This window comes from Theropithecus gelada, chromosome X (assembly GCF_003255815.1).
Source record: "Theropithecus gelada isolate Dixy chromosome X, Tgel_1.0, whole genome shotgun sequence".
Classification (NCBI taxonomy): Eukaryota; Metazoa; Chordata; class Mammalia; order Primates; family Cercopithecidae; genus Theropithecus; species Theropithecus gelada.
In genome coordinates, this window is record NC_037689.1 from 9,733,749 (window position 1) to 9,797,564 (window position 63,816).

Below are 63,816 nucleotides of genomic sequence, written 5' to 3' on the forward strand. Positions count from 1 at the left end.
ACTACAGGGTCCATCGTACTGTGCCCCTGCTCAGAGCCCAGCATTCCTGCCCCATCTACCAGAAGTTGACAGACGAACACTGTCATCCTGCAGCAGCACACTCGAATGCATATGGGAGGCCAGGTCTCCAACACCCCAGTCCCCAACAGTTACTCCGAGTCCACGGAGTCTGACACAGGCTCCTTCAATGAGAAAAATGTTGATGACCTAGACAAACTCTCCAGTGAAAAAATGGAAGACTGTCCTGAGGGCAGCTTCCCTGATATGCCCATGTCTGCAGAAAACTTCCAAGACAGCTTATCTTCTTCACCTTTGCCCCTAGAAATGTTGAGCATCACTTCTTTGGAAAATCAGATGAAGATGATGAATGCTGGCCTAGTGGAGCAGCTGTGGACCAGCCTGAAGTCAGTGGAGAATGGGTCCATCCAGGATGATGTCCTGATCAATGATTCAGCCTCAGTGGGTGATGACATGGAGAGCCAAAGTGCTGGCAGCCCAGCCATCTCAGAGTCTACGTCTTCCATGCAGGCTCTGTTCCCATCCAACAGCACCCAGGAGTTCCATAAGTCACCCAGCGAAGAGGAGAAACCACAGAGAGTGGTCCCAGGCGAGTTTGCCAATGGTTTGTCTTTCATTCCAGTGAATGACGGGGCTTTGGATCTGACATCTAGTCACATACAGAAAATCATCAAGGAAGATTCTTTGGGGACCCTCTTCCCTTTCGGAGACCAGGGTAAATTTAGAAACACTACTTGCAGCATTTGTGGCAAAATATTTGCTTGACAGAGTGCCTTGGACATTCAGTATAGAAATCATACAAAAGAGAGACCTTTTATTTGCAGTTTGCAATTGTGGCTTTTCCACAAAGGGTCATTTGAAGCAGCATGTGTTGACACGTCAGATGCAAGATCTACCATCACAGCTCTTTGAGCCCAGTTCCAACCTTGGCCCCAATCAGAACTCTGTGGTGATTCCCACCAACTCGTTGTCATCTCTCAGCAAAACGGAGATCAATGACTTTGTGCATATTTCTCCTCAGGACAGTAAGGACACCCCCACCAGTCAATCCCTTCTGGGCCTCTGTCTTTCTCTGCCACATCCCCAGTTCTGCTCTTGGCTCTGCCCGGGAGAACTCCCAAGTAGCACTACTGCAACACATGTGGCAAAATCTCCTCCGCGTTGAGTGCCCTGCAGAACTCACACTGGAGAGAAACCCTTTGCTTGCACTATTTGTGGAAGAGCTTTCACGACAAAAGGTACAAAAGGTACACATGGGCACTCACATGTGGAATAACACCCCTGTGTGACAGGGTAGGCAGCTCTCTGGGGATGGGCCCATGACATTTCTAGGAGGCAATCCCATAAAGTTCCCAGAAATGCTCCGTAAGGATTTGGTGGTAAGATCAGGAAGTGCGGATCCTTCCAGCTTCAGAATGCAGCACCGCATTCCAACGGGTTGATGATGAAGGTCAACAGAATCTCCGTCATTCAGAATGGTGGCATCCTCCAATTCGTGGAAGCCTTGACATTGGAAACAGCTCACCTGTTAGTGGGCTGACAGGAAATCTGGAGAAGCTCCAGAAGTCAGAGCCCACTGCTTCTCTGGCCAGACTGGAGAAAATGGCAAGCAATCAGAAGAGAACCAACTTGCGCTTCACCTGCTTCATGGAGGACAAGTTAAAGCAGCTCTGACTGGAAACATAGCATTCATTCTTGTTCAGAATACAACCTATGGTGGCCTCCTACTCCTTGCCCCCATACCCCTTCCTTCTGGTTCCCCAGATCTATGAATTACAACATTATGAAGACATTCTTTTGTACCTTGTTCAACTTTGGAGTTCTAAGAAAGCTTATCTATTAGCGATATAACCTTGCTTTGCAAACGGAATGAAAGTATTAACTTTGGTCTTCTGTATTGTGGACTAAATACTAATTAACTAGAGTGCTGTAAACTTGCTGTGATATTTATGGCAATTGCAAGTTGCCCTGCTAGGCAGTTGTAATCTGGCATTAACTTATTTTTTATATCCAGTTTAATATGAATCTGGTGTTGATGCAATGCCTCGGTGATGCATTAAATCTCTAATAAAGTCTGTATATAAATGTACACTTTGATCCCGCTGGAAATTTTTATCAGCAAACACATTGTCTAATCTTTCAAAACAGATTTAAGGAAAGGACTGAAAGTACAGACTGAACAGTGTGGTTGACAGGTTTGTTTTTTTATTTTTATTCAGAAATTCAACCTTTTTTTGTTTTGTAGATTTAACCATTTCCATTTTGAATTGCTATTTGTATTGTGCTTTTTACATGCATCATCTTCAATATTGATACATTTCTGCACAGTGATAAGCACGCAGAATTCTTTAGAGAAACAAGTGTTGTTTTGGTAGTTAAACTGAGACGTAACATTTTGCCGTATAGGTATATTCACGATAGAAAATTTGTGCTAGAATTTCACAAGGCTGCTAAGCATAGCATCTTGAACAACATTCAGTAGAGAAAATGTAAATGCTCTTGTAAATACAATAAGAAATGTCACTTTCATTCAAATGTACATATGTTCCTTACAAGAGATCTTACAATTAGATCTCTTGTATTGAGAGATTTGATCTCTTCTTCTTGATCAAGAGTGCAGGAATAGTGTTTATTTTGCATTAGGTATGGAAGAAAAAAATGGACTGTTATATGCACTTTTGGAAAGTTGAAAGGAGAGGGGAGGAGTTCAGTTTCATTTAATACTTATTAACAACAGATAAACTGTAATTTTACTCAAGCAGTCAAATACATTTTTTTGCAACAGACAAAAAAGCCCTGTGCAGTTTCCAAAGGGAAGTTAAACTTGCAGGTTATAGAGATGTCAAAGCAAACTACAAAAATAATAAAATAAAATAAAAATAGGCCGGGCACTGTGGCTCACGCCTGTAATCCCAGCACTTTGGGAGGCTGAGGAGGTGGATCGCCTAAGGTCAGGAGTTCGAGACCAGCCTGGCAGCATGGTGAAACCCCATCTCTATTAAAAAACAAAAATTAGCTGATTATAGTGGCGCGAGCCTGTAATCCCAGCTACTCAGGAGGCTGAGGCAGGAGAATCGCTTGAACCTGGGAGGCGGAGGTTGCAGTGAGCCAAGATTGTGCCACTGCACTCTAGCCTGGCGACAGGGTGAGACTCTATCTCAAAATAAATAAATAAAAATAAAGATAAAAAATAGGGATGTCAAAGCAAAATTACACTCTAAAAATACACTGTTCTAAACTTCATCATAACTGGAAAAAAATGTAATCGGTATTTACATGGCAAGAGTGAAATGCAGTTCCGCATCTAGTAGGCACTGGTTCAATAAAACTGAAGTAAACCTTGGGTGGAGGCTTGAGCCTATTGCCTCCTTTGCTGGTTCACGGGGCTAACATTAGTCTCTTCTGAACCTGAAATCAGTGCGTTCCTTAAGTCTCTTCATTCATTCTCTGCTCTCTCCAAGATTCTTTATGCTCAGGCTGTGATTAGCCCAAGGACAGGACTATGTTTCTCTCCCAAGCTCGCATCCTATATCGCTACCTGGATGTTCCCATTCAGATGTCCTGAAATCACATTAAATGCAATATGTCCCCAATTCAGTTTCTTCTGCAAACTTCCGCAGTTCCCAAGTTCTGCGCAATCCAGTCTACTCTGTCCCCTGTTCTCAGATATCTTGTAAGCAAGGGATTACCAGTGGGTCATGATGAACTGGATGAACATGGGGAGCTGTACAGGACATTGAGCAACTGCAGTGTCCACAGCACACCTGGAAGGCCATCTGTCACTTATGCCACCTATATGAGAGCCCTGGTGTCTTAAAATCTACCTTCATGGGTATCCTGTAGATTTCATTCAGGAGGGTGGGAAACAGCAGGAACAGAATGCTGGCTTCAGATGGTGACAGTCTTGAGGCCACTGATGTTCTGGTCAATATACAGTTTTCAGCTCTGCTACAAAGAGTTTCAAATGAAAGTAGGGAGTTTGGGGGTCTATTCTCATTTGTACCCTGTATATTTGTGTGGTGCTTACCCAGGGCTCAGGATGGGAGTACTGGGGCCTCAGGCACAGGGTCTCTCAGGCACCCCACTAACATGGGATCAGAAGGGATGGCTGCTTTCCCTTGGCATCTGGACATGTACCCCTGTAAATTGCATGTTGGTGTGGGGTCCCTCAGTCTGGGGACAGAATTCCCCCCACACAAACTTCCCATTAAGTGAAACAGGACCTTCAATGTCTGCAAAGCACCAGGGGGGCTGTACCAGTTCATCATACAGGCTCCTAGAGACATTTCTAACATTTTTTTTTCCCAAGAACTGGGACGCTCCTGGCCTTCCCAACAATGAGCGTGGCCTCTGCAGGGCAGTGGCCCAGAACAGAGTCTACTGCAGCCCGCAGGCCTGCAAGCACAGCCTTGGGGCTTACAGGAGCTCTGTGAGTGTCAGGCTAATCCCTGAAGGGAGGGAAGAACAGAGGGAGGTCTCTCAGCCCACTGGTGAGGAGATTGGCTGGGGCAGCTGGCTTCATGGTGCATTTGGGTATACCCCAGCTGGGCCCACAGAAGACACATTCATTTATTGATGTATATGATGCATACCCTATATTACCAGAGTAATTTACAGGTTGTGAAGCATGCCATTTCATATATCGCTTCATCTTCACAAACACTAGTGAAGTTAGAATCATTGCTCTGATTTTTCAAATGAGGAAACAAGCTTAGAGAAGTCCAATGGCTTGTCCCTATCACACAGCCTGATGGAGAGAAGTCACAAAAATACCTCTACCTTCTCACTGGCCGATAGGCTGGTGCTACATTTGGTTCCCATTTGCGAGTTAATTAAATAATGTTTGCATTTATAATTGCACTATTGCAGACAATGAAGAGAAGCTTTGGGGGGAAAGTTGCCTTTCTAAATCTCTCTTTCTTTCTCTCTTTCTCTCTTTGCCCCTCCCTCCTTTACTTCCCACTGAACTACATAGCACAATTGTTTCCTGCCCCAAAGTGCAGGCAACTAATAGTGCTATGAAGTGTTCTTAAATGCAAAGCAGATCTGAAGAAAAGGTTTGTTGAGTAGGGAAAAGGTTTGGTATGCACACAATCATACAGCTTCATGTCTATAACCACAATGCCTGAGTTCCACCATCGGAAATTAAGATCATGGGATAAGAATTTTACACTGGCCCAATAACATTATCTCCAGATTCAAAAATTGGTCTTAAAAGCCATATGTTTTCAGATATTATCAATCCCACAAAGACATGAAAGGGCTTATTTGTTTGTCAGCCCTGAAAGTTTGTTGCAGAGAGAACTGGAAGGCCACGAGAGAAGGCTATAGCTGCTGGGAGGAAAGGAAAGTTCTAGACCTTGAATCCCAGCCCCAGGAGACCAGGCAGAACCACAGCGGTGGCAGGAGGTCATTGGATACTGGGAGGCAGGGAGGCTCAGAGAGGAGAGACAGAGGAGGGATACAGGAAGACAGGCCTGTGTGGGGGCCACAGGCCAAGTGTCGTAGAGAACAGAGCCCACAACAGATTACCCTGAATTCAGGCTGAGGCTCAGTCACTTCTGCCTATGACACAGTCCTCCCTTTCCACATCTGTTTCCATAAGGCTAAAATGAGGATAGTCAGATACGTATGAGGGTTGTGGTATGGGTGAAATAAGATGCTATGTGTGGAAGTCATTTGAAAATTGTCAGATGGGCTGGGCACAGTAGCTCACACCTGTAATCCCAACACTTTGGGAGGCGGAGGTGGGCGGATCACCTGAGGTCAGGAGTTTGAGACCAGCCTGACCAACATGGTAAAAGCCCATCTCTACTAAAAATACAAACATTAGCTGGGCGTGGTGCCGAGCGCCTGTAATCCCAGCTACTCAAGAGGTTGAGGCAGGAGAATCGCTTGAACCCAGGAGGCAGAGGTTGCAGTGAGCTGAGATGGCACCATTGCACTCCAACCTGGGCAACAAGAGCAAGACTCTGTCTCAAAAAACAAAACAAAAAACAAAACAAAACAAAAAACAAAAAAAAAAGAAAAGTTTCAGATGCTCTACAAACACACATAGAAATAGTTGAATGACAGGGGCTTGCCAGAAGCCCCTGATCCCTGGTTGTGCGTGCGTGTGTGTGCACGTGTGTGTGTGTATGCATGTGTGTGTGTGCACGTGTGTGTGTGCATGTGTGTGTGCATGCATATGTGTGTGTGTGCATGCATGTGTGTGTGTGTGTGGTGTGTGTGTGTTAGAGAGAGCGAGAGAGAGAGAGAAAGAAAGAGAGAGAGAGAGAGAGAGAAACTTCCACAGGGACCTCCATGCCATTCATTCCACAAGGATATACAGAAGCTGACCCCTGTCCTGCTGGCACCAAGATGTCTGACGCTGGGCAGTTCAGAGTGTAACTTTGCCTTCTGGTGTGAGATCACACAAACAGCACTGGGCCCTGCAGAAAATACCCACAGGCCCTTGGAGTCACAGTCTCAATAGTTCCAAACACTCATGCACTGTGCCCTATGTACTCCAGTTTTAAAAATAGAGTCTTAACCTCTAAACTGGCTATACTAGACCCAGATTAAAGTGAGTGCTGTTTAGAATAAATACTTCAATCTTATTAGGATTGATAATATCTAACAACGGCCGAGGTGCTACAGTTGCAGCACTCTGGGCCAAGGTGGGAGGACTGCTTGAGCCTAGGAGTTGGAGGTTACATTGAGCTATGATCTCACCACTGCACTCCAGCCTGGACAACAGAGCAAGACCTTGTCTCTAACACACATATATATACACATACATATAAACAAGTGGGCCAGAGGCAGTGGCTTAGGTCTGTAATCCCAACACTTTGGGAAGCTGAGGCAGGTGGATCACTTGAGGTCAGGATTTCGAGACCAGCCTGGACAACATGGTAAAACCCCGTCTCTACTAAAAATACAAAAATTTTAGCCATAGGAGTGATGGCACATGCCTGTAATCCCAGCTATTCAGGAGGCTGAGGCCCAAGAGTTGCTTCAACCCAGGAGGTAGAAGTTGCAGTGAGCCAAGATCACACCACTGCACTCCAGCCTGGACAGCAGAGCCAGACCCTGTCTCAAAAAAAAAAAAAAAAAAAAAAAGGGGGCGTGTGTGTCAGAATGATGTTTAAATTTTGAGATAACATTATTGGAAGAGTGCAATAACTGACATTGAAAAGGACACTGATTTGTTTCTAAATCATAAAGTTTTATGGATTGTCTTGTGCATAAAACATTTTAGCGGCCAGTTGCGGTGGCTCATACCTGTAATCCTAGCACTTTGGGAGACTGAGGCGGGTGGATCACTTGAGGTCAGGAGCTCAAAACCAACCTGGCCAACATGGCGAAACCCCGTCTCTACAAAAAATACAAAACATTAGCAGGGTGTGCTGGCCGGCGCCTGTAATCCCAGCTACTCTGGGGGCTGAGGCAGGAGAGTCGCTGGAACCCTGAAGGCGGAGGTTGCAGTGAGCCGAGATCGTGCCACTGTACTCCAGCCTGGGTGACAGAGCGGGACTCTGTCTCAAAAAATAAAATAAATTTTTTTAGCTGGTTTGTTGTCATCTCTAGCCAATGATTGTAACCGCTGTACTGTAACCTCCAATGAAAAAGGACAACTCCAACTGAGAAATCCCCCTCCTTTCCCCTAAACTTTCTTATCAAAGCCTTCCAACTTGTAACAGACTCTTAACACCAACTTTTTGTTGGTGTGTCTTCCCAGGTCAATCCTCACATTTGACTTCCAATAAACCTTTATGAAATTATTTCTGCCTCAACAGCCTTAATTTTGGTCAACACAATGATTATTAAACTGTCAAACAAAAAGAAGACTCCACTTTGTCACCAAAATCAAAATCAAGGGTTAAATTTGTGAGGGGGGGGTGGGGACAGGGGGTAGCAGAGAGATCCAGCCACTCCTCTGAGATACTCATGAGAGTCTGTACCTGCTGCACCTTTTGTACCCTCTGTACCAGCTGAAAACCAACCATGATATTCTGATATAATAAGAAATGCACATTTAGACTTCATCTCCTGTTCCTGGCACCGAGATTCTAAAACCCTTGTAATTTCCTGAGTGACAGGGATGGTAGAAGCATCTTTTGTTATAATATTTGGCCTTAGTCCCCGGTTCCTAACACAAGGCTCTTGGAATCTCTGGAGTGATGAGTGTCTTCTGTACGCTAATAATATGACTGGTGGCTGAGAGTGCTAGGTAGCTTCAGGATGGGCTGGTCACCGGAAAACTATGGCAGGATTAGAGGATTAGGACTTTCCTCCCCACCTGCAACCTCTAAGGAGGAGAGAGGGGCTAGAGATTGAGTCGATCACCAATGGTCAATGGTTTAATCATAACGAAGCCTCCATAAGAACCCATAAAGCACCGAAAGACTTCCAGGGTTTTAATCCATTTCCCAACTATTTAATTTTGGGCAAGTTGCCTAAACTCTCTGTGCTTCAGTTTCACTCTCTGTAAAATGGGGAAATAAAGGCACCTTCCTGACAGTGTTGCTGTGGAGATGAAATGATTTAGCACAGGTAAAGTGTCTGTAACAGAGCCCAGCTGCCCATTGAGAGTTAGCTCTTACTATTAACCGAGGCCCTCGGGACAATGGCTTCCACCACAGATAGACAGGGTTTGAACCTTGAATTCATTATCCACTAGTTGAGTGACCTGGAAGCAAGATCACATATCATCTCTGTGCCCCAGTTGCTTTATCTGTAACACAGAGGTCATAATGGGGCCAGCACCTCCTCAAAAGATATTGTGAGAATGAAGTTAGAAAATTTCCGAAAAGCAGTTAGCACATCCCCAGCACTAAATACCTGAACAACAGCAAGAGTGTTCATAATTAATTAGCTAAACTGATGCTACCTGGCGAGCCCAGTGTCTCTTCTTGGGTAAGTCAATGCTGTTCCACTTGCCTGGTGTCTTAGTGGTTTTGTGTTGCTATTACAGAATACCTGAGACTGGGTAATTTATAAAGAAAAGGAATTTATTTCTTACAGTTCTGGAGGCTAAGTTCAAGGTTGAGGGGGCACATCTAGGTAGGATGGTCTTGCTGGTGGGGACTCTCCGAGAGTCCTCAGGCGGTGCAGATAGGTATGGTATCACATGGCAAGGGGGCTGAGTGTGCTAATTAAGGTCTCTTTTCCTCTTCTTATAGGGCCACCAGTCCCACTCCCATGGTAACTCGTTAATTCATTAACCGTTTAATCCATTCACGACAGCAGAGCCTTCATGGCCCAATCACCTCTCAAAGGTCTCACCTCTCCACATTACCAAATTGGGAATTAAACTTCAACATAAATTTTGGAGAGGACAAATACTCAAACCATAGCAGTGACCTGTCCTCTCTGAGTCTCATTCAAATGCCCACCTTGGAGGACATCTGTGCATCTTAGTGATGTTTGCGATGTGCCTGGCTCCCAGCCATTCTTCAACAAGAGTTTTCTGAAAATCTGCTATGTGTCTGAGTGCTGTTCTAGGTGCTAGGGATACAACAGAGAACAAAACCAACAAAGTCCCTGACTCACCCCAGAGGCTACAGTAAAACTCTGGAGCCCAGACCAAACTGGCAGAAAGTTAAGAATTCTTCCTGAACTCAGCATCCCAGATTTCCAGGCTATGGTCAAGACCAGGTGGTAAAAATGTCTCCTTTCCAAGTTTAGATTAACAGGAGAAAACGTTTGTATGAAGTTAGTTCTCTGGGTTTGTGTGACTTTGATCATTTCTTATTGATCCATCTCTCTCTCAAAGGGTAGCCACAATATTCTTTTGTCTCTGTCTTTTGTGTCACTTGCCATAAGAGGAAGAATCATAGGGTAAAATGCAGGCATACATCCTATAACCCTGTTGTTTGAGTCAGTCTCACAGACTGGTGAGTTTACAGTTCTCACCGGACCAGTTTCCATTTGAACCAACTTTGCTGTGGGTCACCAATGTTTTAAAAAGATGAGATTTTTCTTCCATCTTATCTTGTGTCTTGAGAGCTTGGCTTGGATCCAGTGAGAGCGCGTTCTCCCTGGTTTTTCTGCTGGAGTTGCAGGTTGTTGGGCTTGCATCTGTAGGTGGTGAGCTATCAGGATGAGGACCCGAGATACTTTGCCTAGCAACTGTGCCAATTTTCAGAGCTGAGTCTGCGTCTTTTCTTTGCCGCCTATTTGTGCTAGGGAAAGTCCTATCCCAGTATTGCCTACCTGGTGTCACAGATTAGTGGGTCTGTGATTGAAGCTGTCTCACTTGTGGAAGACTGGAGTTTCCTTACCACCTGTGACAACGAATGTCTTCATATTCCATGTCTATCTTTGGGAGTGACCTATTCGGAATCACAGGGGCAACATCATCTGCACCCATTTCAGGGATGTCTCTTTTGTCCATGATAAAAACTTATTCTCAGCCTGGAAATTTGCCTCTGGGTCTTTCCATCAAAAGGCTTTACGGTTTCTGGGAGTAGATGTATCATTCAGAGGTCCTATCCACTGATGGCCAGACACAGATCCTTTGGTTTGACATCTAAAATAATCTTTAGAGAGCTCTCATCCGAAACAAATATCCTCTTGGTACCTATGGAAAGATCAGATGCAAAGAAGAAAAAAAGAAATGGGAGAGTGCACTTCTGAGAGCAAAAACCCCCTTAACTAGATTAGGAAGCAGAAATCAGACTTAGAATAAAAGTTACGAATTACAAAAGACACTCAGGAAGGTGTGGGACTTATACAAACACTGATAGCCAGCAACTAGCTAACAAAGCCCCCCAACCTCTGACCCCCCAAGAATACACAGCAAGGTTGTTTTACTGCCCCTTACTCTATAACCAGTCCCCACCAGCTCCAGGCATTCCCACGCAATTCCCTTTGTGGATGCATTTTGGACCTCCACCACAAAGAAATCTGCACTTTCTAAAAAACTGTAAGTAACAATTGCCCTGGGTTTCCAACGGTAAGCAAATGTGCCCCTAAATCCCTTCTCAGAGAAAACTTACAACTTTTCTCTGTCTCTTGGAGTTGTAAATCTTACCATATTTTAAAAATGTAAACATCCAGGCCTGGTGCGGAGTCTCACATCTGAAATCCCAGCACTTTGAGAGGCCAGGGCAGATTGATCCCTTGAGCCCAGGAGTCCGAGACCAGCCTGGGCAACGTAGCGAAAAGCCCGTCTCTACAAAAAAAAATGCAAAATTAGCCGGGCATGGTGGGGTGCACCTGTGGTCCCAGCTAATGAGGTTTAATGAGGTATTATTTATACCCTTATTAAACAGGTAACCTTAATTTGTCCATCTGTCAAAAACACAATTTGGATTTGACTATTGTATATAAACTAGTGAGCTTTTTATTACTACTTTTGCCTGATTCATAGCTAAAAATTTTAAATGAAAGCTATAAGATCTCTATTTGCATTTGCCTGTACATTTGTCTATGTATGTATGTATATATGCTATGTACATGTGGTATTTTCTACCTTGCAATAGTACTGTCAAAATTAACTCATAAAATCCTGTAAAAGAGCTCTGCTTTAATTGGCCTAAAATAAATTAAGCACTTATGTAAATTAAGCATTCCTAGAACTCTTAGAAAACTAGAATCCAATCCATTTTATTTTTAATTCACATAATCTGGGATAATCTTTGGTAAATAAAGTTAGGTTAAGATTGCTGAGTTAAGATTTTTGGTTAGGTCAGGTGCAGTGGCTCGCACCTGTAATCTCAGCACTTTGGGAGACTGAGAAGGGAGGATTGCTTGAGCCCAGGAGTTTGAGACCAGCCTGGGCAACCTAGTGAAACCCCATCACTACAAAAGATACAAAAATTAGCCAGGCGTGGTGGTGGGAGGCTAAGGTGAAAGGATCACCTGAGCCCGGGAAGGCCGAGGCTGCAGTGAGCCATAATTGTTCCACTGTACTCCAGCCTGAGCGACAAAATGAGACACTGCCTCAAAAAAAAAAAAAAAAAAAAAAAAAAGATTGTTGGTTAAATAAAAACAGCATGTCTTCAGGGTTGATGGCATTAGATATTATACAGACACGCGATTTTATTCTCTTGGGTTTACAGGTTAAATAATGTTATATTATCTCTACTAGGTATTTAAGATTTAAAAATTATAAATTTGAGCTAAAAACCAAATGTACAATAAAAACAAATTGCTGGTGGGTGGGGCAGGAGGATCACTTGAGGCTAGAAGTTCAAGGCCAGCCTAGGCAACAAGGTGAAACCCCCTCTCTACAAAAAATACAAAAATTAGCCAGGTGTGGTGGCATGCACCCGTAGTCCTAGCTACTAGGGAGCCTGAGGGGGAAGGATCACTCGAGCCCAGGAGGTGGAGGTTGCAGTGAGCCATGATGGCGCCACTGCACTCCAGCCTGGGCAACAGAGTGAGACCCTGTCTCTAAATAAATAAATAAATAAATAAATAAATTGCTTGTGTTTATCAAGCACACCAGTAAAAACAAATCTGGGGAGCCATGTGTTTAATTTTTTGGGTGCTTTGTTCTGTAATGTTTGATACTTGCCTAATATACATGTGTTATAAAATTGGTCAGCAAGAAAAAGAACTTAAGATGATGGCTAGCTTTGTTTAATGTCTTGTGAAATTTTCATGAACAATTCATGCATAGTTGTTAATAACAAGTGAATTAAATGAGTGTAAGTGGGATAAAAGTTTATAAATAAACCTTCCAACAATAACTATTGTATGTTTTCTTGATTGATTTATTTATTTTGAGACAGAGTCTCACTCTGTCACCTAGGCTGGCATGCAGTGGTATGATCTCACATCACTGCAACCTGCACCTCCTGGGTTCAAGCAATTCTCCTGCCTCAGCCTCCCTAGTAGCTGGGACTAAGGCGCCCACCACCACTCCCAGCTATTTTTTTTTTTTTTTTTTTTTTTTGTATTTTTAGTAGAGACGGGGTTTCATCATGTTGGCCAGGCTGGTCTTGAACTCCTGACCTCAGATCATCTGCCCGCCCCAGCCTCCCAAAGTGTTGGGATTACAGGCGTGAACCACTGTGCCCAGCCTATTACATGTTTTATAATATGTTTGCTTGAAAATGGTTCCAAAATCTTTTTGGTTACTTGAAATCCTAAAAGTATACTAAATTACATTAAATGATAGATAATCATTGAATATCTAGATCATTAACAAATAATATAAAACACTGCAACATCAATTGCTAAACATAAGTTTAAATTCATCTACTTTTGGCTTCTTAATTTTTACAGAGCTACTAAAGATATTGGAACCTGTTGCTAAAAATATCCTTTGCCACATCAAAAAATTATACAAGGAAGCATATATCTCTAGGAATTATGAAAGGGTATATCCATAAATTTGCTAATCTACTACAAAATGTTGGTATATGACAGTTTACACTTCCTTGCTTTCTAATTTTAACTGAGAATGAAGATTACTAAGCGTTAAGAATTCTAATCAATATATTTAACTACCAGGAATAATAAGGATAAAGAAAAAATTTCTATATGCAAAGTGTGCAAGGAAAATAAGACGTGCTTCGGTAAGGAAAGGTATGAGGTATGAAGGGTGCATTTTTGTTAAGGGAAAAGGAGAGAAATTTTGTTCTAGTTTAGGGGTTACTTAAATTTTGTTTTGAAAGGCGAAAATAAAGGACAAAAACTGAAATGGATATAAAATGTAAAGAAAGAGACAGAGAGACACAGAGAGAGGGAATCTTATCTCCTGTGGTCGAACAAGCCTTAGCCTGTCATTTTAGCTTGTCATTTTAATGACAATTAAATTGTTGTCTATTTTAATTGAATGAGTTTATTATAAGAGTTTTTAAAATTAGATTTAATATCAATAATGTACTATACAAAACTATAATGTGAATTTCTTTCTCTATTAAAATGAAAAATTTGGATTATTGTAAGGAGGTTTTCTTTACCTATTGAGTAAGTAATAGAAAATAAAGATTCTGTGTCTTTTCAAATAATTTCAAACATACAATTAGATAAAAGGAACAAGTTTTAGTGTTTGAAAACACAGTAGGGTGACTATAGTTAACAATTTATTGTATATTTCAAAAACAGCTAGAAGTGGCCAGGCATGGTGGCTCATGCTTATAATTCCAGCACTTTAGAAGGCTGACACGGAAGGATCGCTTGAGCCCAGGAGTTCAAAACCAGCCTGGGCAATATAATGAGACCTCATATCTACAAATAATTTAAAAAGTTAGCTAGGCATGGTGGCATATGCCTGTGGTCCCAGCTACTCAGGAGGCTGAGGTGGGAGGATCACTTGAGCCTGGGCAGTTGAAGCTGCAGTGAGCCATGATGGCACCATTGCACTCTAGACTGGGCAACAGATCAAGACCCTGTGTTAAGAAAAAAAAAAAAAAAGGCTAGAAGAGAAGATTTGAAATATTCCTAACACAAAGAAATGATAAATGTTTGACATGATAGAAGTCCTAAGTACCCTGACTTGAACTAAGTATGCATGTATCAAAATATCACCTGTACCCCACAAATATGTGCAGTTATTATGTATCAATAAAAGTTTTAAAAAGTCATTTTCTGTGCTTCATATTGTCTTTATCAAGCCTTTGATTACTTAATGAAATGGAATTTTCTCAGTATTGAAAGGGCTAAGCAATTTTTTATACATACGTTACTTTCTATACTTGCCTTTGAAATCTTTTATTGTCATTTTGGTTTAAATATATAACTGATTATTATTGCATATAACCAGGATTTTTGATCTCATATGATCTCATATAATCAGGTGTTCAAACCTTTTGACATTTTTTTACAAACTTCCCCAAATCAAATTCTAAATGAAATCCTTTTTTGCCTCAAACTGACTGAGATTTCCCAGAGGGCCCCTGTAAAATCTCAAAGGACTTGTTCTCTCTATCACCTTGTAAAAGAGAGATGTTAAACTAATTAGATTTATTTGATATGTTAAATTATATGGGAATCATTGTGAAATATGAACTGATGCTTAACCTTCTTTAGGTTATATTTGTAAATATCTATGTTATTAATATAAGTGTTTCAGGCCGGGCATGGTGGCCTGTAATTCCAACACTTTGGGAGGCCCAGACAAGAGGATCACTTGAGGCCAGGAGTTTGACCAGCCTGGGCAACACAGTAAGACCTACGCCTCTATGAAAAATCAAAACATACACATGTACAAGTGTTTCAGAAATTGTATAATATTCCTAAAAATTTGTCAGTGTCTTTACCATCTATATGTTTCAGTATGATATTAGTCATAATTCCGGATATTATGTTAAAATATCCTATGTCACAGAAATAACCAAATTTCATCATCAATTGCATTATAATGAGTTAGATCTTTAACCATGGCTATTTTAAGTATTTTGTCATTCACAGACAATTATTATTTTGGTTTTTCTCTGATAGATTTTACAATTACCTGTAAGCAAAAAGCAAAAGTGCTCCATCTTCAAAAGGATTCAAACAAAAGACTATGACAAGTATTCCAAAGTATGGGTTTCTGATAACTTTAAGATCATTCCACTGAACTTGGCCAGGCACTACAGCTCACACCTGTTATCCCAGCACTTTGGAAGGCCGAAGAGGGCAGATCACTTGAGGCCACGAGTTCAAGACCAGCCTGGCCGCATGGTGAAACCCTGTTTCTACTAAAACTAAAAACTATCCGGGCATGGTGGCAGGCGCCTGTAATCCCAGTTGCTATGGAGGCTAAGGTAAGAGAATCACTTGAACCCAGGAGGTGGAGGTTGCAGTGAGCAGAGAATGCACCACTCCACTCTAGCATGAGTGACAGAGCAAGACTCCATAAAAAAAAAAAAAAAAAAGATCTGAGTAAAAATTCCCAGAACTCCGGTTTAAAAAAAAAAAAATTCTTGTGACTTTATAAAGCTGCTAACCCAAGATCAAGTGGGACAAAAATTAATTACATGGCCCTGAATAAACTGATGAAGATGATTATAATTTTTATGACTTTCTTTTTGAAACATTGTAGGTTCTTTAGTGTTTTATTTTCCAAATTTAAGAAAACTCTTTTTCTCTTTTCTCTTAAACTATTTATAACTTACAACAATTTGATAGATTATATCTTTGTAAGTGAAAAGAAAAAATTTATTTTTCTCCCTGTCTCATCCTTTCAGAATTCAGAAACTCTTATTAAATATTATTTTCATGGTAATATATTTGCATATGTTCAATAAGGATCTGTTCTGTAATCGGATACATAATAATATAGTTATTTGCATAAGTTCAATAAGAATCTGTTCTTAAAACAGGACAAAATTAGAAACACTGGTTATATTACCAAGGATTTGAATGGAATGTCATATTTAAGAATAAGGAACATAGAATCAGATAAGACCAGACAGATATAAGGAAGTAAGGTTGACTTTATGGAGCCAATGTTTACAAAGCCCTCTTGGAACACCGGCTTGGTACCTGACTTACAGGATCCCTCTTCTTACAGATGAATAAGGAAGGCCACTTACTGACAGGTCCAAGAATCTTAAAATATATTGGAAAACTTGCCAATATATTGGCAAGTATATTGGTGGCTCATGTGTGTAATCCCAGCACTTTGGGAGGCTGAGGCAGGTGGATCACCTGAGGTCAGGAGTTTGAGACCAGCCTGGCCAACATGGTGAAACCCCATCTCTACTGAAAATATAAAATTAACTGGGCGTGGTGGCACATGCTTGTAATCCCAGCTACTCAGGAGGCTGAGGCAGGAGGATTGCTTGAACCCGGGAGGCAGAGGTTGCAGTGAGGTAAGATCGCGCCATTGCACTCCAGCCTAGGCAACAAGAGTGAAACTATGTCTCCAAACATATATATATATATATAGTGCCTCACACCTGTAATCCCAGCACTTTGGGAAGCCAAGTTGGGCAGATCGTTTGAGCTCAGGAATTCAAGACCAGCCTGGGCAACATGGCAAAACCCATCTCTACCAAAAATACAAAAATAAGCTGGGCATGGTGGCACGTGCCTGTGGTCCCAGCTACTTTGGAGGCTGAGGTGAGAGAATCACTTGAGCCCAGGAGGCAGAGGTTGCAGTAAGCCAAGACTGCACCACTGCCCTCCAGCCTGGGTGATTACCTCAATCAATCAACCAATCAATGAAAGACTACTTTGAGATTCCTTAAAAAAGATCCAGCAAAGTAGACTTAAAGGAGCCTATATGGTCAGTCACTATTCTTGCTGCACTTATGCACTTATCAGGCCAAGTTTAATGAGACAAGACTTACTTTGTAAGCAAATTAGTCTTCCTTTGATGATCTTTGATAGAAATGAGAGTGATTATAAAGAGAAAAATTCTGTTTCTGTGAGAAACTATAGCACACCCTTGTGGGTTGTCAAATTCTAGCCATGTTCACTATCTTTGAACATTTTGTTTTGTTTTGTCTTTTTACCTCTTTGTAAACTGGATCCTGCTGTTCTGTGCTTTTTGTCAGTAAATAGCATTTCTAATTATTCTCTCACCCCTCTGACTTGATGCCACTGAAAACTAAGACCTGACTGCCCAGGTCCTTATTGGGACTATCTAAAAAGCCCTGCAAGCTGAAGCTGGATCCGTTCATGCTCTGCTCTGAGAAAAAACCATGACTGTGACACTGCAAATCAGAAAAATCAGTGGATTGCCACTGCCTATTCCCACTCTTTTATCTGAAGATGCTTCCGGCCCAACACCTAAAAGCCTTGAATGACTGCCCTCTGGACTAAAAATCTGGGTGTAAAGTTTTTCTAACCATCAACCTTTGTTTTTTTTTTTGTTTGTTTGTTTCCATAAACATGACACTTCATAAATGCCTATTTTTAGGCAGTTAGGGGACGTAAAGAGCTTTTCCTGCATCTGCTGGTTATCAATGGTCTTTAGCACAAAATAATGTATATGCCAAAGAGGCATATTTTGGAGTGGCATATTCTGGTACCCTTCAAAACTTTAATAACTGTTCAGGGGGAAATCCCACAAGAGAGATTTCTCATGTTCTAGCAGTACTCACCCTCCAGTTTCTCTCCCACTTGTAACAGTATTTTCATTTCAGAGGCCAACTCTATTTGACTTTATTGGGCATTCAGATTAAAATCTGGTGGAAGATGAAGGAAGCTGTTTGAAAAAGAAGCAGAATCCTCGGATGGCTTAGCCAGAAATCATGGGGGCTCAGGCCAGAAACTCCTGCAAATATCAGGGTGCTGAGGCTTCCTGCTTTTGTTGCTGATGTTGGAAGATAAAACACGGGAACTGAAGGCTGTTAGCTTTAAGATTGCCCTAGGCTAGATATCTCAGTCAGCAAATGAGGAAACTGAGGCACATATGATGTATAAAACTTGCTCAATGTCACATAACCAGTTCTGTGGCCAAACTGAGGCTCCAGACAGATTTTCTTTCTTTCTTTCCTTCCTTCCTTCCTTCCTTCTTTCTTTCTTCTTTTCTTTTTTCTTTTTTTGAAACAGAGTCTCACAATGTCACCCAGGCCGGAGTGCTGTGGTGCAATATCAGCTCACTGCAACCTCCTTCTCCCAGACTCAAGCAATTCTCATCCCTCAACCTTCCAAGTAGCTGGGATTACAGGCATATGCCTGTGTGCCAGTTAATTTTTGTATTTTTAGTAGAGATGGGGTTTCTCCATGTTGCCCAGGCTGGTCTCGAACTCCTAGCCTCAGGTGATCCACCCACCTTGGCCTCCCAAAGTGCTGGGATTACAGGCGTGAGCCACCATGCCTAGCCCCAATAACTATTTTCAAACAACTTTAAGGATTCTTTAAATCCTGTGCTCTTACAGCCCATGTCCCCAAAGAAGATGCAGGTGAGTGCCTGAAAGAAATTTGACATCTTCAAACACAAAGAAGCGATCATGCAGCCTCATATGAAGTGTCAGGCATCTGAGCCCAAGCCAAGCGGTCGCATCCCCTGTGACTTGCACGTATATATGCCCAGATGGCCTGAAGTAATGGAAGAATCACAGAAGAAGTGAAAATGCCCTGCCCCTGCCTTAACTGATGACATTCCACTACAAAGAAGTGAAAATGGCCGGTCCTTGCCTTAAGTGATGACATTACCTTGTGAAATTCCTTTTCCTGGCTCATCCTGGCTCAAAAACCTCCCCCACTGAGCACCTTGTGACCCCCACTCCTGCCTGCCAGAGAACAACCCCTCTTTTTTTTTTTTTTTTTTTTTTTTTTTGAGACGGAGTCTCACTCTGTCACCCGGGCTGGAGTGCAGTGGCCGGATTTCAGCTCACTGCAAGCTCCGCCTCCCGGGTTTACGCCATTCTCCTGCCTCAGCCTCCCGAGTGGCTGGGACTACAGGCGCCCGCCACCTCGCCCGGCTAGTTTTTTGTATTTTTAGTAGAGACGGGGTTTCACGGTATTAGCCAGGATGGTCTCGATCTCCTGACCTCGTGATCCGCCCGTCTCGGCCTCCCAAAGTGCTGGGATTACAGGCTTGAGCCACCGCGCCCGGCCGAACAACCCCTCTTTGACTGTAATTTTCCTTTACCTACCCAAATCCTATAAAACAGCCCCATCCCTATCTCCCTTCGCTGACTCTCTTTTCAGACTCAGCCCGCCTGCACCCAGGTGAAATAAACAGCCTTGTTGCTCCCACAAAGCCTATTTGGTGGTCTCTTCACATGGACACGAGTGATATTAAGTGTCTTGGGCTGATGGGCAGGAGGAAGAGAAGGAATCCTGGGTGTGGCTCCACTACCCACCACCATAGGGAAGAGAACCCACATGCCCCTGTAATTTTCTCTGAGGGCAACTTGCCCTAATGGATACTCTCATGTGATTAAAGGTAATGTCTATAAATATTCATGAATAATTGGATGTGCTCTGAAACAGAAAGCTCAACTTGGACATTAATGGAATCAGGTCAAAAACATAAATATTTACTATAGGAGGAAAGAACCAGTCCTCACTTATACATCATATACCTATCGTGTCCCCAGGTCGGTAGTACACTGCACCAAGAGGGATGTAAGAAAAAGAAGGAACCTCAGCACTATTTCCTGCTTTAAGGGAGCCCATACTCCAGCTGGCATAAGAAGATGAAGGAGCCTAGGATTTTAGGAAGCATAAGCAGGACTAGGTTGCCCTATTTACACTCCAGGTGCTAAGACTATCAGAGAGAGCCAGATGAACCAGAGCGACTATGATGGCAGCAGCAACTCATCTGGAGCAGCTACTGCCAAGATGCTGGCTACAGTGGAGCAGTACGGCCGGGGCTGCAAGCTACAGGGAGCTGGTGGGAGCCAGGGACGAGCAGGAGCCCTGTCCCTTCCAAGTTGGTGGGGAGGGAGCTGCTGCAGCTGCCCTGCCATGGCTCCAGACCCAGGCCTCCCTGTGTTCTTGGGGGCTGGGAGCAGGTAGGAGCCCCACCCTCCTGGACATAGCTGCAACCACCCAAGTCACAGCTGCAGACCTGGGCATCTCTGCACTCTCAGCATCCCAGGAAGACCCCTGTCCCCCCACAGGCTCAGAGGGGTCTGCTCCTTCTGCCTGGCTTCTCCACACTCCCAGCGCCCGCTCCAATCTCAGGGCAAGGTTGGGGCCAAGCCCAGGTGCTATCACAGCCTAGGCAGTGCTGACATGCCAGCCCCCTGCCCCCTCAGACCCCTCCAGACTTTGGGCACTGACCAGCACAGGAGGGAGGCCGAGGGGGTGCTAAGGGCAGCTCCACACTGGCCTGCAGGCACTCCTTGGCATGAACAACTTGGGCACCATAGAAAGCCATAAGAGACAGGCTCTAGGGTAGAAAGCAGTGGGTCTCTGGTGAAGCCCTACCTTCAGGCTGGGAAAGGCCTGAAGCCTGGAAGCAAGGCCTCCAGTCATGCTGACCAGAGGGGGAACTGGTGATGTTTTTCCTGGGCCCACCCATGGCTGCCCATAGACCAGTCAGCACACACTTCCTCCCCTCTGAGGCCCATGAGAACCCTGGACTCAGCCAGACTCTGGGAGACATCACCATAACCTGCTTGGAGAAGAGCTACCCACTTCAGGGCCTCCTCTCTGCTGAGAGCTGAACACTCAACAGGATGACCTGCCTTCAGAGAGGAGCTACCCACTCCAGTGTTTCCTCTGAGCTATTCGGTCACTCAGTAAAGCTCTTCTTCACCTTGCTCACCCTCCACTTGTCCATGTACCTCATTCTTCCTGGACACAAGACAAGAACTCGGGAGCTGCCGAATGGCAGAGTTGAAAGAGCTGTAACACAAACAGGGCTGAAACACACCACTTGCTCGCCACGTTGCAGGCGGAGAAGGAAAGAAGAGCTGCAGCCTTTCAGGGATCCCAGACATGGGTGCTCCCTGAGCCAGGACTGTGACTTCCTCTTTGGGGTCCTGTGGTTCCTGGAGTCTCCAAGCTTCCAGGCACCACTGTTCCCCAGTGACAGCCATGGAAGCTGCTTGTGGTGTGCCTGGTTCAGCTGCAGCCTTGCAGTGAGCCAGCATCCATGGTGCACCTGGAGTTGCCTGTCCCGCTGCAGCAGCCAACATGCTTGACTATGTGCAGTGGCTGGACCCCATGCTCACTTGCTCACACACCCTTCTCTGTTCCATGCCTGGTTTGCCCTTGGCAGGTGTGGGGTCCAGGGCAATAGCATGAGCCAAGCACAGCCTGACAGGCTAAGTGGGTGAAACCAGCCCAACGGGCCTGAGCAAAACTTGGGCAAAGGTGCTACTGGTCACAGAGGTTTCCAGCCAGAAAAGCAACACCCCGGGAATCCTGTGACAACTACAGAACTAATCCACTGACAAGTTAACAGAAGTGGTTGTGAAGCCCCTTCTTTGGAGTGATTCAGAGATGAGATGGGTGTTGTTGATGAAAAGAGTCAAACTCTGTAAAGTATTTGAAAAGATGTATTCAGAGCCAAATATGAGTGACCAATTGCCTGTGACACAGCCCTCAGGAGATCCTGAGAACATGTGCCCATGGTGGTTGGGGTACAGTTTGGTTATATACATTTTAGGGAGACATAAGACATCAATTAGCACATGTAAGATGTACATTGGTTCGGTCAGGAGAGACAGGACAACTCCAAGTGGGAGGGTCCTTCCATGTTACAGGTAGATTCAAGATTTTCTGATTGGCAATTGGTTGAAAGAGTTAAGTTATTGTTTAAAGACCTAGAATCAATAGAAGGGAATGTCTAGGTTAAGATAAGGGGTTGTGGACACCGGGGTTTCCATTATGCAGACAGAATCAACAGAAAGGAATGTCTGGGTAAAGGAGGAGTTGTGGAGACCAAGGTTCCCATTATGCCAATGAAGCCTCCGGGTAGCAGGCTTCAGAGAGAATAGATTGTAAATGTTTCTTACCAGAGTTGATTCTCTCCTGGATCAGGGAAAAGGCCTGGAAAAGGAAGGGGATTCTCTTCAGAGTGTAGATTTTCCCCATAAGAGACAGCTTTGCAGGACTATTTCAAGATATGGCAAAGAAACATAATTTGGGGTAAAATACTTTGATTTATTTCAGGGCATGCTATCTGTCATGTGATGCTATACTAGAGTCAGGCTGGAATTTGATATCTTCTTATTACAAAGAGTCTGCTTTGTCAGCCTTAAGGTCTGTTTCAATGTTAATACTGGTCAGCTGTGCCAGAATTCTAAAAGGGAGGAGGGCATAATGGGGCATGTCCTACTCCTCCTTCCCATCATGACCTAAACTAGTTTTTCAGGTTAACTTTGGAATACTCTTGGCTGAGAGAAGGGGTCCATTCAGATGAGTGAGGGGCTTAGAATTTTAGTTTTGGTTTACAGAGTTGACAAAGAATTACCAGATGGAACAGCGTAAATGGTCAATATTAGGAATGAGAGAGGTAACATCACTACTGATTCTATTAAAAGGATAACTAGGGGTATATTATGATATTTAAATGATATTAAAGGTGATTTAAGGGAATATTATAAACTTTACACCAATAAATTTGAAAACAGTCAACACAGCTTTGAAAAAGGAAAAAGGTGGACTAACACTACCTGATTTCAAGACATCATAAAGCATATTAATTTTTATTGCTGCCATAACAATTATCACAGACCTTTAAAACAATACAAATTTATTAAGTCACAGTTCCTGTAAGTCAGTAGTTCAGTTGGGCTATGAATCCACTTCCAGGGTTATTCAGGCTGTTGACGGAATTTAGTTCCTTGCAGTTACAGAAATGGGGTTCTTGTTGTCTTGCTGGCTGTCAGCTGGAAGCCACTCTTTGCTCCTAGAGTCCTCTTTGGTCCTTTCTGTGGACTCCTCCATCGCAGAGACAGCAACAGTGTGTGGAATCCTTCTTACTCTTGGGATCTCTCTGATTTCTCGCATCTCTCTGCTGCATCTCTCCTACCTGACTCTATCGCCTTATCTCTCTGACTTCAGCTGCAGAAAGCTATCTGCTTTAAGGGTTCATGTGATTAGATTGGGCACACCCAAATAATCCAAGATAATTTCCCTATTTTAAAGTCCATAACTTTATTTACATCTGCAAAGTCCTTGCCAGCAAGGTGCAGTGACTCAGGCCTGTAATCCCAGCACTTTAGAAAGCCAAAGTGGGAGGATCGCCTGAGACCAGGAGTTTGAGACCAACCTGGGAAACAGAGCAAGACTCCATCTGTACAAAAAAAAATAAAAAAAGTAGCCAGGTATGGTGGCACATGCCTGTAGTTCCAGCTACTCAGGAGGCTGAGATGGGAGGATCACTTGAGCCTAGGAGGTCGAGCCTGCAGTGAGCCGAGATTGCGCCACTGCCCTCCAGCCTGGGCAACATAATGAGACTCTGTCTCAAAAACTAAATAAATAAAATAAATAATTTTTTTAAAAAGTCATTTTCGCCAATGTTACATAACAAATTCACAGGTTTCAGAGATTACAGCATGGATATCTTTGGGGAGCCATTCCACTATAACATAAAGTTATAGTAATTAAAAGAGTGTAGTTTTGGCATCAAGGTAGACAAATAGACCAATGAAACAGAAAACATTCAAGAAATAAACCTACAAAGATACAGATCACTGATATTTTACAAAGGTACAAAGGAAACGCAGTAGAGAAAGGATAATCTCAACAAATAAATGGCAATAGAACAATTGGATATCCATATGCGGAAAAAAGAACAAAGAACCTCAAGCCATGCTTCCTACCATGTGCAAAATTACTTCAAATGGATCATAAACCTAAACATAAAACCTCAAACTATAAAACCTGTAGGACAAAATCTTTGTGATGTTGGATTAGGCAAAGTTTTCTTAGATATGACAGCAAAAGAACAAGTCAAAAAGAACAAATTAATAAATTTGACTTTATCAAAACTAAAACATTTCTGCTTTTCAAAAGATGCAGGAGAATAAACTGATGAGCCACAGACAAGGAAAAAATATTTGCAAAGCATATATCTGATAAGGGACTTTTATCCAGAATTTATAAAGAACTCTTAAAACTGAAAAATGAGAAAACAAGCAACCAAAAAAAAATAGGCAAAGAATTTGAACAGACACTTCACCAAAGGAGACACTCGATTGGCAAAGAAGCACATAAAAAGATGCTCAACGTTATTAGTCATCAGGGAAATGCAAAATAAAACCACAATGAGATACCATTCTGCAGGTACACACTTATTAGAATGGCTAAAAACTTTTTAAAAGCTGACCATACTATGTGCTGATGAGAATGTGAAGAAACTGGAACCCTTATACACCACTGGTAAGAATGTAAGATACAACCACTTTGGAAAATTATTTGGCAGCTTCTTAAAAAGTTAAACATACACATATAATCCAGCCATTCCACTCCTAGGTATTTACCCCAAAGAAATGATAGTATAAGTCCAAGAAAGACTTGTACACAAATGTTCAGAGCAGCTTTATTTGTAATAGCCCACAGCTGGAAACAACCCAAATGTTCATCAATAGGTGAATAGATAAATTGTGTTATATTCACACAATAAAATCCTACTCAGTAATGAAAATAAATGACCTATTGATACGTGCAACAATTTGGATGAATCTTACAGTAATATGAGTAAAAGAAGACAAAAAAGAACGCATACTGTATGATTCCATTTATATAAATTATAGAAAATGAAAAATACCTTTACTGACAGATAGCAGATCTTCGATTTTCTGAGGAGGTGGTGGCAGGGAGGGCCCAGAAGGAGGGATGACAAAAGGGCATGATGACACTTTCAGGGTTGATGAATATGTTCACTCTATTGATTGTGGTGATGGTTTCATAGTGTAAACATATGTCAAAACTCACTAAATTGTACAATTTAAATGTGTGCCATGTATTGTATGTCAATAAATGTACCTCAATAAAGTTGTAAAAAAACTGTAAAGGACACAATTACTACCCTCAAAGAGCACACGATGTCCTTGGGGAAATGTTACTCATGGAGGAGATGAGACTGAAACTTGATGGATGAGGAGCATTTGCACGGATACGGAAAATTGGTGTAGGGGATAAAGTGGTAAGAAGATATCGACAGGAAGAAACATAAAAAACTTAGATGATGACAAATACAAAAGGTGTTCAGGCCAGGCACCGTGGCTCACGCCAGTAATCCCAACATTTCGGGAGGCCGAGGTGGGTAGAACACCTGAGGTCAGGAGTTCAAGACCAGCCTGGCCAACATGGTGAAACCCCATCTCTACAAAAAATACAAAAATTAGCTGGACATGGTGGCATGTGCCTGTAATCCCAGCTACTCGGGAGGCTGAGGCAGGAGAATCGCTTGAACTCAGGAGGCGGAGGTTGCAGTGAGCTGAGATTGAGCCATTGCACTCCAGCCTGGGCGACAGAGTGAGACTTTGCCTCAAAACAAAAACAAAAAAAAACAAAAAAATCCACAAAGTAAGGGACAGATGATTGCATCTTGCATCTCCCACCATGAAGGAGGGACAATGCCTGGTGGGCTTCATCAGATTCTGCAGGCAGCATATTTGACACCTGGGAATGTTGCTTTGGCCCATATACCACATGATACAGAAGGCTACCAGCTTTGAATGGAACCCAGAGCAGGAAAGCGCCTCATAGCAGGTTCAGGATGCAGTTCAAACAGCTCTACTGCTTGGGCCATGTGACCTGGCAGCCACTAGAGTGTTGGAAGTATCAGTGGTGGGAAAATATGGTATAGAATTCGTAGTAAGCCCCAGTGAGCATATCCAAGCTCAGACTCCTGAGGTTCTGGAGCAGGCCCATGACATATACAGTGGAGAATTATACATTTCTTAAAAATACACCCTGGGCAGGGCCTGGTGGCTCATGCCTGTAATACCAGTACTTTGGGAGGCCAAGGTTGCAGTGAGCCATGATCACTCCACCGCACTCTAGCCTGGGCGACGTAGCGAGACAATGTGTGAATTGTTTTTTTTTAAAAAAGGCCCAGGCAAATCCTGATACAGGCTACAACATGGATGAACGTGGAGGACATTATGTTAAGTGAAATAAGCTAGTTACAAAAGAACAGATACTATATAATTCCACATATTATGAGGTACCTAGAGAAGTCAAAATCATAGAGACAAAGCAGAATGGGGGATGCCAGGGGCTGAGGGGAGTGGGAGAATGGGGAGTTGTTTAATGGGTATAGAATTTCAGTTATGCAGCTGGGTGCAGTGGCTCACGCCTGTAATCCCAATACTTTGGGAGGCCGAAGCAGGTAGATTGCTTGAGCCTAAGAGTTCAAGACCAATCTGGGCAACATGTCGAAACCCTGTCTCTATCAAAAATACAAAAAATTAGCTGGGTGTAGTGGCGCAGTCCTGTGGTCCCAGCTACTTGGGAGGCTGAGGTAGAAGGATCACTTAAGTCTGGGAGGCAAGCAGAGGTTGCAGAGAGCCAAGATTGCACCACTGCTCTCCAGCTTGGGTGAGACCCCATCTCAAAAAAAAAAAACAAAAAAAAAAAAAACCAAAAGAAAAGAAAAGAAAAGAATTTCAGTTATGCAAGATGAAAAGGTTCTAGAAATCTGTTTCACAACAATGTGAACTGAGTTAACACCACTGGACCATACACTTGGAAATGGTTAAGTGGGTAACAAAGAAGAGATTTCAGAATCTTAAAAATAAAAACGGTGAGCACTGTTTCCTCTTAAAAAAAAAAAAAAAAAAAAAGTCCTGATGTGTTGCTGGGCTGTGGTAGACATGGAATGCTTGGCCATGGAGCATTTAGACATCATGCATCTGGAGCTGCCTGTCATAAGCTGGGATTCTGAATGCAAATAAGGAGGCCTTCTGGTGTTCACATCTGGCTTTCAGTCATTTGTCACAGTCCAGTTGTCTGAATAGCATTATCTTTTTGTAGAGCATCAGTGGTACTTGCAATAGCCATCCAATGCTTTTACCCTTAGATCCTTTCATCTACTGTTTCCCTCATATGTCTCTAACGCCTGATACATCTTATCCAGTCATGCATTCCTTCCCACCTGTATAGCCTCCCAATTCACAAGCAGTGAAAGCTTTAACAGCCAAACCCCTATTTTGTACCAGGGGCTGTCTGTGCTCCACCTGCCGCCAAGGACGGGGTCCTCATTGCCAGCTGATGGTGAATGATCCAGCTCCAAATCCCCATCTTATCTCTTACCCTTCCTCCCTCCCTCCTTCCCTCTCTCCCTCCCTCCCTCCCTTCTTTCCTTCCTTCCCTCCCTCCCTCCTTCCTTCCTCCCTCCCTTCTCTTTCTCTTTTTCTTTCTCTTTCCCTCCCTCCCTCCTCTCTCTCTCTCTCTCTCTCTCTCTCTTTCTCTCTCGTTTGGAGTCTTGCTCTGTCACCCAGGCTGTAGTGCAGTGGTACGATCTCGGCTCACTGCTACCTTTGCCTCCCAGGTTCAAGTGATTCTCCTGCCTCAGCCTCCCGAGTAGCTGGGACTACAGGCACGTGCCACCATACCTGGCTAATATTTTGTATTTTTAGTAGAACGGGGTTTCACCATGTTAGCCAGGATGGTCTCGATCTCCTGACCTCGTGATCTGCCCATCTTGGCCTCTCAAAGTGCTGGGATTACAGGTGTGAGCCACTGGGCCCGTCCGTCTCTTACTTTCTTAGACCCTTCCCAGTATTATCTATTACAGGGCGGGTTTTCCTGAAGCAGTTGCTAAGATGAAGTTTTGGGTACAAGAGATTTATTGGGGATCAATTGATATGAAAGGAACGGCTGAATAAACAGGATCAGGCAGAGGGAGAGCTGAATGGGATGCAGGCCACACAAAGCCTTGGCCAACCCAGCGGGGAGCTCTGGAGCAGGGACAGCGCAGCAGAGTGTCCCCTGTTTTGGGGAAAGGGCATGATCTTCAAGAGGTAGCTCTTTGCAGCTGGAGCAAACCCTGATGGAGCTGACAACTGGAGGCTGCCTGCCCACCGCACTCCGTGCAGCTGCACAGGGAGTCTTTCCTTGAAAGGTGGTCTGGGTAGTGCATCTCTATGTTTACCTCAAAGTATCAAATATTTCATTCAACTTATCACTGAGGAACCAGCAGTATGGTAATGCTGGTTCCAAGAGCATTTGAGGAACTGGATTTATATAATCCTTTATAAAAAAGAATATTCGATTAATACTGTTAGGTACAAAACTGATTAATGTGTCACAGGGCAATAAAACCATATCCTTTGGAGTTATCTTTTTGACAGAACAAAAATCATTTGTTTCTCTACTGGACAAACATCTGCAAGTTAATAGAAAACTTCACAGAGTCTAGGCTTTTGATCAATAGTAGACAGTGTATCAAAGAAAGGCACATTCTACCTACAGAATTCAGTATTTCCTGGGCGAGCCTGTTAAACAGTGCTCCAATATGACATTAAAAAGACATGCTATTGCTTGCGCCCAGGAGTTTGAGGTTATAGTGAGCTTGATCATACAATTGCCCTCCAGCCTGGGCAACTGCGAGAAACTATCTCTACATACATACATACATACATACATACATACATACACAAGGCACACTGATCTCCACTTGCTCTATTTCCAAGTTTTTGGATAAATATTCTTATCATCTCTAAGGCAGAGCATCCCTCCTCCAGTGCTGAACAACCAGCCTCTTCCCCCTCACCCTTTACACTTGTCCTTGGAATTGGATCTTTGTTTTGTCAGGAACTGCTTACTGCCTTCCAGGAGCTTTAAAGAGTTGAATACAATTGCTGCCCATGGTTTCCTTGTCTCCTTTTCTTAAAATTTAGCAATCACATTGAAGTTAAGCCTCCTTTCTAGTGATTGCAACTTACTAATTTTATCAGAAAACTTATATTTTCCAAGGCAAAAATGGTGGCTAAGGTAGACCCTCAGATGGACCCCTACTTCTCCTTAGTCAGAAAGTAATCTTTTTGGAAATCTGAAGAAATTTCTCGAATAGCTCCTTTATCGTCCTTTATCCTCTCAAAAGTCATATCTGTAGTGATGCCCATAGAACAGCCCTTTGTGAATCCTTACTAATGGTATGTCTGATTCTCCAAACACTTTTTTTTTTTTAATTAGACAGACGGAGTCTCACTCTGTCACCTGATCAGGCCAAGTCTCACGCCTGCAATCCTAGTATTCTGGGAGGCTGCGCTGCCCAGATCCTGAGCTCCGGACTTCGACTAAGACCAGGCTAAGCAACATCAGAAAATCTCATCACTACAAAAAACAAAGAAAAAACCATCAAAAAATTACCTAAGCATGGTGGCATGTACCTAGACTCACAGCTACTTGGGAGGCTGAGGTGGGAGGATCGCTTGAGCCCAGGAAGTCAAGGCTGCAGTAAGCTCTGATAACACCACTGCACCCCAGCCTGGATGACACAGCGAGACTCTGTCTCAAGTTTTAAAAATTGAACTTAAAAACCTACAATTTTATCANATTTGATATGGTGAGAGATGATTATATCATATATGTGTCGACAGTCTTATTAGAAATGCTGGCTCATGAAGGCTGACAGTGCGGCAGGCAGCGTGCATAGCACAGACATCTTACTCACACCCATGCTGAGCATCACTGACCTACATGCCACAGATGATAGGAACTAACCGGTCTCTCGCCAGTTGATAATTCCGTCACTCAAGGTTTTTGTGAGGAAAGATTTAAAAGGAATTGTTCATTAAAAGCCAGAGAATCCCAGCTTGGGCAGCATAGTGAGACCTCATCTCGACAAAAAAAAAAAAAGTTTAAAAAAAATTTTAAAAAAACACAACTTAGGCACGGTGGCTTGTGGGCTTGTGCATGTACTTTCAGCCACTCAGGAGGCTGAGGTGGGAGGACTGCTTTAGCCAGGGAGCCAGAGGTTGCAGTGAGCTGAAATCACACCACTGTACTCCAGCCTGGGTGACAGACTGAGACTCTGTCTCAACCAAACAAACAAACAAACAAAGAGGAGGGAGAATTCACAATTTGACAAGATACTACGATAGGTATTCAGCTCTCCACACGGAAAAACTAGGATGAAGCAGAGTGACCGCCCGCTCACTTTCTTAGTAGCAATGAAATCTCAATTTAGAGATTTTCAGATGACTCAGGCCAGAGTTTCATGATTTGGGATCAACACATCATGTGAAGCAGATGATCTCTGTATCCCATGCATTCAATGCAACAGGATCAGAGTATGAAAGAACCAGAAGGGAAAATGGTTTTAAAATCTCTGACTTCAACTCACTATTTTCATAAGAACCAAAGACAGGTTTAGAAGTGAAAGGACTCACTCAGAATCTCGCCAAGGCTGTAAGAGCTGGTATTAGAACCCGCATCAGTGCTTCAGCATTTTTCACACCAAGTGATGGGTGTTACAAATGTGTTATGTATTTGTTAAAAGTAGACCTTTACAAAAGCATCTGAAAATTATGAGCTATTGGTTCAAGGATTTAGACTCAAATCTTCATTCAACATGGCTCTGATTCAGCTTGTTTCTATATCTGACAGTCTATCAGTCGGGTGCTGAGGCCTGAACTATGTTTCAAATAACCTTTATATAAGAGCTTTATTGGCCGGGCGCGGTGGCTCAAGCCTGTAATCCCAGCACTTTGGGAGGCCGAGACGGGCGGATCACGAGGTCAGGAGATCGAGACCATCCTGGCTAACACGGTGAAACCCCATCTCTACTAAAAAAATACAAAAAACTAGCCGGGCGAGGTGGCTGGTGCCTGTAGTCCCAGCTACTCGGGAGGCTGAGGCAGGAGAATAGCGTAAACCCGGGAGGCGCAGCTTGCAGTGAGCTGAGATCCGGCCACTGCACTCCAGTCTGGGCGACAGAGCGGGACTCCGTCTCAAAAAAAAAAAAAAAAAATTATGAGCTATTGGTTCAAGGATTTAGACTCAAATCTTCATTCAACATGGCTCTGATTCAGCTTGTTTCTATATCTGACAGTCTATCAGTCGGGTGCTGAGGCCTGAACTATGTTTCAAATAACCTTTATATAAGAGCTTTATTACTAAAGAGGCAGTATTGTTACCTCTCTCTTATTAAAAATATAATGTGGCCGCCACGGTGGCTCAAACCTGTAATCCCAGCACTTTGGGAGGCCGAGACGGGCGGATCATGAGGTCAGGAGATCGAGACCATCCTGGCTGACACGGTGAAACCCCGTCTCTACTAAAAAATACAAAAAGCTAGCCGGGCGAGGTGGCGGGCGCCTGTAGTCCCAGCTGCTACTCGGAAGGCTGAGGCAGGAGAATGGCATAAACCCGGGAGTCGGAGCTTGCAGTGAGCTGAGATCTGGCCACTGCACTCCAGCCTGGGCGACAGAGTGAGACTCTGTCTTAAAAAAATAAATAAATAAAAATTTAGAAAATAAAAATAAAAATATAATGCTGGGTTGGGCACGATGGCTCTCCCCTGTAATCCTGGCAATTTCAAAGTTCAAGGCAGGTGGATCACCTGAGGTCAAGAGTTCAGGAACTACCCGTGCAACATAATGAAACCCCGTCTCTACTAAAAATACAAAAATTAGCTGGGCGTGGTGGAGTATGTCTGTAAGCCTTGCTCTGCGAGAGTCTCAGGCAGGAGAATCACTTGAACCCTGGAGACGGAATTTCCAGTGAGCCGAGATGGCACCACTGCACTCCAGCCTGGTCAGCAGAGTGAGACTACATCTAGAAAATATAATAATAATTATAATACGATACTGTGGAAACAGACACCTTACAGTTTTCATGCCTAATGGATTGCCTACGTTCTTCAGTCATTTTCACCTCCTCTGGATTTGGCAGGCCCATCTCCTGGACATCAGGACCATCTCCACGCTCACACCCAGTCTTCGGGTGAACCTGTTCCTGGCTATCAGCTTCAGGCTCTGGCCCTTAAAAATAAAAAGTACATATCAATTTAAGCAGTAAAACATAAAATATAAGTAAGAAAATAATATTCATGCTCTCAGTGTTATTATATAAAAGCTTTAGCTAGTCTTATAATAAATGTGTTGATAAGAATCCCAGGAACATTATTTCAGGAGTCTGTTAGGAGAAAAACAGGAAAACAGGGTTTTCCAAATATTACCCTCTTCCTTTCTGAAGACTGCCATCAGACACCTTTGTTGCCTCCTTTGCACTTCTCTGTTATTCTACTTCTGATTGTCCTTATCTTATTAAATGACTCAAGGCTGAAATCCTGTTTCTCATAGCACTTACACTCCTAGCACTTAGACTCTTATATGGCATGAGTAGCCACCAATAAATGGTGAGTTGAAAAAAGGTCTTTATAAAATACATGAAAAAGCCCAAACTGCAGAACATTCTGCAAACCAACTGGTCTATCCTCTTCAAAAATGTCTATATTATGAATGACAAAGAAAAATTAAGGAAACACTCCAGATTAAAGCAAATTAAAAACACCTGAAAAGCACATGTAAGACGTGATCCTGAACCAGACTCTGGATCAGAAAAAGAAATCCTATCAATAAAATTATCTGGGCCAGGCGTGGGGTCTCATTGCTGTGGGATAATTAAAGAATCAGAGAGACCGAGGGGTTGAGGAGGAATTATTTAATTATTTAGGTGCACCGACCCATTCTGATTAACATCCAAAGGACTGAGCCCGAACAAACAGTCAAGCTACCTTTTAAGCATTTCGTGGGGCGGGGGGAGATCTGTGCAGGGGGAAGTGTATTACAGAAGTGAGAAACAAAGACAGTTATTCAATTAAGACATGCATTACATCATTTCTTACTTTTCAAGGAACAACCTATTTTAAGACTTGAGATTATCTGTCTAATAACCTTGCTGCTGCACAGCTAGAGAAACAGAGTCTTCACAATGCCTGGGAAAGGGAGAGATAAGGCTCACTAGCCACAGAAGGAAAAACAGGCAGTTAATTTTAAAGGACTCCAACTCTTTCTTTTCCTCAGGGGGAACTGTGTTTTCTTACATACAACTGAGTTTTTGCTTACACATTCTTTAATTTCTTTTAATTCATTTCATTTCACCCCTTTGGTGCTTTTTATAACAAAGGTGTTCATAGAAAGCACCATTATTTGCCACCTCTTCACGGAGCTGAGCTGCTGCTTCTACTGGCAGCAGTTGATATTTGGTTAATGCCATCAACTGCGCAGTAGTGTGTCAGGTTACTATTGCCTTTATGGTTGACTGAATACTCCCAATAAACGGGTAAAATGCAAGGGAAGATGAGCCAGATGCCAAGAATAAACAAAAACCCACCAATAAGAGTTTTGAATCTTCTAAAGGTTGAGCACCATCCTCCAAACAATGAATCCGGGGCCCATCCGGATCAAGTCTGAACCGGAACATGGGCCAACTTGCGCATTCTAGCTGTGATTTCCATGACAACTCAGCCATTATCATTGATTTCTAGGCAACAATTGGTTAAATTAAGTTTTCCACATACTCCTCCTTCTGAGGCTAAGAGGTAATCTAAAACCAATCTATTTTGATATATAGCATTTCTCATTTGTGTTGCTTGTATTGCCAATAAATCTAGTGCCCTTGACGCTTCATTGGTTATAATTTCAAGGACTGCCTGCAACCTTATGATGCAGTTGACCGTATAGATTGGGGTGTGATATCCCTATGACCCATCTTATGCCCAGGTAGCTGGCCCATAATATTTAGTGATTCTTTCAGGAGGCCATTCATTATCCTTCCAGTCTCCTATGTCTACATCCTTTGTGACATTTGTGTCTAATTTTGTGATTATGCTTCTTCTAGTTCTTCTTTTATTTTCATCATAAACTGGATACCCTAAGAGTTCCCCTTGCTTTAGAGGAATTAGTAAGAAGGATGGCTTGATTGTTCCTAATACACATGCCCCTGTCCATTTAGCCAGCAGTTGCCAATATGCCCATGCTCCACAGATCTAATATAGGCCAGAGGGTGCTTTCCAAGCATTTGGAGCCCCTAGAGATGCCAAGAGTGGCTTAGAATAGAGAACCGAAAGGGTTTGGATCTGGTAAGTAGGAGTCATTCTGGGTGTTTCTCCAGAGTTTTGTCTTTAGTCTCATCATAATACTGTTGCCCTAGGCAGATTGTTTCTCCTACTCCCTCTCTGAAAGACTTTCTCCAATGGGCGATACAGTATTTTCCAATTATGGAGTTTTTTAACAACCAAACACTGGCTGAGGCTGTTGGTTCACTGGCAGGGTTAGGCGAAGTGAATTTATCTTGTGGCATTAATTCCTTTGCCTCCCATGGCCACTGGTCCCCCATATTAGTTTCTCCACATACACAGCATGAGGAAATTCCTAAGCTGCCAGTTATGTTTTCAGCTGGTTGGGCAAATAAGTTTTTGGTTGATGGGGGAAGCGCAGGCACTGACTGATCAAAATGCTTATAGAATGACTTATGGACCCGAAATTGCGGGGTTGGACGCATTTGAGTCCTTCTAGTCTTTTTGACAATTAGTAGTGGACTCCAAGGCCTGCTCCTTGTCTATTTACCTGTAATAGTGCTGTCTGTCCTGTAGACCAGAAAGGTAGCTCTGGCTTTAAGATAGCAAAATTTAAAGGATTGCATGCCCTTGTCTTACAGTTTGGTTTGGTTTACATACTCCTTAGCAGAGCAGTCCTTCCTGAATGTAAGTGTTGGAGCTCTGTTAGCATAGACCACTGAATGTTACAGTCTAGGCATCTGATTTGTGGTTCTCTGTACAGATGTTTAGGGCTGCTCCTGCTAAGCCTCTCTTGTGTTAAACCATTGCAGACTGTTTCTGGTTGTATGTGTAGGTTCTTAACTTGGTTCCTGTACATTTATAGTAGGTACGGTACAGTAGAATTTTAACTATGGTATTTTTTACCCAGGTAGTGTGTACACAATGTGGGTATCCTTCTAAAGATTTCTCCCCTTTTAGTATAGGCAGAAATGGTAACAACATCAGTGTATGTAATAGAAACATGCTTACACTACATATGGGCATGGCAAACCTTCCTCTGAGCATAGACATTTGCAGCATTTGCAGTAATAACAACAGAACAATCAGTATTGACAGAATTATAACTAGGCTTATAAATTGTATTTACATTTACTTATCCAGAGATGGCCCTCTTAGCTTCGGCTGTGCATAGACTAGTCAGCTTCCAGGATGTGACTAGAGCAGAGCTTGTAGGATCCTCAAGCTTCAGCCGTGTGTCGACTGACCAGCCTCTGGTGCGGTCAGAGCAGGGCAGTCGTCCTTCTTACCGGTGGTTGGGTTTCGCCGTAGGACCATTTGGGTGGGGCAATCTGGGTCTTGTTAGCTAATCCACTGGTCATCGTCAGGAGTCATGGTTGCCACTGGTTTCAGCCGGCTATTGTGAATCCAAGGTGTGACACCTGCAACTTTAACAGCAGTGGGAGTAGACATGATTACAATATGGGACCCGTCCCATCAGGGCCCCAAGGTTGTTAGATTCCACCTTTTAACCCAGACAGAGTCCACTGGCTTATGTGGATGCACTGGGTCTGTTAGACTTATAGGTATCCTTTCCCTTACCCAGCTTTGCACCTCCTGCATTGCCACTCCTAAAGCCTGCATCTGTCTCCTAAGGGTTAACTCTCCTAACTCCTTTAAGTTCCCTCTAATTTGATTAATGATTGGGGGTGGCCTTCTGAACAATATTTCATAGGGCGAACACCCTGTTTGTTTTGTAGGTGTACACCTGACCTGGAGGAGGACCATGGGCAAGACCTGATCCCATCATAAGTGAGTTTCCTGGCAAAACTTTTTTAGTAGCTGTTTGAGTGCCCGCTTCATCCATTCCACCTTCCCTGAACTCTGTGGTCAGTAGGCTGTATGCAGTTTCCATGTGATCTTTAAAAGTTGAGTCAGCTGTTGTACTACTTCTGCCACAAATGCAGGATCATTGTCTGATCCTAGGGTTAAAGGCAACCCAAATCTTGGCATGATGTCTTTTAGTAGCACCTTTGTTACCTCTCGTGCCTTTTCAGTTCTGGTGGGGAAGGCCTCAACCTACCCTGAGAAGGTGCAAACAAACACTAGCATATACCGGTAACCTCCTGCTCAAGGTAACTCGGGAAAGTCTACAAGCAGGTTCTCAAAAGGCACAGCTCCTGCTTCTTGAATTCCGGGGGGTCGAGTTGGTCCTTGTTTTGGATTATTCCGGGCACAGGATAGACATTGTTCACAAACAGCACGGGTGATGGCAGAGAGCTGTGACACATAGAAATGCCAACCTATCAAAGTCTCTAGTCGTCCTTCCAATGTGTGTTCTTTTATGGATCTGCTTCACAAACCTTGGGGCTTTTGTTTCTGGGATGGCTAGCCTCCCATCAGAGAACAGCCACCATCCATTTTTAATATATTTTCCTGTTTCCTGACCAAACCAAGTTTTTTCACTTCAAGAGTAACTGGTTACCTCCAGTAAAGGGGGCTCTATAAGGAGAGGCATTGCTAGAGTTCTTTCTTCAGGTAAAGCCTTGCTCATTGCTGCCTGCCTAGCCTCTCGGTCTGCCTTTCTGTTGCCCTGTGCCTCATAGCTTTTCCCGATTTGGTGTCCTTTGCAATGAATGACAGCCAACTTCTCTGGAGCCCATATGGCTTCTAATAATTGTAAAATTTCCTCTTTATTTTGCATTTCTTTTCCTTCAGTAGTCAATAGTCCTCTCTCTTTGTACATTGCCCCATGGGCACGCAGGGTTGCAAAAGCATATCTTGAATCAGTATATATGTTTACTTTCTTCCCCTTGGCCAATAACAGTGCTCTGGTTAATGCTATTAATTCAGCCTTCTGAGCAGAAGTCCCAGAAGGTAAGGCTTGAGCCTCGACCACTGAGTACTGGGTCACTACTGCATACCCTGCATATTGCACCTCATCTGTTATGAAACTGATACCATCAGTGAAGTAGTCAACATCTGGGCTCTCCAAGGGGGTATCTCTGAGATCTTCCCGGCTGGAGAACACTTCATTCACCGTATTTATGCAACAATGGGGAAGGTCCTGCCAGCAGTAAGGCAACCCACCATCCTTCCAACTGGGCTCCTCCACAGGTAGTAGGGTAGCTGGGTTCAAGGTATTCACAGACTCCAGTGTTATCTGGGGATTTTCACACAGAAGCCCTTGATACTTTAGCATTCTAGAGCTGGACAGCCAACGATGTCCTCTTTGCTCCATTAAGGTGAATACAGCGTGTGGCACCCGGACTATTATCTTCTGACCTAGGACTAGCTTGTTGGCATCTTCTATAAGGATTGCAGTAGCTGCCAGCACCCTGAGGCAGTGGGGCCAACCTAAGGCCACCAAGTCCAGTCTCTTGGATAAGTATGCTACTGGCCGATGCCAAGAGCCCAACAACTGAGTTAAGACTCTGACTGTCACTCCCTTCCATTCATCCACATACAGAAAGAAGGGTTTTGGGTTTTTTTGTTTTTTTGTTTTTTTTTTACATCTGGCAACCCTAGCGCTGGGGCTTGAATAAGAGCTTCCTTTATATCTTTGAAGGCCTTTTCCTGTTCCTTTTCCTATTCGAGGGGCTCTCTTTCTTTTCCTTTGGCAGCCTCATATAAGGGCCTTCCTATAAGGGAGAAGTTTGCAATCCAGATTCGGCAGAATCCCGCTGCACCCAGAAATTTCTTGACCTGCTACCTTGAAACTGGGGTGGGCAATGCACATACAGCCTCCTTGCATGCACTTCCAAGCCTGCGCTGGCCTTGGGATACCATGAATCCTAGATATCCAACCTCCCGAAAACAGACTTTTGCCTTGTCCTTGGACACTTTGTAAACTGGCCTGTATTCACCATTTGGCTTGCGCACAGGAAGCAGAGGAGTATTCCAGGAGGACTTGCATTTCACTATAATCCTATGTTCATAGAGCTGATTTAAATGTTTTGTTATGCCATCAATTGCCTCTCTGGGTAGGGGTACTGACAGACTCGTACCAGGGCAGCATGAGGGTTAAGCTCTACTACCACCGGGGGTCTATTTGCAGCAAGTCCAGGGGGGTTGTCCTTAGCCTATACACCTGGTACCTTGAAAAGCATTCCCCACATATTGTGTAGGTCTGGCTCCGGTAGCTTTCTGGCATTCATAGAGCCACCATTCCTCAGCCTTTGTGACAGTTAGAGTCAATACTATTGCCTTAGACTTTCCAAACTCCAGTGTCATATTCCCTTTAAATGTAAAGGAAATTTGTGCCTGCAGTTTCTGGAGTAAGTCTCTTCCTAACAAGGGCACTCGACAATTTGGCATATATAGAAACTTATGCTGCACTTCTTGTCCCCTAATAACACATCTCCTGGATTTGCAGAAAAGTCTCTTCTCTTTGGCCCCTATAGCCCCTACGATAGTAGCACAGTTCTTTGTGGGGGAGCTAATTGGGTGAGGTACCACAGAGAAATTAGCACCAATATCGACCAAAAAATCCATTAATCGGCCCCCTACTTCCATAGAGACCATAGGCTCCCCGGGGCCTGAAAGGATGGAGTCTAGTCTGTCTCATTCCTCTAAATTCTTGGCCCCCACTAAGCTGATCGGATCAGGATCTGCCTTGGAAGCACCACAACTAGCAACCAAACGCCGCTCTTGGGTGTTAGACCATTGAACATTCTCCTTATTCTTTTGACATTTATCCTTCTAGTGTCCTTTCCTTTTGCACCATGCACATTAATCTCTCTCCAGCCTCGGCTGGCTTTCAAACTCCTATCCAGACTAGCCTTTTCCATGACCGCGTTCATGCCCATGTCCATGCCTCCTTGCAAAGCCAGCTTCTCCTCCTGTAAGGGCTGCTGCTAGTAAATTAGCCTTTCTTAAGCCTCCGATCAGCTTTCTTCTTTGCCTCCTGATCTCAGTTAATGTACACCTTGGTAGCCACTTTAATAAACTGAGTAGCATTCACGCCGATGAAGCTTCTAACTTCTGCAATTTATGCCTAATATCTCCTTGGCCCTGCCTTACAAATGCTGTATTCACCATGCGCTGATTTTCAGCAGCATTAGGGTTAAACGGAGTGTACAACCAAAATGCCTCACAAAGTCTTTCTTAAGGGAAGGGGAACATCACACACCGGGGCCTATCATGGGGAGGGGGGAGGGATTGCATTGGGAGTTATACCTGATGTAAATGACGAGTTGAGGGGTGCTGACGAATTGATGGGTGCAGCACACCAACATGGCACAAGTATACATATGTAACAAACCTGCACGTTATGCACATGTACCCTAGAACTTAAAGTATAATAATAATAATTAATTAATTAATTTTTTAAAAACTGGCTAGTGCTTTTATCTGCACCCTGGAGCACCTCTAAGATTTTTTATATTGGTTGCATTTTTCTTTTACCATCCTTTAGTCTTTGCAGAAGTGTTTCTTGGCGCCCTTGTAGGTGTTGAAGCCAGACTGCCTCATCTGGGTCCTAGTAGGTGTCCTTTTGTCCTCGTAAGAGGCGTAAGCATAACTTGGGCATGGCCAGACCTGAGATGGCCTGCCTGACTTTTCTAGCCTTTCACTTTAACTTCCCAGAGCTCTGATTTCTGTGAGACTGGGAGACTGTATCTTTTTTTTTTTTTTTTTTTTTTTTTGAGATGGAGTCTCGCTCTGTCGCCCAGGCTGGAGTGCAGTGGCCAGATTTCAGCTCACTGCAAGCTCCGCCTCCCGGGTTTACGCCATTCTCCTGCCTCAGCCTCCCGAGTAGCTGGGACTACAGGCGCCCGCCACCTCGCCCGGCTAGTTTTTTGTATTTTTAGTAGAGACGGGGTTTCACCGTGTTAGCCAGGATGGTCTCGATCTCCTGACCTTGTGATCCGCCCGTCTCGGCCTCCCAAAGTGCTGGGATTACAGGCTTGAGCCACCGCGCCCGGCCGCCTGTATCTCTTTGAACTTAACTCCTTAGGGGCAGTTAGCCTTGGTAAAGGGGGTACACTGGAATGTAGGGAGGAGGGGTCTCTATTACCTCCTGTGGTTCTTGCAAAACCGGTTTTCTCTTTCCTCAGACTTTTCTTTTGTTTCCATAGCTGCCCGGGCAGCTGATTTTTACTTTCACTTTTGGCTTTTACTTTTCACTTTTTACTTTTGGAGTTACAAGCCTCTGTGACTTTCCCTGTAACTCTGTAGCCGCCAGAGCAGCTGGTTTCTCCCGGCGTGAGCTGCGAGCATTCTACAATAAACTGCTAGGCATTTAGTCATCAATCAATATAAAGACTAGGTCTGAATGCCCTGGCTGTCCTCTGACCCCAGTCACCACCTTAAAACACATGGCCAATTTCTCTGTAGTGCCTTTGGCCAGCCATCCAACACTAAAAGAGGGCTATTCTAATTCACGGTATGTCCTTAACTTTTGAGCATCCAGTTTCATCCCATAATCACCTCTAAATCCTTTTTAAAATTTTTTTATCATGCACTCCAAAGGAGTTGGTTTCAATGCTTTTCCTCCCATTTCCTCCCTTGTAGCACACTTTCACTCTCGGGTCCACCAGACTGGGTCCTATTACGAGAGTTTCAGAGGCTGCTTAGCCAGGAACGTGCCTTCCCCTTTCACAGCCTGCTGTGGCTGTGGAGTTGGTCCTATCAGCTGTGCACAACGTCCTAGGTCTGATTTCCCCGCACTTGCCTTGGAGCACACAGCCCACGCTAAGGGATCTGTGCTTCCCCACGTCACTCCCCGCATTGGGCTCTCCCGAGACCATCTCTTTCACACACTTTCACACATGTCCTCTGCCCCAGGACTCCTCATCGGATGAAACGGGCCTCTCCCGTGTCCCAGGTGAGCCTAGTTAGGCTCCCACATTCACACACATACACACCAGTCCTACCCCAGGACTCCTCATCGGACGAAACGAGCCTCCCTCATGTCCTGGGTAGGACCACACACACCCACACACTCCCAATTGGGGTGGCAAGCCACTCTTGCTACCCTGCCAGCAAGCTCTTCCTTGCTGCACTTGCCGCTCTATCAGCCCATTTTCTCCACCAGTGAACCACTTTCACTGGTTACTCTACCCACAGGGAGGTTACTGTGAGAAAAGTGATGCACAAGGACTTTGGAAGCTATTATACTCTGTGTTGGAATACATGTGTACGATCCGTCATTAACAAACAAAGCATGAGAAAGAAGTCATGGGCAAAAGCTGAAGAACACGAGAGGAAAAACAAAAAATCCTCCAGAATCAACGTTTCCTCCATGAGACGCCATAATCATGTTTTATCAGCAGGAAAGACGTTTCTCAGCATTTCCATACTAATGCAACAACACTATCGCAAAAATTAATTTCTGCTAATAGAAAACATCGAATTAACGTTTAAGGGCTCACCAACATAGGCCCAATCATTTCAGGAGGCTCTACATAGCATCTTGGCCTACGCCGATAGGTCGATCTTCCTCGCCAACTCATATTTCACACTGAAAACAGACAACCGTGATTGGGAACATGCGCTCCAGAGGGCTGCTATATTCGATCACTTCCATGGATCAACGTTAACTTGTCCTTTTAATTTTGAAAATACTCTCAAAATAAGTCCCAGAGTGAAGCATACGTGTGTACGTTTTCTGAGTGTCTACAAAGCCACTTATGCTGGGCAAGCTGGCAGAGCAATCATCTTAAGAAGTGTGACAAAAGGCAGAGGGCATTTTTTCTAAATTTCTTTTGGTCCCGCAGTCTCCCTGTGTTGCTCTGGCACAGTGCAGTGGCGCGATCACAGCTCACTGCAGCCTCGACTTCCCACTCAAGGGATCCTCCCACCTCAGCGTCCCGTGTAACTGGGACTACAGGCGCAGGCCACAGCGCCCCACTGACAGAGGGCATTTCTGATGAGGTTTAGTTTCACAAGTGGACTCCACATGAAAACACTAGTGAATCATAATTCTCGTGATTGCTACTTTTGGAACACTCCCACTTACTAGAGCCATTCACCCCTCTCAAATCAAGTTTGGTTGGACCACACAGCCTCGCCCAGTCCTTCCCACTGTTTCCGGACCTTCCATGGCAGAGGTGAGACCTTGCGACGCTTCTCACTCGGAGGCTCCGCACTCCACAAAGCTTGGGGGCACTCACCAGCCCGCAGCCTTCCCAGGTGCCAGCTCCCTTCTTTACTGCCCTCCTCGCACCCGCCTGGGGCCTCGTTCAGGGATCTGCCCTGTGTCTGGGGTTCCTGGCACCTCCTGACTTCCAGCCCTCTGACAACACAACCAGCAATCGCCCCTTCTACTCCTGAGCCCTTGACCTCCTCCCCTTCATGGCCCACCTTCCTCTCTGTCCTGGCCCCTTCACAACCACAAAGCTGATGGTGGCCTCGCAGCCTTTGAGAGAAGGAGGACGACCTCGAGGCCCTTCTCTTTCAGAGGTGAGGAACTCCCTCCCTTTCAGAAGACTCAAGGCCCTTCTCCCTCAGGAGCTACAAGGCCCTTCTCCCTCAGAGGCCACAGACCATGAGCAGGACCCGACAGACCCACCCGAAGCACACTGCCAGCTGCCAGCTCTTCAACCTCACTCACACTTCAGCCTCCAGGATGACTGGCCTGCAGACCTACCAGATGAATCTCAGTAGAGGAAAAAGAGTCCGGACAGCAGGAACGAGACCACACACCCTCACAGCTCCCTAGCGTTCTCCACCTGGGCAAAGCAGCAGAGCGGAAGACGCCCAGTGAACATGCGCACTGAGACGGGAGCCAAGGAGCATGCGCGGCTGTGGGCCGGGGAGGACTGCAGTTCCCAGCCCCGCAACCCAAACCCCGGATTCCCATCCCCACTGAGGATAATGGAATCCGACCTCCCTCTGCTGTTTCCTATGCCTCTGGGACTCAAATACCTCAAGTAGTGCTCCCCTCAAAACTCATTCCATCTTCAACTAAACCCCTCTCCCCTCCAGGGCCCTCTTTTGCCCTGGCCCCACCATGAGGACAAGAACCACGGTGACTGCCTGGGAAGACAGGTAGACCACCTGCGAAAACGGAAATAGCAACCTACTCCAAAAAGAAATTGTTTAATATGTGAACAAGTCAGAGAAACAGACTGAAAGAAAAATGAATACAACCTCTAGGACCTGTAAGAAAATACTAAAATGGTATCATTTGCAGCATCAGAATCACAGAAAGAGAAGTGACAGTATTAGAGAAACAGGACAGACAGAGTGACACCATGTGAAAGTCAACTCCATCTTGAAACTAGCAAGACACATTCCTTACCAGTCACAACCCAGGGTCCTAAGATGTTTGGAGTTGAGAAAACAGACAAAAGGTACCTCCAAGGACATGCTCCCACAGCAGCCGAAACTGCAGGGTTCCCAACACCCATAACAGTATATGCTTTCAACATAATTATGCTTTCATGGACTTACACACTGGAAAGTCAAGGATAGTTGTCTTGGCCGGGCGCGGTGGCTCACGCCTGTAATCCCAGCACTTTGGGAGGCCGAGGCGGGCGGATCACAAGGTCAGGAGATCGAGTCCACAGTGAAACCCCGTCTCTACTAAAAATACAAAAAATTAGCCGGGCGCGGTGGTGGGCGCCTGTAGTCCCAGCTACTCCGGAGGCTGAGGCAGGAGAATGGCGTAAACCCGGGAGGCGGAGCTTGCAGTGAGCTGAGATCCGGCCACAGCACTCCAGCCTGGGCGACAGAGCCAGACTCCGTCTCAAAAAAAAAAAAAAAAAAAAAAAAAAAAAAAAAGGATAGTTGTCTTTAAATCAATAGAATGATAAATTTCATCATGCTCTTAGCCCACCCACACAAAGGTACAGGTAAGTTTAGTCTTTACATAGATATGACCCCTATATAAGAAAAACCGGCCAGGCCATGGCTCACGCCTGTAGTACTAGTATTTTTGGAGGCTGAGCTGGGCAGATCACCTGAGCTCAGGTGTCCGAGATCAGCCTAAGCAACATGAGAAAATCTCATCACTACAAAAAAAAAAAAAAAAGAAGAAGAAGAAAGAAAAATTAGCTGGGCATGGTTACATGTACCTATAGTCACAGCTACTTAGGAGGCTGAGGTGGGAGGATCGCTTGAGCCAAGAAGGTCAAGGATGCAGTGAGCTCTGATGACACTACTGCACTCCAGCCTGGGTGACAGAATGAGACCCTGTCTCAATTTTTAAAAATAGAAAATAAAAATGTACAAAGTTATCTATCTAATTAACTACATTAACAGATGAATGGGAAAAAAAATACTGTGGTAAACAAAATAGATGCACTGATGAAACTCAACATATATTCAAACAAATACTGTCAGCAAATTTACAACAGAATGGAATGACTTACTCTGATAAAGCCCATCTACAAAAAAAAAAGGACAGTAAATATGATGGTGAAATGGTGAAATGTTTCTGTTTCTCATCAGGGATAAGACAATGGATGTCCACTATCACCATGGTAACAGGTGGGTCTGCGCAATGCCATAAAATCAGAAAAGGAAATAAAACTCTTTAAAATGATAGCACCGGCCCAGCGCAGTGAGGGCCTGTAATCCCAGCACTGTGGGAGGTGAGGCGGGTGCATCACTTGCACTCAGGAGTCCAAGAACAGCACAGGAAACATGGCAAAACCCTGTCTCTACAAAAAATACAAAAGGAAAAACAAAGAAAAATGGCAGAAACAAAATTGCTCTTATTGAAGGATGATATGATTCTGTATGTTGAAGATTGAAAATGATCTAGAAGTAAACTTTTAGAATGCATAAGCATATTTCACAAGGCTGCTGGATAGAAAATCAATATATAAGAATTATGTCTCGCCCGGGCGAGGTGGCTCACGCCTGTAATCCCAACACTTTGGGAGGCCGAGGCGGGTGGATCACGAGGTCAGGAGTTCAAGAGCAGCCTGGCCAAGATGGTGAAACTCCATCTTTACTAAAAATACAAAACTTAGCCGGGTGTAGTGGTGGGCTCCTGTACTCCCAGCTACTCGGGAGGCTGAGGCAGAAATTGCTTGCATCCAGGAGGGGGGGTTGCAGTGAGCAGAGATCATGCCACTGCACTCCAGCTTAAACAACAGAGTGAGACTCCGTCTCAAAAGAGAAAAAAAGAAAGAAAGAAAAAAAAAAAGAATGATGTCTGTACATACAAACTCAGTTAGAATGTAAAATTTCAAAGAATGATACGTATCTCACAGCATCAAAAAGCTAGAAATAAAGTTCACAAAAGATGTGCAAGACTTCTTTGCAGAAGGCTGTAAAGCTTTATTGGGAGAACTTTAATGAACAAATTTCCAACACAGGAGCAGCCTGCATCATTTCAGCGTGTCTTCTTTTAACTCTGTGATTGCTTTTCACCTGTAACAGAAACATAACAGTTGGAAACATGACTTAACAGCAGTTTATCTATATGATTCTAAAGGCATGTAAAGCCTGCTACAGTTTGGGTTTTATTAAATAGACTAAAAACAGAACCGTAAGGGTGATCCTGTGTCTTACATCCAATTAAACCTCTGTATATACTTTGAGGACAGACCTCCAGAATTTAAAGGTAATTTCTTCCCTATATATCAAGTACCTCCTTTAAATTCAGAAGCACTTATAATGAATGGTCAGCAATTTGGAAAACACATATGTAAAACATATTTCAGTTGATTACTCAGGAAGTACTAAGGTCATGGTCTTTGGACTTCAAATCTTATCAACTCATGTCTCAAAATCTGAAACTTACATGTAACATTTGATATGGTTAGAGGTGATTATATCACTCTATCCACTGTCTTATTAGAAACAGTGGCTCGTGCAGACTGACTGTGGGGGCAGAGAGTGTGCTTAGCACAGGCATCTTACTCACACCCATCCTGAGCATCGCTGACCTTCATGCCACAGAAAATAGAAACTAAACAATCTATCACCTTTTGATCATTTACCCACTCAAGGTTTCCTTCGTGAAAGATTTAAAAAGCAATTGTTTATTAAGAGCCAGAGAATCCCAGCCTGGGCAACATAGTGAGACCCCATCACTACAAAACTTTTATTAAAAAAACAAAATAAATCAGGCACGGTGGCTTGTGCCTGTAGTTCCAGCTACTCAAGAGGCTGAGGTAGGACGATCACTTGAGCCTGGGAGTCAGAGGTTGCAGTGAGCTGAAGCTGCACCACTGCACTCCCGCCTGAGCAACAGAGTGAGACTCTGTCTTAAAAAAAAAAAAAAAAAAAAAAAGGCAGCAATAGCAAGATGGCCAAATAGTAATACCTCTGGTCTGCAGCTCCCAGTGAGATCAAGGCAGAAGCTGGGTGATTTCTGCATTTCCAGCTGAGGTACCCGGCTCATCTCACTGGGACTCATTAGACAGTGGGTGCAGCCTGTGGAAGGTGATCAGAAGCAGGGTGGGGCATTGCCTTACCGGGGAAGCACTAGGGGTCGGGGAACTCCCTCCCCTAGCCAAGGAAAGTCATGAGGAACTGTGTTGTGAGGAACGGTGCATCCAGGCCCAGATACTATGCTTTTCCCATGGCCTTCTCAACCTGCAGACCAGGAGATTCCCTCCTGTGCCTACGCCACCAGGGCCCTGGGTTTCAAGCACAGAACTGGGTGACCGTTTGGGCAGACATGGAGCTTGCTGCAGGAGTTGTTTTTCATACCCCAGTGGTGCCTGGAATGCCAGGAAGACAGAACCGTTCACTCCCCTGGAAAGGGGGCTGAAGCTAGGGAGCCATGTGGTCTAGCTGAGCAGGTCCCACCCCCATGGAGTCCAGCAAACTAAAATCTACTGGCTTGAAATTCTCACTGCCAGCACAGCAGTCTGAAGTTGACCTGGGACTGTCAAGCTTGGTCGGGGGAGGGACATCTGCCATTACTGAGGCTTGAGTAGGCAGCTTTCCCCTCACAGTATAAACAAAGCCTCCAGGAAGTTCAAACTGGGCAGAGCCCACCACCGTTTGGCAAACCCACTATAGCCAGACTGCCTCTCCAGATTCCTCCTCTCTGGGTAGGGCATCTCTGAAAGAAAGGCAGCAGCCCCAGTCAGAGGCTTATAGATAAAACTCCCACCTCCCTGGGACAAAGCACCTGGGGGAAGGGGCAGCTGCGGGCACAGCTTCAGCAGATTTAATGTTCCTGCCTGCCAGCTCTCAAGAGAGCAACAGATCTCCCAGCACAGCACTCAAGCTCTCCTAAGGGACAGACTGCCTCCTCAAGTGGGTTCCTGACCCCCGTGACTCCTGACTGGGAGATACCTCCAAGCAGGGGTCGACAGATACCTCATGTAGGAGAGCTCCGGCTGACATCTGGCAGGTGCCCCTCTGGGACAAAGCTTCCCAGAGGAAGGAACAGGCAGCAATATTTGCTGTTCTGCAGCCTCTGCTGGTGATACCCAGGCAAACAGGATCTGGAGTGGACCTCCAACAAACTCCAGCAGACCTGCAGCAGAAGGGCCTGACTGTTAGAAGGAAAACTAACAAACAGAAAGGAATAGTATCAACATCAACAAAAAGGACGTCTACACAAAATCCCCATCTGAAGGTCACCAACATCAAAGACCAAAGGTAGATAAATCCACAAAAAGGCTGAAAATTCCAAAAACCAGAACGCCTCTTCTCCTCCAAAGTATCGCAACACCTTGCCAGCAAGGAAATAAAACTAGACCGAGAATGAGTTTGACGAATTGTCAGAAGTAGGCTTCAGAAGGTGGGTAATAACAAACTCCTCCAAGCTAAAGGAGCATGTTCTCACCCAATGCAAGGAAACTGAGAGCCTTGAAAAAAGGTTAGAGAAATTGCTAACTAGAATAACCAATTTAGAGAAGAACATAAATGACCTGATGGAGCTGAAAAACACAGCACGAGAACCTCGTGAAGTATACACAAGTATCAATAGCCATATCGATCACGAGGAAGAAAGGATATCAGAGACTGAAGATCAACTTAATGAAATAAAGCATGAAAACAAGATTAGAAAAAAAAAGAAAAAAAAGGAACGAACAAAGCCTCCAAGAAATATAGGACTATGTGAATAGACCAAACCTACATTTGACTGGTGTACCTGAAAGTGATGAGGAGAATGTAACCAAGTTGGATAACACCCTTCAGGATATTATCCAGGAGAAGCTCCCCAACCTAGCGAGACAGGCCAAGATTCAAATTCAGGAAACACAGAGAACACCACAAAGATACTTCTCGAGAAGAGCAACCCCAAGACACATAATCGTTGATTCACCAAGGTTGAAATGAAAGAAAAAATGTTAAGGGCAGCCAGAGAGAAAAGTCCCACAAAGGGAAGCCTGTCAGACTAACAGTGGATCTCTCTGCAGAAACCCTACAAGCCAGAAGAGAGTGGGGGCCAATATTCAACATTCTTAAAGAAAAGAATTTTCAACCCAGAATTTCATATCCAGCCAAACTAAGCTTCATAAGCAAAGGAGAAATAAAATCCTTTACAGACAAGCAAATGCTGAGAGATTTTGTCACCACCAGGCCTGCCTTACAAGAGCTCCTGAAGGAAGCAGTAAATATGGAAAGGAAAAACCAGTACCAGCCACTGCAAATACCAAATTGTAAAGACCATTGACACTATGAAGAAACTGCATGAATGAATGGGCAAAATAACCAGCTAGCATCATAATGACAGGATCAAATTCACACATAACAATATTAACCTTAAATGTAAATGGGCTAAATGCCCCAATTAAAAGACACAGACTGGCAAATCGGATAGAGTCAAGACCCATCAGTGTGCTATATTCAGGAGACCCATCTCATGTGCAAATAGACACATAGGCTCAAAATAAAGGGATGGAGGAATATTTACCAAGCAAATGGAAAGAAAAAAAAAAAGCAGGGGTTGCAATCCTAGTCTCTGATAAAAGAGACTTTAAACCAACATAGATCAAAAGAGACAAAGAAGGGCATTACATAATAGTAAAGGGATCAGTGCAACAAGAAGAGCTAACTATCCTAAATATATATGCACCCAATACAGGAGCACCTAGATTCATAAAGCAAGTTCTTAGAGACCTACAAAGAGACTTAGACTTCCACACAATAATAGTGGGAGACTCTAACACCCCACTGTCAATATTAGACAGATCAATGAGACAGAAAATTACAAGGATATCCAGGACTTGAACTCAGCTCTGGACCAAGTAGGCCTAATAGACATCTACAGAACTCTCCACCCAACATCAACAGAATATACATTCTTCTCAGCACCACATTGCACTTATTCTAAAATTGACCACATAATTTGAAGTAAAACACTCCTCAGCAAATGCAAAAGAACAGAAATCATAACAAACAGTCTCTCAGACAACAGTGCAATCAAATTAGAACTCAGAATTAAGAAACTCACTCAAAACCACACAACTATATGGAAACTGAACAACCTACTCCTGAATGGCTACTGGGTAAATAATGAAATTAAGGCAGAAATAAAGTTCTTTGAAACCAATGAGAACAAAGACACAATGTACCAGAATCTCTGGAACATAGCTAAATAGTGTTTAGAAGGAAATTTATAACACTAAATGCCCACAGGAGAAAGCAGGAAAGATCTAAAATCGACACCCTAATATCACAATTAAAAGAACTAGGGAAGCAAGAGCAAACAAATTCAAAAGCTAGCAGAAGACAAGAAATAACTAAGATCAGAGCAGAACTGAAGGAGATAGAGACACGAAAAACCCTTCAAAAAATCAATGAATCCAGCAGCTGGTTTTCTGAAAACATTAACAAAATAGATAGACCACTAGCCAGACTAATAAAGAAGAAAAGAGAGAATAATCAAATAGACACAATAAAAAATGATAAAAAGGGATATCAGCACTGATCCCACAGAAATACAAACTACCATCAGAGAATACTATACACATCTCTACACAAATAAACTAGAAAATCTAGAAGAAATTGATAAATTCCTGGAGATAGACACCCTCCCAAGACTAAATCAGGAAGAATTCAAATCCCTGAATAAACCAATAACAAGTTCTAAAATTGAGGCAGTAATTAATAACCTACCAACCAAAAGAAGCCCAGGACCAGACGGATTCACAGTCAAATTCTGCCAGAGGTACAACGAGAAGCTAGTACCATTCCTTCTGAAACTATTCCAAACATTAGAAAAAGAGGGACTCCTCCCTAACTCATTTTATGAGGCCAGCATCATCCTGATACCAAAACCTGGCAGAGACACAACAAAAAAATAAAATTTCAGGCCAATATCCCTGATGAACATTGATGCAACAATCCTCAATAAAATACTGGCAAACCGAATCCAGCAGCACATCAAAAAGCTTATCCACTACAATCAAGTCAGCTTCATCCCTGGGATGCAAGGATGGTTCAACATACACAAATCAATAAATGTTATCCATCACATAAACAGAACCAATGACAAAAACTACATGATTATCTCAATAGATGCAGAAAAGGCCTTTGATAAAATTCAACACTCCTTCATGCAAAGAACTCTCAATAAACTAGGTATTGATGGAACTTATCTCAAAATAATAAGAGCTATTTATGACAAACCCATAGCCAATATCATACTGAATGGGCAAAAGCTGGAAGCATTCTCTTTGAAAACTGGCACAAGACAAAGATGCCTTCTCTAACTCCTATTCAACATAATATTGGAAGTTCTGGCCAAGGCAATCAGGCAAGAAAAAGAAAGAAAGGGCATTCAAATAGGAAGAGAAGAAGTCAAACTGTCTCTGTTTGCACATGACATGACTGTATATTTAGAAAACCCCATCGTCTCAACCCAAAATCTCCTTAAGTTGATAAGCAACTTCAGCAGTCTCAGGATACAAAATCAATGTGCAAAAATCACCAGCATTCCCATACACCAATAATAGACAAACAGAGAGCCAAGTCATGAGTGAACTCCATTCACAATTGCTATAAAGAGAATAAAATCCCTAGGAATACAACTTACAAAGGACGTGAAGGACCTCTTCAAGAAGAACTACAAATCTTTCCTTGAGCAGTGGCTCAAGGAAATAAGAGAGGACACAAATGGAAAAACATTCAATGCTCATGCATAGAAAGAATCAGTATCATGAAAATGGCCATACTGCCCAAAGTAATTTATAGATGCAATGCTATCCCCATCAAGCTACCATTGAGTTTCTTCACAGAATTAGACAAAACTACTTTAAATTTCATATGGAACCAAAAAAGAGCCCGTATAGCCAAGACAATCCTAAGCAAAAAGAACAAAGCTGGAGGCATCATGCTACCTGACTTCAGACTATAATACAAGGCTACAGTAACCAAAACGGCATGGCACTGGTACCAAAACAGATATATAGACCAATGGAATAGAACGGAGGCCTCAGAAATAACACCATGCATCTAAAACCATCTGATCTTTGACAAACCTGACAAAAACAAGCAAGGGGGAAGATTCCCTCTTTAATAAATGGTGTTGGGAAAACTGGCCAGCCATATGCAGAAAACTGAAACTGGACCCCTTCATTACACCTTATACAAAAATTAACTCAAGACGGATTAAAGATTCAAACGTAAGACCTAAAACCATAAAAACCCTAGAAGAAAACCTAGGCAATACCATTCAGGACATAGGCATGGGCAAAGACTTCATGACTAAAACATCAAAAGCAATGTCAACAAAAGCCAAAATCGACAAATGAGATCTAATTAAACTAAAGAGCTTCTGCACAGCAAAAGAAACTATCATCAGAGTAAACAGGCAACCTCCAGAATGGGAGAAATTTTTTGCAATCTATCCATTGACAAAGGGCTAATATCTAGAAACTACAAGGAACTTAAACAAATTTACAAGAAAAAAACAACCCCATGAAAAAGCAGGTGAAGAATATGAACAGACACTTCTCAAAAGAAGACATTTATGCAGTCAACATGAAAAAAAGCTCATTATCACTGATCATTAGAGAAATGCAAGTCAAAACCATAATGAGATACCATCTCAAGTCAGTTAGAATGGTAATCATTAAAAAGTCAGGAAACAACAGATGCTGGAGAGGATGTGGAGAAATAGGAACATTTTTACACTGTTGGTGGGAGTGTAAATTAGTTCAACCATTGTGGAAGAGAGTGTAGCAATTCCTCAAGGATCTAGAACTAGAAACACCATTTGACCCAGCAATCCCATTACTGGGTATATACCCAAAGGATTATAAATCATTCTACCATAAAGACACATGCACATGTATGTTTAATGCAACACTGCTCACAATAGCAAAGACTTGGAACCAACCCAAATGCCCATCAATGATAAACTGGATAAAGAAAATGTGGCACATATATACCATGCAATACTATGCAGCCATAAAAAGGATGAGTTCATGTCCTTTGCAGGGACATGGATGAAGCTGGAAACCATCATTCTCAGCTGGAAACCTCAACTAACAGAGGAACAAAAAATCAAACATCACATGTTCTCACTCATAACTGGGAGTTCAACAATGAGAACACATGGACACAGGAAGGGGAACATCACACACTGGGGCCCATCGGGGGGTAGGGGGCTAGGGAAGGGATAGCATTAGGAGAAATAGCTAATGTAGATGACGAGTTGATGGGTACAGCAAACCACCATGACACGTGTATACCTATGTAACAAACCTGCATGTTCTGCGCATGTATCCCAGAACTTAAAACATAATTTTTTTTAAAAAAGCAAGAGAATTCAGAATTTGATAGAATCTAAGAATAGATATTCAGGTCTCCACGTAGAAAAACAAACATGAAACAGGGTGCCCACTCACTTTCTTAATAGGAAAGAAAGCTCGGCCGGGCGCGGTGGCTCAAGCCTGTAATCCCAGCACTTTGGGAGGCCGAGACGGGCGGATCACGAGGTCAGGAGGTCGAGACCACCCTGGCTAACCCGGTGAAACCCCGTCTCTAGTAAAAAAATACAAAAAAATAGCCGGGCGAGGTGGCGAGCGTCTGTAGTCCCAGCTACTCGGGAGGCTGAGGCAGGAGAATGGCGTAAACCCAGGAGGCGGAGCTTGCAGTGAGCCGAGATCCGGCCACTGCACTCCAGGCTGGGCGACAGAGCCAGACTCCGTCTCAAAAAAAAAAAAAAAAAAAAAAAAAAAAGAAAGCTCAATTCAGATGTTTTAAGATGACTCAGGCCAGAGTTTAATGATTTACGATAAACAAACCATGCAAAGCAGAATCCTATGCATTCTATCCAACACGATCAGAGTATGGAAAAAAACAGAATGGAAAATGATTTTTAAAATCTGACTTAAACTCACTTTTTTTTTTTTAAGACGGAGTTCTACTCTTGTTGCCCAGGCCAGAGTGTGCAATGGCGTGATCTCAGCTCACGGCAACCTCTGCCTCCCGAGTTCAAGTGATTCTCCTGCCTCAGCCGCCTGAGTAGCTTAGAATACAGGTGCATCCCACCACGCCCAGCTAATTTTTTGTATTTTTAGTAGAGACGGGGTTTCACTGTGTTAGCCAGGAAGGTCTCAATCTCCTGACCTCGTGATCCACCCACCTTGGCCTCCCAAAGTGCTGGGATTACAGGCATGACCACCACACCCGGCCTCTTTTCTGGTTTCTCTAACCATAAAAAGATTTAATCACCTCTTAAAAGTCACTTAAAAAAATCATACTAAACCAGTTACCTGTATGGCAGTATCCTGATTTATCCGGCTTGTATCAAACTTACCATATAAAAATATCAATCAAAGGAAACGGTGGCCACATTCAGTGACTCGGCTTTTGGAATTGCTCCTACCCCTCTGTAATGGGTCTATTCTTGGGCCACTACTAAGGTACCTTACAGTAAAGCATTTGAGTTTTAAGCATTTTCAGCAAAATCAGTTACTTTTTTTACAGGAACACATACGGTAGTAAGTCACAAACTTTGGAACAAAATATAAATTTTGTATTCACCAGTCAAGTGTTCTTGGATAAAACACAATCCCCGAGCCTCCATTCTCTCATTCATAAAGTGGAGAAATTTTATCATAGTGAAGGATTTCCCTAAGGTAAGCTGCAAACTATACCCTCTTCACTTTTCCAGTCAATTTTCAGGCATTCTTTCCATTGTTTTCTTTCCTCCTGTTCCTGGTATATGACAATGCATCACACACACACACACACACACACACACACACCCCAACAGACATTCTTCTTCCCTTTTCCTTCACCTTGAGCTGCAGATGCTCCCTTGTCCTCTCCCTCCTGAGCAGGTGCAGGATCCTGACTTTGATTTGCTGGTTCTCCTTCTTCAGGTTTTGGTGGTTCCCCTTCTTCATCACTGAACTGCTCGGACTAGGGAATATGTATGTATGTACAAATTTTTTTAAAAAAGTTTTGTTCATAAATGTCAATTATATGTACACAGAATACATAGATGTTTCTGACAAAATGCCTAAAGACATTTCTCCAATTCTATTCTCTATGCTCAATAAGGTTATCCTACCCATAGAAAGGTTACTCTGAGAAAAGTTATCCACAAGGACTTTGGAAGTGATTATACTCTGTGTTGGAATAGATGTGTACAATTTGCCATTAACAAGCATGAGAAGGGAGTCATGGGCAAAAGCTGGAGAACACAAGAGAAAAAAAAAATCATTCTGAATCAATGTTTCCTTCGTGAGACACCATATTCATTTTTTATCAGCATGAAAGACTTTTATCAGTGTATGTATAGTAATGCAACAACACTATCAAAAAGATTAATTTCTGCCGGGCGCGGTGGCTCAAGCCTGTAATCCCAGCACTTTGGGAGGCCGAGACGGGCGGATCACTAGGTCAGGAGATCGAGACCATCCTGGCTAACACGGTGAAACCCCGTCTCTACTAAAAATACAAAAAACTAGCCGGGCGTGGTGGCGGGCGCCTGTAGTCCCAGCTACTCGGAGGCTGAGGCAGGAGAATGGCCTGAACCTGGGAGGCGGAGCTTGCAGTGAGCCGAGATCGCGCCACTGCACTCCAGCCTGGGTGACACAGCGCGAGACTCCGTCTCAAAAAAAAAAAAAAAAAAAAGATTAATCTCTGCTAATAGAAAACATCGAATGTTAAAGCACTCACCAACATACGCCCAATAACCTCAGGAGGTTCTACATTGAGTCTTGGTCTAGGCCGGTAGGTTGATCTTCCTCACCAACTCACATTTCACACTGCAAAAAGAAAACTGTGATTGCGAACATGCACCTGAGAGGATAGCTGTATTCGATCACTTCCATGGCTAAACGTTAACTTGTCATTTTGATTTTGAAAATACGTTCAAAATAAGTCCCAGAGTTAAGCATATGAGTGTACGTTTCCTGAGTGCTTGCAAAGCCACTTACGGTGGTCAAGCTGGCAGAGCAATCATCTTAAGGCGTGTGACAAAAGGCAGAGGACATTATTTTAAAATTTATTTTGGATGGGGGATCTCGCTCTGTTGCTTGGGCTGCAGTGCAGCGCCGTGATCACAGCTCACTGCAGCCTTGACCTCCCGCTCAAGCGATCCTCCCGTCTCAGCGTCCCGACTAGTTGGAACTACAGGCACGCGCCACTACACCCCACTGACAGAGGACATTTCTGATAAGGTTTAGTTTCACAAGTGGACTCCACATGAAAACACTAGTGAATCACAATTCCCGTGACTGCTGCTTTTGGCACACTCCCACTTACTAGGGCCATTCACCCCCTTAAATCAAGTTTGGTTGAACCACACAGCCTCACCCAGTCCTTCCCATTGTTTCTGGACCATCCATGGCGGAGGTGAGACCTTGCAATGCTTCTCACTCAGGCGCTACTCACTCCACACCACTAAGGGGTGCTCACCAGCCTGCAGCATTCCCAGGTTGCAGGCCTCTTCTTTGCGGCCCACCTCACCTCTGCCAGGCGCCCCATTCAGGACTCAGGAATGTGCCCTGTGTCGGGGGTTCCCGGCACCTCGGGACTTCTATCCCTCCAATAGCACCCCCAGTACTCACCCATCTTCACCTGAGCCCCTGACCGCCTTCCCTCCACAGCCTACCTTACTCCCTGTCCTGGCCCCTTCACAACCACAAAGCTGATGGTCCGGTCGCAGACTGTGAGAAGGAGGAGGAGGATGACCTTGAGGCCCTTCTCCCTCAGAGGCCACGAGGCCCTTCTCCCTCAAAGGCCACAGACCATCACACCACGGGACCCACCGGACTCGCCTGAAGCCCACTGGCTCCTCCTCTCCCTCACTCACACTTCAACTTCCAGGAGGACTGGCCTGTGGACCTACCAGATGAATCTCAGTAGAGGAAAAAGTGTCCAGATGGCAGGAACGCTACTGCACACCCTCACAGCTCCCTGGCGTTCTCCACGTGGGCTAAGGGGCAGACGGGAAGACGCCCAGTGAACATGCGCACTGAGACAGGTGCCCAAGGAGCATGCGTGGCTACGGGGCAGGAGAGGGCAGCAGTTCCCAGTCCCACACCCGAAACCCCCGATTCCCATCCCCATTGAGGATAATGGAATCCGACCTCCCTCTGCTGTTTCCTATGCCTCTGGGACTCAAATACCTCAGACAGTGCTCCCCTCAAAACTCACTCCATCTTCAACTGAACCCCCTTCCCCTCCAGGGCTCTCTCTTGCCCTGGCCCCACCATGGTGACAAGGACCATGCTGGCTGCCTGTGAAGAGAGGTAAACCACCTGTTAAAACAGAAATACCAACTTACCCCATAACATTTACACAAGATCAAGAGTCTCATAACCTGATATTCAAAATGTCCAGCATGTAAATTGAAATTACTCAGAATATGAAAAACCAGGAAAATAGGGGAACTCAAATGGGGAAAGACAATGCACCAACACCAATGCTAAATAGACATGTTGGGATTATCTGGCAAAGCCTTTAAAGATGCTATTTTTAAAATGCTTAAACAAGCAATCATGAACACTTTTGAAACAAGTAAAAACAGAAAGCCCTGGCACAAAAAAAGAATATTTAAAGAAGAAACAAATGGAAATTTTAGAAGTGGAAAATATAATAACCATGGAAATAAATTCTCACTGAATGGATTCAGTAGCAGAATGGAGGCAAGAAAAGAGTTTGTGAACTCAAAGAGATAAATAGAAATCGTTCTATCTGGCCAAGAGCAGTGACTTTTACCAGTAGTACTAGTATTTTTGCAGGCTGAAGTAAGAAGATAGATGGCTTGAGGTTAGGCGTTTGAGACCAGCCTGGGCAACATAGTGAGACTCATCTCTACAAAAAAAATAAATAAATAACAACAGCCCAGGCCCAGTGGCTCACGGCTGTAATCCCAGCACTTTGGGAGGCCAAGGAGGATATATCACCTGAGGTGAGGAGATCAAGACCAGCCTGGCCAACATGGTGAAACCCTGTCTCAACAAAAATTACAAAAATTTAGCCAGGCATGGTGGTAGGCACCTGTAATCCCAGCTACTAAGTGAATGAGGCAGGAGAATTGCTTGAACCTGGGAGGCAGAGGTTGCAGTGAGCTGAGATCATGCTGCTACACTCCAGCCTGGGTGAAAGGAGCAAGACTCTGTCAAAAAAAAAAAAAAAAAAAAAAAAACCTTTAAAAATAGCTGAGTGTGATGATACATGCCTGTAGTCCTAGCTACTGTGAACACCAAGAAGGGAGGATCCCTTGAGCCCAGGAATTCAAGGCTGCAGTGAGCTATGATCTCACCACTACACTCCAACGTGGGCAACAGAGTGAAACTCAGTCTCTAAAACAAAAAGAAATTGTTCAATATGAACAAGTCAGAGAAAGAGACTGACAGAAAAATGAATACAACCTCAAGGACCTGTAAGAAAATGCTAAAACATCTATCATTTGTAGCATCAGAATCGCAGGAGAAGTGAAAGTGTTATGTAACCAGGAGCCTAGGACAGCCAGAGTGACACCATTTTAAAATCAACTCCATCATGAAACTAGCAAGGCACATTCCTGGCCAGTCACAACACATGGTCCTAAGATGTTTGTAGTTGAGAAAACAGACTAAAGATACCTACAAAGACATACTCCCACAGCAGTGGAAAGTCCAGGGTTCCCAACATCCATAACAATATACGCTTTCAAAATAATTATAGTTATGCTTTGATGTACTTACACGCTAGAAAGTCAAGGATAGTTTTCTTTAAATCAATAGAATGATAAACTTCATCATGCTGTTAGCCCACCACACAGAGGTACAGATAACTTTAGTCTTTACATAGACAAGACCCCTATATAAGAAACACACTAGGCCAAGGCTCATGCCTGTAATCCCAGCACTTTGGGAGGCTGAGGTGGGCAGATCACCTGAGCTCAGGAGTTCAAGACCAGCCTGGGCAACATGACAAAATCTCATCTCTACAAAAAAAAAAAAAAAATAGAAAAATTAGCTGGGCATGGTGGCATGCACCTATAGTCCCAGCTACTCAGGAGGCTGAGGTGGGAGGATCACTTGAGCCCAGGAGGTCAAGGCTGCAGTGAGCCAAGATCGCACTACTGAACTCCAGCCTGGGGGACAAAGCGAGACCCTGTCTCAAAAAGAAAAGAAAAACTTAAAACAAAGATAGTGCATTCCTCTGCTTCCTTTCTGGGGACACCCTTCTCTGTAATGGACTAGTTTTCAATAAGTTATCTCTTTTTTTTTTTTTTTTTTTTTTAAGGAGTTTGGCTTTTGTTGCCCAGGCTGGAGCACAATGGCACGATCTCAGCTCACTGCAACCTCTGCCTCCCAGGTTCAAGCAATTCTCCTGCCTCAGCCTCCCAAGTAGCTGGGATTACAGGCACCTGCCACCACGCCCAGCTAATGTTTTTATATTTTTTGTAGAGACGGAATTTCACCACATTGGCCAGGCTTGTCTCGAACTCCTGACCTCAGGTGATCCACCCACCTCGTGCTCCCAAAGTGCTGGGATTACAGGCGTGGTGGCTCACACCTGTGATCGGGACCCCTTTTTCTGGTAACACAAGTATTTGATTAAACTTACATATATTTGACCAGGCATGTGGCTCACACCTTTAATCCAAGCACGTGGGGAGGCTGAGACAGGATGATTACTTCAGCCCAGGAGTTCAAGACCAGACTTGACAACAAAATGAGATCTCACTTCTATAAAAGAAAAAATTGGCCGGGCACAGTGGCTCACGCCTGTAAACCCAACACTTTGGGAGGACGAGGTGAGTGGATCACCTGAGGTCAGGATATGTATATAGAGAGAGAGATAGATAGATATAGATATAGATATTCATTCATTCATTAAAGCATTGTGTGATGGGATTTCAAGGTATGTGGATATAATGTATAAGATAATTATAATATAATTATATAAATATAAAGGCAGGAAGACTAAAGAGACCTCTATGATGGTAAGGTTTCTACCTTCCATGTGAAATAGTAAAAGATTTATTCTAAGTAGTCAATGAAGAGTTAGGTTTGTATATTTTAATTCCTAGATAATGAATCACATTAAAAAGTATACAAAAAGATAGAGTCAAAACACAATAGATAAAATAAAAAGAAATACTTCAAAATGTTCAGGCCGGGTGTGGTGGCTCACACCTCTAATCCCAGCACTTTGGGAGGCTGAGGCAGAGGACTGCTTGAGCCCGGGAAGTTCTTAGGTTGCAGTGAGCCCTGATCATGCCACCGCACTCCAACCTGGGCAACAGGGCAAGACCTTCTCTCAAAAAAAAAAAAAAAAAAAAAAAAGTTCACAATTGTAGATATTTTTATTAAAATTTTTAAAAAGAAAAGAAAAAAATGTTCAAATAACCCAAAGGAAAGCAAGAAAGCAGAAAGAAACAGATAGTCTGAATAGATTTGTATCTAGTAAAAACTGAATTCATACTTGAAAACCTTTTTTAAAAAAGAGAGAAGTTACTGAATGTTGCTGGCCCCAGAAAGAAAAATTTAAACAGAAAAAGAAAAAAAAAGAATTTGCAACAATGAGATACCACTATACACCTAGTAGAATGGCCAAAATCCAGAACACTGACAACACCAAATGCTGGTGAGGATGTGGAGCAACAGGAACTCTCATTCATTGCCGGCAAAATGCAAAATAGTACAGTCACTTTGGAAGACAATTTGGTGGTTTCTTTAAAAACTAAACATAGTCTTACCATACCATATAGGAATCATGCTCCTTGGTATCTACTGAAAGGAGCTGAAAACGTACATCCACACAAAAGCCTGCACATGCATGTTTGTTTATTTATGTTTCATCTTCTAGTCTATACCTTTGCAAACACACAGATGTTTGAAGTAGCTTTATTCATAATTGCCAAAACTGGAAAGCGAACAAGATGACCTTCAGTAGGGGAATGGATAAGTAAGATATGGTATATACAGAGAATGGAATATTATTCAGCACTAAGTAAAAATGAGCTATCAAGCCATGAAAAGACATAGAGGAAACTTAAACGCATGTTACTAAGTGAAAGATACACACTATATGATTCCAACTATATATGACATTCTGGAAAAGGCAAGACTATGGAGACAGTCAAAAGATCAGTGGTCACTGGGAGTTAGAGGGGAGGGAGGGATGAATAGGCAGAACACAGAGGATTTCAGGGCCGTGAAATTACTCTGTATTATACTATAAAGGTGAAAACATGTCATTATACAGTTAAGCCAACCCATAAAATGTACAACACTAAGAGGGAACCCTCATGTAAACCGTGGACTTGGGGTGATAATGATCAATTGTAACAAATGCTCCATGCTGATGAGGGTTGCTGATAATGGGGAGGCTGTGCATGTGTGGGGGTGAAGGGTATATGGGATATCTCTGTACCTTCCTCTCAGGTTTACTGTAAACCTAAAACTGCTCTTTAAAAAAAAATTTTTTAAGCCTTTTTTAAAAAGAAGAAGATGATAAAGTTGCCAGGTCCAGATGGTTTCACTGGCAAATTGTGTCAAACATCTAAGAAGAAATAATACCAATTCTACAAAATCTCTTCAAAAAATAAAAGACAGAAACACTTCTCAAATAGCATTACCCTGATACCAAAACCAGAAAAAAGAAAGTATGGGAAAAGTACAGTCCAACTTCCTTCATGAACATAGATGCAAAACATAAGAAAACCCTCAACATAATATTACCAATTCAAATCCAATGTGCAAAAATAAGACACCATGACCAAGTGAGGCTTATCCTGGGGATGCAAAACTGACACAATATTCAAAAATCAATGTGGCCGGGTGCAGTGGCTCATGCCTGTAATCCCAGCACTTTGGGAGGCCGAGGTGGGAGGATCGCTTGAGTCCAGGAGTTCGAGATGAGCCTGGCCAACATGGGGAAACCCCATCTCTACTAAAAGTACAAAAATTAGTTAAGCATGGTAACACACACCTGTAGTCCCAGCTACTTGGGAGGCTGAGACATGAGAATTGCTTGAACCCGGGAGGCGGTTGCAGTGAGCTGATATAGCATGACTACACTCCAGCCTGGGTGACAGAGAGACTCTGTCTCAAAAAAATAAAACAAATTAAAATAAAATAAAATAAAAAATAAAACAAAAATCAATAAACGCAATCTACCATATTGACATTTGAAAGTAATTGAACCACATAACCATATCAAGTCATGCAGAAAAAGCTTCTGACAAAATTCAACATTGATTCATGATCTTAAAAAAAACTCTTAGCAAACAAAAAGATAACTTTCTTAACCTGATATAAAGCATGCACCAAAAAAACTACAACTTAGATCATACCTTTTTTTTTTTTTTTTTTTTTTTTTAGACGTATTCTCGCTCTGTTGCCCAGGCTGGAGTGCACTGGTGCGATCTCAGCTCACTGCAAGCTCCACCTCCAGGGTTCATGACATTCTCCTGCCTCAGCCTCCCAAGTAGCTGGGACTACAGGCACCCGCCACCACGCCCGACTAAATTTTTTGTATTTTTAGTAGAGACGGGGTTTCACCGTGTTAGCCAGGATGGTCTCGATCTCCTGACCTCGTGATCCACCCCCCTCAGCCTCCCAAAGTGTTGGGATTACAGGCATGAGCCACCGTGCCTGGCTTAGATCATATTTGATAGAGAAAAACTAAATGCTTTCTCCCTAAGATCAGAAATGAGGCAAGAATATCCACTCTCACTCCTGCTATTCAACATTATAATTGAAAGGCCTGACCAGCTGCAGTGGCTCACGCCTGTACTCCCAGCACTTTGACAGGCAGAGGTTGGCGGATCACTTGAGCTCAGGAGTTCGAGACCCCTGGGCAACATGGTGAAACCCCATCTCTACAAAAAATACAAAATTTAGCTGGGTGTGGTGGCACATGTGTCTGTAGTCCCATCTACTTGGGAGGCTGAGGTGGGAGAATCACTTGAGCCCAGGAGGTCAAGGCTGCAGTGAGCTGTTGATCGCTCTACTGCACTCCAGCCTGGGCGACAGAGTAAGACCCTGTCTCAAAAAAAAAAAAAATGTAGTGATAGAGTGTTGCGTGGGTGAGGGGATGAGGGGAGGGAGTGACTATAAGGGGAGGCACAATGGAGTTCTTTAGGGTGATGGAGCTGTTCTGAATACTGATTACAGGGGTGGTTACATGAATCTACACTTATTAAAATTCATAGAAACTCCCCCAAAGTCAATTCTACTGTGAAAATTTTTTAAACTAATTTTTCCTTTTTTTTTTTTTTTTTTTTTTTTTTGAGACAGAGTCTCGTTCTGTCGCCCAGGCTGGAGTGCAGTGGCACAGTCTTGGCTCACTGCAAGCTCTGCCTCCCGGGTTCACACCATTCTCCTGCCTCAGCCTCCCGAGTAGCTGGGACTACAGGCGCCCGCCACCACGCCCGGCTGATTTTTTGTATTTTTAGTAGAGACTGGGTTTCACCGTATTAGCCAGGATGGTCTCAATCTCCTGACCTCGTGATCCACCCGCCTCAGCCTCCCAAAGTGCTGGGATTACAGGCGTGAGCCACCACGCCTGGCCTAAATTTTTTAAATTGTATCAATCAAGCAGTTGAAAATCCTTGTGTGGGGTTTTGCTTGTTTGGTTGCTTATTGTTGTTGTTGTTGTTGTTTTGAGACAAGGTCTCATCCTTTAACCCAGGCTGGAGTGCAGTAGCCTGATCTTGGCTCACTGCAACCTCTGCCTCCCAGGCTCAAGCAATCCTCCCTCCTCCGCCTCCGAGTAGCTGGGACTATGGGCACATGCCACCATGCCCAGCTAATTTTTGTATTTTTTGTAGAGATGGGGTTCGCCATGTTGCTCAGGTTGGTCTCAAACTCCTGGACTCAAGTGATCCTCCCACCTCGACATCCCAAAGTGCTGGGATTTCAGACATGAGTCACCGTGCCTGGCCAGAATCCTTGTTTTCTGTAAAACTGTTTTAACACAGGTGTATGTATGCCTAAATACTAGTTTTGTTTGGTTTTAAGCCATATATGAAAAGCATATATCATCTCCTCTTTTGTATCTGGCTTCTTTCACTTAACATTTGTCTTTGTGGGCCGGGCGCGGTGGCTCAAGCCTGTAATCCCAGCACTTTGGGAGGCCGAGACGGGTGGATCACGAGGTCAGGAGATCGAGACCATCCTGGCTAACACGGTGAAACCCCGTCTCTACTAAAAACACAAAAAACTAGCCGGGCGAGGTGGCGGGCGCCTGTAGTCCCAGCTACTCGGGAGGCTGAGGCAGGAGAATGGCGTGAACCC

At 43.7% G+C, this 63,816-nt stretch overlaps 1 protein-coding gene and 1 pseudogene across 1 annotated transcript; one reads left to right on the forward strand and one right to left on the reverse strand.

The window, feature by feature from the left end:
• The window catches only part of LOC112616302, a 3,836-nt pseudogene extending 2,144 nt beyond the window's left edge, over window positions 1–1,692 (forward strand).
• Window positions 1,693–30,026: 28,334 nt separating this feature from the next.
• Window positions 30,027–55,258, reverse strand: LOC112616303 (G antigen 1-like). Its single transcript, XM_025373295.1, has 4 exons — window positions 55,253–55,258; window positions 54,367–54,490; window positions 32,062–32,234; window positions 30,027–30,083 (listed from the first exon to the last, which is right to left on the reverse strand). Exons 1-4 carry the CDS (start codon window positions 55,256–55,258, stop codon window positions 30,027–30,029), a joined length of 360 nt encoding a protein of 119 aa, XP_025229080.1.
• Window positions 55,259–63,816: the final 8,558 nt, after the last annotated feature.

Bases quoted from the DNA above. Each gene is read 5' to 3' on its own strand.
- LOC112616303 (XM_025373295.1), bottom strand. The intron at 32,235-54,366 runs GTGAAGGAAAAG...TTTATTTTTAAG, and splicing joins GGGAGCATCTGCAGCTCAAG to GGCCAGAGCCTGAAGCTGAT. The intron at 30,084-32,061 runs GTATCGTATTAT...GTCGAGATGAGG, and splicing joins GTAAGGTGTCTGTTTCCACA to TCTCACTATGCTGCCCAAGC.